Genomic DNA, 72,089 nt, shown 5'->3' with positions numbered 1-72,089 from the left:
GACACGGCCTGAGAACGGTACGGAGCCCACCATGGTTATAACTCCGTCATTACTGGCGGCAGCGTGTTTTCATGGCATGTCGATGATGAGTTTTGTCTCACCCGCCAAACTGAGGCCTGACATAATACACTGTATAGGCGTCACTTTTCCATCGCCGCCGTCAGTCGTCGTCTGCTTCATCAATAATTTAGTGTATACTCTCCGTATCTTTCCGCAACTTTGAGCTATGACAATCAAACTCACACCACAGGTACATCACCAAAAGATGCCGGTCAACTTCAAATATAGGTGCTGTCCAACAAGGTCAAAAGTCAAAATGTCAAACTGTCAAACCCTGTTAACTTTCCATAGCTTTGAGCTTAACCACAAAACTCACACCTCTGGGATATCACCTAAAGATGCCAGTCAAGTTCGAATAATGATCAGTCAGATGAGGTCACAGGTCAAAAAGTCAATGAACTTATATTGAAAACACTGTAACATAATCACCAATGGGGGGGGGGGGGGCGAGACATCGCATGAGATGTCTTGTGAGTTGTTTTACTGGGCTGTCTTCAGTGGGTTAATCGTTTCTTTTAATAGTTGTTTAACTCATGGTTTGGTTGCATTTTTTTTTTTTCAGGGGAGATCGGGTTTCACGCGGAACACAGTCTTACTGTTTACTGGTCTCTCATCGAAATACAGTAGGCCCTACACTTTTTGTTTAACGACTTCGTCATTATCTTTGTGCAGCCTTACCGTATTTTCGCAATATGAATGGGTTACATAAGCCGAAGCTTCGTTATTCCGAAGATTTTGTTAGTCCGAAGGTTCGTTATTCCGAAGGTTCGTTATTCCAAAGATTCCTTGTTCCGAAGGTTCGTTTATCGGAAAATGTGATAAGGTTTGTTATTCCGAAGGTTCATGAATCCGAAAATGAAATAGGGTTCGTTTTTCCGAAGGTTCGTTAATCCAAAAATAAACAAAGCTCGTTATTCCGAAGGTTCGTCACGGACCATATTTCATTTCGGATCAACGAACCTTCGGAATAACGAACCCTATTTCATTTTCGGATAAACGAGCCTTCGGAATAGCGAACTTTATTTCATTTTCGGATTAACGAACCTCTAGGTATAGGGAATTTATGTGTTTCGGATTAACGAACCCTCGGAATAAAGAACCTTCGGAATAACGAACCTACGGAATAACGAACAGCACCCATATGTATGTACTATCCATGACATCTAATTCTCTCAAGTGTTATATCTTATTATTCTGCATCATCTGATTGTTCTAAAATATCACAATAGAAAAAATACATATTTATATAGTCAGCTTCAGATGGTACTTCAGTACTTGAGCAGCGATAAATGACAGCAATCTAAAAGGAAAGTTGCTTTGCTATTAAAGCCAAAGTTATTTTCGTCATAATATACTGCAAAAGTTTATATTCATTTGTGTCTTTCTGCTATACATTGTATAAAAATGTAAACATTGGCAAATGCGTGTTTAGAAAATATAATGAACGCTCAATATACGTTTCACGTCGAAAACACTGTTTGCAAGTTGATTGTCATAGAGGAAATGAATTGATAAACAAATTAATGAAAGGTCTGTGTATGTATACATCAATTTGGCCTCCAAAGTGTTTAATGTCTTTCAGCTCATAATGAATTCTTATAGTGTTTTCCAAGATCTACACTGATGCCACGTTGCTAACGTGCAGTTATGTACTGTAACAGATAATGAAACACTATAACTAGAAATGTCGCTACGGCGACTAGTATGCCTCCGCCATAATGCATGGTTCTCCCATCAGGTCTATACAATACTACAATGTCTTGACAATGTGTGATGACAGTTTCACATAATTGGCAATATATTGAAATGACAGGTTTGTCAAAAATGTGCTGAATGTTCACTTTCCTTGAACTACATAGGTTTAATTGGATGAATGACTAAATTGTCAGAGTGCAGGTATTTGGGGATTTGAGGATTTTACGCACTGATTTGAGTAATTTGCAAGGTATGGAGAGAAATTGTAATTTCAGTATTAAATGATAAAATGTTAGTATTTAAACCTAGCCTTTGACCCATGACCTTTGACCTTAAAGTTTCAAAGAGAACCACTGTTAGGTATTACATGCATAAATATGTAATAAATTTCATGATGAGACCTTCGGTTAGTTTCGAGATATGGAGGAAGAAGTGAAATTTAGCACTTTCACTGGACCTTTGACCTTTTGACCTTTGACTTTTTGGCAAGAAACTTCCCACAGAATATCTATTGGGTAATACATGTGCATATCAAGTTTCAAGAAAAACCCTGCAGGCATTGCATAAATATGAGGGAAGTAGTGACATTTTGAGGGGTTGATCTTGACCTTTAACCCCCTGACCTTTGACCCATGACCACCAAATTCCCTAGATAATCACTGCCAGTCAGTACATGCATATATATACTAAGTTACACAAAGAAACTTTGAACAATTTGCGAGATATGGAGAAAAACGTACAATTTTAACATTTTGACTTGACCCATGACCCAAAACTCTCTGGCGAATCTTTATTTGGTAGTACATATGCACTAAGTTCCAGCAAAATACTTCGGGCATTGCATGTATATGAGGGAAATAGTGAAATTTTGAGCATTTGACCTTGAACTTTTGACCTTTGACCTCGAGCATGTAGACCTTAAAGTTGATAGGCACAACTTCGCCCACTCACACATATACGTACCAAGTTTCATTAGGATACCTTAAACGTTTTTTTTTTTTTTTAGTTACGCTGGCACAAAATTCATTACGGACGGAAGTACGGACGGACGGACGGACTGAAAGACGGACGGACAACCCGAAAACATAATTCCTCCGGCACCACTTCGTGGCGGAGGCATGAAAAAAAAAAAGAATCAAAATCAGGATAAATAATCATATTGGACAGTTTGTTTTGTAGTGCAGCTCATAACATACACCTATTTGTATTTATTAACGTAAGTTACATGCATGTATAAAATGTGCATCAAAATGTACATTTGCATTTATCACTGCCGTCAGTACGTCAGTACGTCATCCATGCTATACGGTATTCACGGCTATTTTTAATTTCAAGATCAAATTCCCCCATTCCCCTTTACTTCGACGGTATAAACTACGACTTACAGGTTTTAAATGTTAACCCCGATGTGATATCTATAATACTTGGAAAAATTATCAAATTTCGCAGGCTGAAGATCAACATTCCTCGAATGTCTTTTCCCCCCGACATGCCAGAAGGAGTTCTTGAAATCCCTTGATTTGTACAAAATTGATTCACTTCAATGAACTAATTATTGTTAGGAGTCTGGGTTTCATCTATCCGAAGCAATATGAAACCATACCATTCACGCCACAAATTTGAATTCTCATACATTGCCTTATATTCAAATATTCATCATCAATCCATAATACTCTGAGTATTCATCTATACATTACAAGTTCCATAACAGTATTACCGCAATATTCTCCGTCATTTCCTAAAAGTTAAGCCGTTCCCCATGAAAGTCAGTCCTGGCATGAATCGTGTTCATGGGAAAGTATCAAATTCCAAAGGCCAAGTGTTTTTCAATGATATCTCGTCATTCAGAGAAAGTCAATTTTGATAAAACAACTATGTGACCAACTGGTCAAACAGTTAAAAAGTCCTAATTGAACACAATACAAACAATAGTAAAAACAGAGAAGTCTTGTAAAAGGAGGGAAATGATCATACCAATCGTCAAAAACAAATACAAATGGAACTTTCCCATCAAGTACATACAAATAACTTCCATAAAGAATACAAAAAATTAATTTGAAATAGAATTGATGTACACCAAGACGTCAGACAGCTGGGTTTTTTTTTTTCAGGAATGTACTCTATAAAGACTCCGCTACTCTTAATGATGATGATATTGACGACAGTGTAGAAATACGGATGATAATACATGTAATTTACTTTACTCCTCTTGCTCCTGTTTAGCTCTCTCACCCCTCTTCATTATTGTAACAAAAATGGACCTTGGAAGACGTAGAAATAACTTATACATGCAGGCCACTCAATTTTTTTCCTGACCGATATATTATGCAAAACACTTATCTTATTGAATGAGACATGTTTAATCTTAACAAACAAAAAACACAAGGGGTAAAAACATGGGTATACCAAGAGCAGAACAGAAACAAACAGGTAAACGTTATAAGTTAAACAGTATAGATATCAGCTTTCATTCGCATTTCATTGTCAGCTTATTCTTTTTCACAATCGCGACTTTTGACTGTGGTACACAAGACCATCTTGCATGCACTATATTCAATCAGGAATCGCTGAATATAGTATGTTTCAAACTTGTATATTTTATTGCTTTCATGGTGTGTTGTTAAAAAGTTGGTTGTGGTTTTTTTTTCTTTTACATGTTATCAGACCGGAATAGAGCAGAATTAATGGTTTGTCTACCAGAAATCCATGCTATTTTCCAAGAATATCTATCCAATGCCTACCAAGGAACTTATTGGCTGTGCGACTTTACCATGTTATGCGAGGCCAGATTAATATCACTTAGGCTTACACGGCGAATCCTCGACGTGTGCACACGTCATAATTGGTACATCCAGTACACCGTAACTCTTGAATATAAACAGTACGTGCAAGCATTTTACTGAAGCATCCTTGTACACAGCCTCAACACTGTAGGGAGGGGCTCACCTCCCTGGCTACACCTGAATCCGTACAGAAAGGGCTTATAAAGTTCACACTCATCTGCACAGCTATAGTTGCAATATTCTTTGGTGTTACATGAATTGGAAGAGAGAAAGTGAGAAAGAAAACAATCTTTAAAAAAAAAATGTTAGCAATAGTGAGTTTCTGTTGTGCATGCACACAATTCATTTGATATGGATTGCGATTGTGAATGTGAATGAATTTATGATGAACAAACATATGATTAAACACCATATGGTATATGATTTTTTTAAAGAATGTTTGCTGCACAGATATTGGAGTTAGCAAGGTTCGTTGGTTAAGCCTGCAGAGTGACTGTATTCCATTACTTGCCCCAGAGGGCGAATATCACTGCCAACATTTCACCAACAGACACAAATTCGCCTCTCTCCTGGTTGTCTTGGCAGAGAGACCAGTCTCCACTCTCTTCCTCACGCTGAAAGCCAACGCTGACCAGCAGAGTCTCTACGTGGGGGAACTCCTCGATGAGACTGTTGACCCGGGCTTGATCCAAGGGAAGACTGTCTACCGAGTCAGCAAGCTTAAGACAGAGAGGGGGAATCAAAGAATACTTTTTAATTACAGACGAACTGACGTAATATTGATCGATTCACTGCATAATGTTTAAAGTGCAAACTTTATGAAAATTCAAATGTTGCGTAATTCATCGAAAACAAGTTGCTGAAGAACATTTTCTGTTACCCCTTCTCCACGAATTTTGCACTTCTCATTTTATATTTCCCACACACATGCACGAATGCAGACGTTGATAACAAAATACCAGTTTCATTATGCTACAAACCGCCTATAAGCCTCCTTTTCCTTCTCCAAATATGTCACTACATCGGGTTGAAATAACGGGCGCTCACACACACACACAAACACACACGTCATGAAGGAAAGGAAGTACATTGTATTACCATCTTCATGAATGCTGTCCTCTCGGTCTCTGAACACTGCAGCAGTTTATGACACTGGTCTTCACTGAGGGCTTATATATATAAGAAAGAGACAGATAATCTGAATGAGGTTCATCTAATTGGTAATTTCAGAGAAATATATTCTTCTTTCACATCACGAACATTATTTTGTAGTGAGTACTTTCGCCTCCTACTGGTGGCTTCTTCAGACTGATCAAGCCCTTCAATGAGTCTTCAAGGAGTTTGAAGTTTCCACTGTTGTCAAGTCACATCAGAGGTCTACTGGTCCACCCAAAAGACAAACGAATGTAGACGACATAGCATGCCGGAGTCGTACGAAATATATGACATTCCCTGCAGTGATCGTTCAGCTACATACACGCACACTGGGGACACAGGCCGACAATTTGTCATAAGAAGAGACGAGCATAAGGACGAAGTTAGAAACATCAGCCAAATTCCTAACTTTCAATCTATCTAGAAAACAATCGGCAGACAACATCATCCACAAATCAGCCACTGGGGATCATGTTGCCATCAATAACCAAAACTAAAAAATGTCATAATTTCCTTATTTTTCACCCGATTTCGCTCAAAATTTTACCGTTGAACTCGTAAGATTTTCTTCTTTCTTATCATAGAAACTTATATTATTGGACTGGATTTCTCCTTTAAGAACTTATAGAGCAGTCTCACCCGACATGATATTCAAAAGGTCAGCTAAACAAGTGAGCACACCGCGGTGACTCCTGTCTGATGAATCTGGATACGTCACTTCAGATTTCTGTGAATTGGAAAAAAATCATTTTTAATTTTTTTCTCCTGTTTCATTTTGATCGAGGAGCTGTTTTAACTCACTTAAAAGCACTGACTATCAATCATTAGAGTGCCCTTGAAGAAGGTACTTATTATCCTCATCACTTATATTTCTCCGCCAGAAGCAACTTAAAGGGGCATTCCAGACGATTTTCAAAATTACACATCATGTAGTACATAAATCGACAGCTCCCTGTTTAGCTTTGTGGAATTTGTTGTGGTCCTTGAGAAATCAATACTCTGAAAGAATTTTTTTTAAATATACCGGACAATTTTGATGGAATAGAGCCTCACGTATTTCAGAAATGTAGAAGTGTAATGCCATTAACAATACGGTACAATGTTATACCACTAATTGCTTAACAAGTTCACCAGTGTAGAATCTACGCATGCCCTTTTTCTTTTGCTCTACTTCCTTTAGCCTCAACTCAGGCATTCTTATGGTGAGGCTGCTATGTCATCATCCTTTTTCATTGCACTTTCCATCAAATTTTGAAAAAATGTCTTTTAAGAGGGGGGACGGTTTGTATTTCTGGTGCCACTTCCGGGTTTCATCAGCTACCAAGCAAACAAAACAAAACAAAAAAGCCTTCAAGCGCAAAATAATTTTTTTTTTTTTGAACGAATATCTATTGAGAAATTAATTAGCATTGTCCATTTTCAATTAAATCTTTCAAGACATAAAGTTCTTTTGACTTGTTTACAAGATTAAGTGACGTTAAAGCGGTGGTTGGAATCAAATGGTAGCGACTATCTGACTATACTGTCAACTTCTCTGAGTGAATCGTATCCGATGGAGGTAGCTCCGCGATCATATAAAATAGATTAATCATATCACGAGTGTCTAGCAATCAAGTGAAGCAAGCAAGTCTGTACGCGAGCATTAATCTTGTTGTCATGCTCTTCTGGAGCAGAGGTCACGACACGTGAAGATCAGCTGCTGTAGTTTTTATTATGCTAGTGAATTTCCATGCCAACCGACCTTAATACGGTATTTTGGAATATGAAATCCCACTTTTCCAGATTGTAAGATGCTTAGGTTTTGCTGCATCTGTTTAATCAACGCTTTCTACCAATACTTCCTTAAGTCTACCGTGCAATACGATACTCGTTTCAGCAAGGGGTTGGAGTGAATGAAAATAAAGTGAAATTGAATCGAATAAATGAATGACTCAGACGATATTAGATTCTCTACGCATTTGAGAATATGGAACTCCCATTTTCCCAAACTGTAAGATGCTTAGGTTTTGTTGCATCTGATTTATCAACGCTTTCTAGCAATACTTCCTAACGTCTACCGTGCAATACGATACTCGTTTCAGCAAGGGGCTGGAGTGAATGAAAATAACGTGAAATTGAATTGAATAAATTGGATGACTCAGACGATATTATATTCTCACCGCAAAACGAAATCCCGTCATTTTCAGAAGATCTTTAGCGGTGTTGAGACTGACTCGTCCAAGCATCTCGTCCAGGGCATCTTCTGACACTTCTGTTTTTTCCTCGCCAATGAAGCGAAGTTTTACAGCCGATTGCAGCTGAGAAAAAAAAAAGAGATGATAAGAATTGCAGAAAAGCATCATGTTGTCATTTCACTTTGATATTAACAAGATAATCTATGGAAATAATTGCATACGTTTAATCGGTTGCCATTGCACATGAGGCGAGCTAAGACGAAAAACGAAAGGATTTCAGTCGTGTAATTCTATGATGTCAAATCAGCTTTAAAAGTTTCCTCACGCAGTCGCGCTCGGCCGGACTCTCTTCGCTCGCCCATTATATCCCATCATACAGCTATAGGGGCTTGTCAAAAGGCTAAAACTTCTAGAACTTCAGATAAAATAACTTGAAATTAAATGACGGCATGAAATACCTCCTTCCGATACTGTCTCAGAGTTACAAAGTAAGCGCTCTTTTGGACGTAAGGTATAAAAGTATGTTGAGATAATTTTCCTATATAGGAACTGAATTGTAAAAGGATAGTCTATATTATGGAAAATCGATGTATAGTTTATGTTCATGAATATAGAGCACATCTTACCACGACATTCAGCTTGTTAAGAGTAAGCGGTGTCGTCATTAGTTCCAGAAGAGACTTTCTTAAGGTATTCAGTCCGTCTTCTGGCAAATCAAAGATGGCCGTCATTCCTTCTCTGATTTTAGCCAGAAGCTCCTGTAGTCCTGTGATCAGTGACAAAGAGGTTTACATATTATACAAAGAATGAATTGCCCCTGTTGACAAGAAATTTCGAACTGGCGTTTATTCAACACTGGCGGCTAAACTAGGCAGCACTTCAACGCTTTTCAGCAAGTTGTAATCTACGGACAATGTATGTATCAAAATATTTTTAATCGTGTCTCAAACATAGGTGTGTGTGTTTGTATTTGTGTGTGTGTGTGTGTGTGTGTGTGTGTGTATTACGCGTACCTGTATGTTACTCCTAAATTTACGACTAAAAGTGGACGGTTGCGGGAAAATGAAATAACTAATAGGTCAAGAGTATCATAGTTTTAACCTGGACATTTTTGGTAACAAGCTGATTTTTTTTTCAGGATAGCTCCAGGCATATGTCTAGAATAACATACTAAAAGTCCTCATAAATCATTTTCAAGATGGCGTCCAAAATGACCGCCATTTCCTAAAATTCTTATAACTTTTCAATCAGGTAAAAGCTATTACCACGTTATTGTTTTCGTTTATGAAAGAAAATTAAAGTTTTAGTATTGCATTTACGGAATATAAGCCTAATGCACACAAACAGCATGTGTTTTAAATATATATAGGCTTATTCACAAGGACGCTCATAGCAGTGGCGTATCTGGGGGGGGGGGGGGGGGGGGGGGCAAGGGGGGCACGTGAGCCGGGCGCCACTCCTTGGGGGCGCAAAAAAAAGCACGAAATAAGGCAAGTGCCAAAATGTGTCCAACATAGAAGACATTTTTTATGGAAAGTCAATAATTATTATGATTATTAAAGAAACGTGCCATAAAAACTTACATTGGGCCCTTAAAGTTCTTTGACCCCTGCCTGTGACCTATGACCTTGTGGTGACCATCCACTCCCAAGGGACATCTACCACCCAAGTTTAGTCACAAATGGAGTTATGGATCAAAAGTTATGACCCATAATAGAAATGCGCCATAAAAACTTATTATTGGGCTCTAAAAGTTTGTTGACCCATGCTTGTGACCATTGACCCTGTGGTGACCATCGACTCCTCACGGGACATCTACCATCCAAGTTTAGTCACAAATAGAGTTATGGATCAAAAGTTATGACCCATAATACAAACGCGCCATAAAAACTTAACATTGGGCTCTAAAAGTTCGTTGACTCCTGCTTGTGACCTTTGACCTTGTGGTGATCATCCACTCCCCAAGGGACATCTACCATCCAAGTTTAGTCACAAACGGACATATGGATCAAAAGTTATAACCCATAATAGAAACGCGCCATAAAAACTTAACATTGGGCCCTAAAGTTCATTGACCCCTGCCTCTGAGCTTTGACCTTGAGGAGACCTTTCATATATGGTAAAATGTGAAACTTTGTGTGACCCCTCTTCCCTCGAAGTTTGATTGCAATTGAAGCCCAGAGTAAAGAGTTATTGAAGTTTTTGCAGCGTTACGGACAGATGTTACTATATCTAGATTATAATTGTAAGATTTAATAAGCTGACAAGAATTCCATGTTTTTGTAAGTTGAAATACACAAATTTTCGGCTTGCCAAAATTTATCAAAGTTTATTTCATTTAAATCACCCTTAAAAGATACCTTTTAGGCGCTTGAAATTCATATCATGTGGACTTTTTTTTTAAAGTCCCTACCGGGATGGGGTTGGGGTCGAACACTTTTTCAGAAATTAGGGGCGCAATTTTCGCGCTTGCCCCGGGCGCCGCCGTTTCACTAGATACGCCACTGCTCATAGCAATAGAAATGTGTCCTTTTAATATCAATTTGACATGGGGGATTCAAGGTTAAAATTATTGGGGGTTTTATAGTCAGCAGCTCACACGCTCGTTACAAGTTTTTCTCCTTCCATCCCGATCCCCATATTTTCATCGAACACATTCTTGCATTTACTTCAGTTGTATCAACCGACAAGTCACTCACGAATTAAGCCATTACATGGATACGTTTAAACACAAACAAACAGAAAGATGGATCCAAGAGATTAATTACTCAAAAAATAACAACATCTGTAAGACACAGGTGATGGCTTTGAAACTGTGAATGCATATCGTGGACAGGGTAGAGCGGATTAGACGGAAAAACTTTACGCTTTACATCTCTATATACCAATAGACAGGTTTAGAAAGACCTTCATTCCTTCAGCATGATTTCCCCCAGGGTGCGATAATAAGAAGAAAAAAGGAAAACACGAAAGTATTTTGAAACTGAGAGTGGTGGGAATACTTTCTTACCCCCATTTCCCGCTGATGTTAGATTACTTTCCTCAGAATTGTCCTCACTGTCCGGGAAAAGAACTAGCTGTATGGCTCGGTCAGGCTTGATGCGTAAATTGAGCATACAGAATGCGATGGCCGTATCGGCTGGAATCTTGAGAGTATCTTTGCTCTGCTTTACCACGTTCCCGTCAACTTCAACCTGATATAAAACAAGGAATTAACTACCAGTGAGGTATTGGATAAATTTGACCATGTGAGCATGAAACATTTGTTATGTTCTCTAGTTGTGAACGACAGCGAAAATAGGCTAGCAAAGGAAGCACCGTTACTTCATCCCCTCCCCCAAACGGAGTGGGGGAAGAGGGGCAAGCATTCTCGGACCCACCATGGACAATTTTGTAACTACAGTCACCAAGGTTCTGGATCTGGAAAAATTTAGAATTTAGGATTCAGAATTATATATACACAGTGGATAGACTTGCTGTCTTCAAATGCTTATTGAAGACCTACCTTTTTCAGAAGCCTTTGATTAATTTGTTATCTATTTTTCGTGTGTCTAATCAGTAACAATATCAGGAGCTCTGTTACATCACAGCGCAGTAGAGTATATTTACATTATAGTCTATGGGCCAAGACCCGAAAAATGGGTTATTGGTACCACCTGAAGTGGCAAAACCATTTTGGTGTCATTTTGTTTGTCGGGCATAGATATGCTTATCAAGCTATGATAGTATTTCCAAATGAGTAGCTTAGTCATAATAAATTAATTTTTAACCAATTTGGCCTCGTTTTTATATCCCTATACTTCTGAATCGAAACTAACCGCTATACAAAGAAGATCACTGTCTTCTGTATGTCCACAGGTGTTCTGTTGTAAACGCGGTGCTCTTGGTCTTTATTCAAGGCAGCGAAGGGAATATCCAAAGGGTTATGATGTCCATAGCTGTCACGCGGTGCGCTTAGTCTTTATCTAGACCAATGTACCGTTATCATATCTAAAGTTCCTAATAAAAGGGGTTATCTATACTGTTTTATACTACCCTCTCAACAAATACATCAGTTTTAAACAAAAATCACTCTGTTCATTTACAATGTTATTTATCATGATGTATTGTAGTGTACCGGTACATTGTTTTTGCATAATCTCTCATTGTTGGATGGAAATAAAGCGACATTGGCGTGGTATTAGTGTTTTCACCGTATGGCGTTTTCACCGGAAAATGACAAATAATTGAAAAATACGGTAAAATTCACAATGAATTGCCTTTTTTAGGTTGTTTTTAGATAAAGGGATATACACTGTATCATAAACTTTGGATATTCCCTTCTCCGTCTTGAATAAAGACTAAGTGCTGTGGACATCATAACCTTTGGATATTCCCTTCGCTGCCTTGAATAAAGACTAAGCGCACCGCGTTTACAACAGAACACCTGTGAACATACAGAAGACAGTGCTCTTATTTGTAAAGCGGTTAGTTTCGATTCAGAAGTATAGGGATATAACAACGAGACCAAATTGGTTAAAAATTCATTTATTATGACTAAGCTAGTCATTTGGAAATGCTATCGTAGCTTGATAAGCATATCTATGCCCGACAAACAAAATGACACCAAAAATGTTTTGCCACCTCTGGTGGTACCAATATCTGGCCTGGCCCATGGACTAATAGTAGCTGCGCTATACAAATTTGTCTAATGAAATAAAAAAATAGACTCCTAGGTTGAGCAGTGTGTTTTGGCGTTACCTCTTGTTTATTTATTATTCGTTTCATGTTAGGACATACCTGGGAACAAACCAAATTTACCAACTTCCTACAAAAAGAAAATTTTGTTTTTTCAACCAATATAAGGAAATTTTGCTTTACATCATGCGATGGGTGACCAAATCTAATGCAAGAAACCAAAAACAATGATTTTTATTAACACGCTTTCGTCTTATGGTTCTGTATCTTGTGCAGTTATATAAATGCAGAAAAACTGAGGAGAAATGTAGGCCCTATTCTAGATGTCACATTGACTTGACACCATAAGTCAGCCTGCCTGTAATGGTCGCCCATCTTAAATGCCTTGCTTTAATTTGAATTGAGTAGCCACTATACAATGGCTTTGATTACTTCTAAATAACTGAAATATTAATTATCAATATGATATCCCATACCGTCCTTGAAGCGCCAGCTGTATCCAAGTCAAAATTGGCTCCACTATCTGCTTTCTTCACAGCTTTTACCTCAACTCCCACTTTATTGTTGAATGACGTCGTCACCAAGTAAATGGAATTCCGAGAATCCGACAATGCCTTTCGAACGACGCAATGCGAAGCGTCTACTCTTCTGTGAAATGAATACGCATTCCGCCAACCAAAAAAAAGGGGGTCATGTGGAATTTGTGAGTGCAAAACATAGACAAAAAGCAATCTGATATGCAATAATGTAACTACAAGCAAATGCAACGAAGCGGTAGGGTATGATACAAAAACAAGGAAATTCTCATTTTGGAAAATCGCACTTGAACAAGATACCATGGATAATTGTAAAATAAGCTATGAATACAAAAAAAAAAAAAGAAGCAACTAAAACTTGCAAACCTGCATAGAGTAGAATTTCTGAATTTATCAAGGATTCTGTTCACACATAGGCCTACGTCAAGACCCTCCAAACGGCCAAACGTTTCTGGCGACTATCGACAAATTATCGGCAACCACACCATAAAGGTGTTGATAGGCGACAGGTTGGCCGGTTGCTAGAACCGGTTGCCGAGCGGCTGCCGGCCGTTTGCAAAGCATTTGACGACCGGTCGACTACCAGTGTTTAATTGGTCGGCAATAGCTTTCGAGCGAATTAAGCTACCCATGGAAAAAAAAAAGTAAGTAATGAAGGAGAGCCCTAAACAGGTTCGCGACTAGTGGGCGACAGGTTGCGACCTTTCCGATTAAAGACAAAACAAAACAAATCTTTTGAAGACGAATTTGGGGAAAAAAATCTATGAAGAATCAACATTTTCCTGCCTTTCAAAATTTATCGTCGAATGGTTGCCGTCTACTGACAACCATTTGCCTGCTGATACGGAGCGTATCAGGGCAACTCCCTCCCCCCACCCCCCCCCCCCCCCCCCTCAGCTAAATACCGGTTAGTAAGGTTAGAGTAAAGATTTTTATTAGGTTTTAGGATTAAAGTTAAGGTTCAGGATTAGAATGTAGGTTAGGAGAAGGGGAAGGGCCCGGGGTGATGTCATTGCCCTAGACCCGATTTGGAATTTATCATGATAAACTCATTCAAAATTGATTGAGATGGGGGGGAAAAAAATAAACTCTTCCACAGTATTTAAAGAGTTAGTGCCCGTTACTGTTATGTCCTGCATAGAGGGTGACTCTGTACGATATCAGCCAATTTCCTCACAAGCATGTTATAAAGCAGATAAACTACTGTTAAAATAGCAAGCATTTAATTCCTCTTTTCATAATAATAATATATGTTGTTTCCTCAATGTTTCTCATAATCTTTCATTTATGTACCTGTTCCGAATGGCGCGCTCGAGACTGGGGACGTTAAGAGAGTCTTGGACTATGTCACCGAGGTTGATCTCCAAGGTTTTATTGCCTCCCACCCCTACGCATCCGAACCAATCAAGCAACGAACCAGGAAAAGATGCTTTGAGTTTTCCTGGAAGGCAAGAGCATAAAGCAACATACAGGTAATATCACACAGAAATCACACTAATTGCAATGGTACCAACAGAAGTCAATTTTATGTCATTTCATCAATCCGTATGCAATTTGTCATGATACTTGAGAAGATGAGTGTACTACTTGCTAGATTTCATATTCTTAGATTGAGCAGGTAAGCTTCTGCCTTTATTTTCATTAAAAGATAAAGTGAAGGAACTAATGACAGTGTAAACACAGGTATGGTGGTAACGGGATGTGTGTGTGTGTGTGTGTGTGTGTGTGAAACGGTAGTGAATTAAATTAATGAATTTTAGAAATCGACAAATTCATCTTTTCCTGCACCTCATTTTAGGCTAAAATGTATGTTTGTGTAAGATTACCAAAGAGTAAGAAACAAACAAAACAGACAAGCAAACAAATAATCAAACAAAAAACTTTCCTGGGGTCCGTTGCATAAAAGTTACTATCATGGTAACTGCCATCCAGTAGTAACTTCCATGGAATTCTTAATTTTGATTGGCTGTTGAGTATTGTTGCCATGGTAGTTACCATAATAGTAACTTTTATGCAACGGGCCCCTGGTTTCCTAAAACTTATTTCTAAAAATTAACTAACTAAAAACTAATTCTGACTAAAAATAAATTTCGACTTGAGAACCAAGACGATTACTCTCCGGCCAAACCTATGATTATCAACCTATTAAGGTTTTGGAAAGTCTTCCTTTTTTTTTCATCTCGGAGAGTTTACCCCTGAGCTTGTCTATGAAAGCGGATTTTTTGAAAAGTTTAGAAAAAACTGATAACAGCAAATAAGCGAAAAAAATCCGTAGCCTTTACAAAAGTGACTGTGTCCCCAAAGCATAATGGTAAAAGAAGGGTTTAGATATTGTTATTTCATAGAAAAAAAAAGGAAATCTTGCCATCCATATGGAATTTTTTGAAAATATTGCGCTTGCTTTCTTGGCATTGGGTGGGACTTTTAGAAAGTGCCTTGTAACAACTACTATAAAAGACGACACAATTTGTTTGCAAACAGGCAGCTTGCTGATACTGGCAGGGGTCAGTACTGCATCCTATGAGAATGTCATCATACTCATGACACTGCTTGGACACCCCTAACCCAAGACCATGCTCATAAGATCATGAATGATCAAACGAGCAATACGTTATATCCATTCATCAATGTCATTATAGGAAGATAACCTCCTCAACCTTCTCTTGCTAGGAATTTTGGAATAGGATAAGTGTATTGCAGGGTGTGCTCAGTACAATAGGCACACACATACTGATGAGAATAAAGTGCATGAAATGAAATTGTACTCACACACAAACGCACACACACACACACACATACACACACACACGCACACACAAACACAAATATGCAACGTCTTTAAATAGGCCTGGAAAGTAGGCTCAGTCAAGGTTCAAAACCCTCCTTCTTATTGTATTTAACAGAACAACATGTATAGGCCAACATTTCCCTGTACCGACATAAGGGATTGTCGGTTGTCCGTAGGCCAGGACTTGTTTCATTTTTGACTAAGCTTCTATTTTCAGATTTTCAGATTTTCAGATCCCTGCTATTACGAACATCATTGTTTCTTTCGGACCTTGCCTTGTTAAGACTTACTACATCTACATCATGGAGTGGAACGCCCTGATCAGCAGAGCTTGTTTCCCTGGTTGTTGTGCGTTATTCCAAAGGTTTGTTATTCCGAAGGTTCGTTGATCCGAAACACGCAAATTCCCTATACCTATAGAGGTTCGCTAATCCGAGAATGAAAAGGGGTTCGTAAATCCGAACATTTGTGGCGTTATTCCGAAGGTTCGTTATTTCGAAGGTTCGTTTATCGGAAAATGAAAAGGAGTTCGCTATTCCGAAGGTTCGTTAATCCGAAAATGAAATAGGGTTCGTTATTCCGAAGGTTCATTGATCCCACAATGAAATAGGGTTCGTAACGAACCTTCGGAATAAAGAACTTTGTTTAATTTTCGGAATAACGAACCTTATTTCATTTTCGGATCAATGAACCTTCGGAATAACAAATCTGATCACATTTTCGGATTAACGATCTTCGGAATAACGAACCTACGGAAAAAAACGAACTGTAACCGTTTCCCTAGGGGTTCACATACAGAGAACAAAATAACAATAAAATGCATGGTAAGATATCAGAATTCATACAGAATTCTGTTATACAAGAAATAAACTTAGATTCAAAATTTGAATAGGGGCGTATATCCCAGCTAAACACAAGGACGTTTTCTGAACGTTCTTGAAACATTCCAAGTTCGTTATCTGGCGTTTTGTCAAAGCGTTTTCAGAACTTCTTTTTGTGGAAGGTTTCCGACGTATTTAAAACGTTTCAAATGGACGTTATAAAAACGATTTTTAAACGTTTAGAAAACCAACAAAAAACCTGTCGGAATTTTTAAGGAACTGCAGAAAACTTTTGAACGTTGTGGACGTCAGTAAAACCTTTTAAGAATATTCAAAATATTCTCTGGACGTTTTGCAGACGTCCAGAAAACCTTTGAAAACCATCTAGATCGTTCAAAAAACGTTTTAAGAACGTCTAAAAAGCCTTATGACCCTTTCCAGACCGTTCAGAAAACCTTCCATATCCGTCTAAAACGTCCAGAAAACCTTTTAAAAATGTCTGTTTGATTTTATAGGGTATTTAAAAAATATATAGTTATGAGATTATAGACGCAATCTAAGATTAATGTATCCTAATCATTAACCTATATAATCATATCCTAACCTATTCCTAATGTCCTACTTCCTATACTACACCCTATTCCCAAATGATGAATCTGTATCACATTCTTTTACTGTATATATCACCAAAATGTTGTGATGCATGAAGACATGGTTACTAAAATTAGATCACACACACACATTAATTGGAATATCAATAATTATATGCATGAATATTCATGATAAAGTGACGTACAGAGGACGAAATAAAAACGTTTTTTAAACGTTCATTAAAGACAAAGTCGACTTAGCAGACCTAATAAAAACGTTTTGTGGACGTTTAAAAGGACGAAGACATTGCAGACGTAATAAAAACGTTTTGTAACGTCCATTCACGTTTCTAAAACGCTTTCCAAAAATACCTGAGCTTTGCGGTAAATGCTAAGTCCCAAATTTGACGTTTTATGTACGTTATGAAAACGTCCATTTTATACGATGACGTACGGACCCTAAAAAAAAAAAAACCCGTTTAGGAAACGTTCTGTGTTTGCTGGGATTCAACTAAGGCAGTTAGATTTGGCAACTGCGCCTAAGCATGTTCTGGATATCAAAATTTAGATTTGATATCCATTTTTGGTGATTTGACATGTTTGATGGACTTTTTTTTCAACGTCGAACTCGTGGGCTGTGTGACTCCCGGGTGTCAGTCTCGTGGGATGACCCCGTTTTTTAACCCTTAAGTGATAAAGGATTACCTGTATTCTATTATGACTGTTTCATAATTTCTGTTGTTTCCCATAGTTTCTTTCGGACTCCATTGGGTATGTAAGCTTTTGCAAGCCGTATAAAAGCCTCCTTATGTACATTCCATTTTTTTTTCAGCGGTTATTGTTAGCTGATATTATTGTGTAATTTGTACTAATCCGTAGCCTAGCGTGTTACTGTTGTTTTGCTTTGTTTATATGTTAATTATGCTTCTTTTTGTCTTGCTTGAATGATGAAAATGAATAAAACACAATGACACAAAATCAAAAGAAAAGGATGGTAGGGCCTGTTACGTATTACGGGTACTTTCGGAATTACGTTTCGGAATTACCGTCCGTTATTCCTATATAGTTTCTCAATCCGAATTTCTAAAAGTGAAATTCGTGACACCATGCAGTAAATGCATGGAAATGCAACACACGACATCAGAGAGTACCTAACACACCTCTAGACTGAACGTTACATCACATCTGGCTCTGAAGCGACTTGTTAAAGTCAGTCCTGTGTTACCTGTTGACCGGTTTTGTGAAAATATAAGCCTGGGAGACAATTCATATAAGATTCGCCTACATTGGTGACCAACTCCATTCTTGTGTCTCTAGACATTGCTACATCGAAGCGGTGACTGGCTGAATTCCTATATAACTGGATATGATTTTCTGGACTATAATTCACTTATTTACTGGAACCGGTCGTCACAACGTCTGGATTCTACACGTATCGATGCTGATTTAAACCTTGGATTACAGTAACCTGTGCCCTTTTATTCGGAATTTCACTGTTAAAAGAAAAAACCCCAGGGGTCCATTATTAGGACCACTTTTGTTTTTGATTTATTTAAATGATATTGTAAAATGTGCATCGTTTTTTCAGTTCCTATTATTTGCAGATGACACTACTTTAGTGGCATCCCATTCTGATTTTTCAGTTTTGATTGATTCCATCAATGCAAATTTGAATTTAGTTCATACTTGGCTTCTCTGTAATAAGTTATCATAGAGTGTTCTCCAAGCATAATATGTTGTATTTCGTTATTCGCAGAATTTGAATGAAAATTATGACAACATAGCATTGTATATAAATGACACTGAAATTGAACACTGCTCGGTAGTGACATACTTGGGAGTGACATTAGATTAACATTTTGCCTTGGATTCTCATATTAATCAATGCCGTTCGAAAGTATCCAGGATCATTGGTATACTTCAATATCTAAAGCATTTTGTCCCCCTTTGTATTTTTCACGATGTACAATGCCTTCATTCTTCTATATGCAACACCGTGTGGGCCACTGCTTCATACCCGTCCAAACTCTGCAAACTGCATCGTCTTCAAAAACGGGCTCTGCGTATCTGTTCGAATGTCGCATTTTATGCTCCATCTTTGCCTTTATTCTATAGTTTTAACACGTTAAATGTGTATGATTTTTTATAGATAAGTATTTATATGATATTGCGTGGTTATCTTTCCAATACATTACCTGAGTATTATCTGATGGAAATGTTTTCTTTGAATCTGGATGTACATAATGATACTAAAAATAGACAACTTTTGTTACAAATCTAGCGTAACTTCCCATTCCCTGTATAAATCGATTCGGTATGCTGGGCCAAATATATGGAATTTTCTGCCTCCATCTCCACGCAATATTTAATTTCTAAACTCATTTAAAACTAAGTGTAAGTTTCATCTGTTGTCTTTTTATGTTTAACGCAATCTCCTACATACACTCACATTCACACACACGCTCACACAGAAACGCACATTGAGTAATTCTGTGCTGCAGTTATTTTCATGTCATACGTTATGGGTAAATCTACCTGTGAAGTCTCATAGGCTTTTACTGATACCTCCTTTTTCATTTTTCTTTATCATAGTGCACTCTGTTTGTTCTATTGTACTTGTTCGCTGAAATACTTTTTTAACATTTTATACCAGTACATACTGTGTATACATGCATGATTGTTGTATTCCAATCTTTTTTATCCGAAGAATGAAATAAAAAGAATGGATGAATGAATGAATGAATGAATGAATGAATGAATGAATGAATATTGGTTCAGGACTTTATGTGCAATCATGGACCCTAGGGTCCATGGTGCGATCATTCTCAGTCTGATTTTGGTCGTAACAAATGCACTTAATCTTCGCAGCTATGGGCTGCGATTATACATTGGTTGTCCTGAAATCAGGTTCCTTGTTCTTAAGAGAATATATGTGCAACTGGGAGTCTACGAAAGTGGAGTTTTGAAAAGGTTTAGAAATTAATCATAATTGGAATAAAGCCATAGTGCAAAACTAATCTCAGCAAAGAGTAATTTTCATATCCTCTATAGGCCTACACCAACGCTTCATACTTGTTGTTTATTCATGTAATTCGAAACAAAAAGAGACCTTTAACCATCCTTCAACCAAGCATCAACCACTACAAACATTGTCTAAAAGAATTACACTTTTGCTTTTTTATTGGGTGTTGGGGACTTCTCAGAAGTGCCATTCTAAACACTTTCCTAATCGTAGATCAATAACGACCTATTAAAGGGCATCGTTATTTGTTTGCAAGCTTGTTGTTGCTGACATGGGTGCAGCATCCTAAGATAAGCGTATGTTAAAACCATCACAAGCATGATACCCCAGGTCATGCTCATAACATCATAACATCATGAATGATCAAACAATACGTTAAATCCATACATCAATGTCACATATTGGAAGGCAACCTTTTCGATCTTCCTCTGTCTAGGATTTAGGAATAGAATATAATAGATGTAACAGGTCTGCTCCTGCATTACAGGCACACACACCCTGATGAGAACAATGTGCACGAAATGAAACTGTACTCATGCACGCACACGCACAATATCTTTCAATAGGTTCAGGCAAGGCTCAATACCCTCCAGTTTATCTTATTCGACAAAATACAATGTGTAGGCCAAGGTTTCACTGAACAGAAGTAGATCCTATTCTTCGAAGAATGCAATAGGTATTGCTTCATGAACACACATTGAAAGTAAAGAGGGGCTCATTATCCTGAAGATTCGTTAATAAGAAAATTAAAGTTTTTTTTTTTACCTCGAAAGTTCGTTTATCCTACAAGTACGTAAAGCTCGTTATTCCAAATAATTAATTAGTCTGAAAATAAAAATAATATATTTTACTTTTCCCAAGGTTTGCCAATCAGAAAATAAATAGTTCCTTAATTCGAAGGTTCGATTATGTATAATTTGTATGAGCTTTGTTTTTCCAAAGGTTCGTTTATCCGAAAAGAAAAATAAAGTGGTGCGTCGGCACCTACTTTGGAAAAGAAATAACGTAAGATATTTCGTAGATTAAAACTAATGAACTAAACATCATTTCATAAGATTTTCTCTCTTTTTGTTGTGGTTGAACATCGTGCCCACATGTGGGATTCTAGTGAAATTTCAATACCGGCATTTTGTTAAACATGACATATTTTGCAGCTTTGCCAAATTTCAGAGCAATTGGTTAAGCGTTATGGAAAAACAAAATAGGAAACAAAGCTTCAAGAATAGGTTGGGTTTTTTTATGGTTAATGTTTGATAGCTATCATGACTTCTCCGGAAAGGCTACCATGCAGCATGTCATTTACAGATGCATGCCATTTCAAAATTGTTATAATGATTATAACTTACCACCACAGGATGTATGCCAATCGTAGTTTTTTTTTTCTTTCTTTTTATCATGGCTAAGACCACTGAAAACGAATAATTGGATGTTGTTTATGCCTATGAAGGTCAAATTGTCAATCAGTTTATATTTTTGGAATATCATTTTCAGAATGTGACGTCACGAACTGAGGTGGTGTTTTATCTAGCTATGGTGGCACTATAAACTTATCATGATTTTTAATTTTGAACGGATCGTCCTTTTGTTTTTCTACCAGTATTGTTGCACGCAATAAATCATCATGCGTCATGTAGACCAAAAAGCGGGCCTCGCTTGGGCCCAATATGTCTTCAAAAATAGGCCCTATAATGTAAGAGATATAAGGAATACGTAATGGCACTATAACGTGGACTCCCTTTATAACGAAGCCCTCGGGATCGGCAGTTTTCTTTTCTTATACAAAAATTTTCTTCTGACTGAACAAATAAACAGTAAAAACAAACAAACAACAACAACAACAACGAGCCGATAATGTTGCAGCCTGAAATTTTACTTCGTTGTGAACCTGAATTTGGTTACAACCATGTTCATTATAATGGGAGTGTACTGTATCGAATAAAGTCATTTGTCTAGATATTAATTCAAGTGTTAAATTCTCCTGGGCATGATTTGTGATAGTTTTAGAACCGTTATAATACACGGAACGCAGGAAAGTACCATTCCATTCATGGCAACGCAAATAAAAAAAAATGGGCTATAGAAGAATTAGAAGCAGCAAGAAATAAGTATTCTGCAAGACCCACTGTGTGGATCTAGGCCTTCCTGGGAGGAGCACCAACATTAAATGAATAGACCATCACAAGTTTTGCACGATTAAAGGCAGAATTTACCATTTGTAGACGAAACAAAAGCACAGTTTTTGGGCTTAGAATATTTCTAAAATGTGAGCGAGAAAAAATTACAGTATAGTTACGGTTTAGTGAGAAAATAGGGATAGCTCGGTATATTTTAGGCTTTATTGCAAAAGTTTTATAAGGTTAGATGTTTTGTGATACAACTGTCCTTCATATGATGCATCAAATGTAATAACTTGAAAACATTTGAAGGCACCGTTCCCGATTGTAAACAGTACCTTTAAAGTTCAAGACAAAAGAGAAAACTTAATGCCTGTCGGAAATGATTCCATCTGATAACTTTGATACTTGGCACAAAATGGTAAACTTGTAGTACAATAAAAATACACAAGATCCAAATTGTATTACAGTAATCAAAATGGGGTTGTATCATGTTTTTATTCAATGTATCGTGTTATCTAGTTCAGTGAATGGCCGTGTAAACTACTTATAATGCTTTTGACTTTTCATACGTGGCTTGTTTGTGGAACCCAGGACAAATGACTATCGAGAATGACGCCAAGGTATTCACATTCCAAGACAAACTCCAGCTCTCCAATTTCAATAAAGAAAGATACCTTACGAAAGCGGGATAATCTCCTTTGCGATCCCATCAGCACAGCTTTACGTTTTTTGTTGTTGTTTTTTTACATTCAAAAGTAATTTTATGGCTAAGCCAGTTCACTACTAAGGCTAACACATCGTTTACCATTCTTTCGAGCTCATAGGGATCTTTAGTTGCTACGTATAAACAGTATATCATCTGTGTATATGTGACCACGTATTACAATGATGGACAACATGAGGTAGATCGTGTAGGTGTAGGATTGTAGGAATATTGTGTTTTTCACTGTAGAAAATTTGGAGATTTGTATAGGTGTGATTGACTTACTGTACATGAAGTCAAGCTAATGATTTCACTACAAAACTACCCCAACTCTTGATAGTTTCAATTTCATCCATTTTACGTATTTTCCCTATTGAGTAGCTAGGTCAGGCGTTTTGTGTTTAAAACGGAGAATGCAAGAGAAACTCACTCCAGATTCTCTTCATCTTATCCCATTGATTGCATGATGTTACAGACCTCTTAATGTTTATTTTTTATTCATGAATTTTTCTATCTGTGATATCAGAGAGGATCAAACTCTTGCGGTGTATCATATTATCAAGAATGATTTTGAGTATACTCACGAACATATGGCATTAATTACCCACCTTTGGACTTTAACTTCAGTGTTCTGTTGATAGATGCGCTGTCTTTCGGAGCAAGGCGGAAAGACTCCAAATCAATGGCGGCGTCTTCATCGCTCAGTATGTCGGAGAGCTTGAAATCGGTCGGAAAAGTCTGCTCCCGTTGCCAAAACCACCGCTTGTGCCGCTTCACGACGATATGACCCGGCCTACAGCAGGAGGCTTCGGCCAAGCCTCTCACAGGGACGAGATTGGACGAATGCACACCCGACATAGCTTCCACAAGTGTGGATGCAGTCGAGCTGAAAATGGTGTCAGACATCTCTAACGTTTCTTTTATCCCAAATGATTGCTTAAGCTCTGAAAAAATGCCGTCCTTCTTTTATGATCTCATATATAGATAAGAAATGACGATTAGGTGGCTCAGTCGGTACGTGTCTGCATGCCTTGTAATGACATGGCGCTTACTCGAGGCCCAGTATAAAGACATAAGTGAACAATGTTCAGTGTTTTGAAATACGTTTTCTCTCTCCCTCTACCCCCCCCCCCCAGTCTCTCTGTCTGTCTCTCTGTCTGTTTGTCTCTCTCTCTCTCTCTCCCTCTCTCTCTCTCTCTTTACTCACCATCGTGCTCTCAGCTTGTTTCCTTCTTGTTTGTAGTGGGGCTTGTCAGCTCTGATAGCAATATAGTTTCAGTTGAGTCACTTTCCCTGTTACCATGTTACATATTTATAGAATGCATCTCTCGAATGGTCAGCGTGCGATAGTACAACAATTTGCGAAATAAAAGACGAAAAGTTCGTTATTGTGTATTGTACTTCTGAAAAGGAAATTTTGAGGTTCCTTTCGTGCCAGCATCCAATTTAGTTCATAAACTCTTTTGGAGTAATTATATATCGTATTCCTGTTGATTATCTATACCGCCATCGTTACTGATATCAGAGTGATGATCTACCATTGAAATGCCATGAAATGCAATTTTCTATGCATATAAGAATGAATTCAGTATGAAGGCCCTAATAATCTTTTAATATGTGAGAATCCGTGTAACTACGCACACCGGAAAACTAAACCTGTAAGTAAAGAAAAAAGAAAATCGCCGTTTATCACTTTGCGATTCGTCCCCAAATGTAATGGACCGATTCAAAGATCAGCAATACGCGGTCGCACGATGCTTGCATTAAAGGGGCATTCCAGACGATTTTCATAATTTCACATCATGTAGTACATGTGTACATATAGTATTGTGGTTCTTGAGCAGAGAAACGGTATACTTTGAAAAACCTTAAACAAATTACACTGAACAAGGATAATGACATAGGAGGCTCACATATTTCGGAAATGTAGCAGTGTAATTCCCATTACAATACCGCTTGCTTGCGAGTTCACTTGTGTATAATATCTGCATGCCTTCTTCTTTTGTTCTGCTTCCTTGAACCCATATACTCATGCATTCTTATGGTGACTCTGCCATGTCATCATCCTTGTTCATCGCAATTTGTTCTAAAATTTGAAATTATTCTTATTTTTCGTATGGATTATCATAAATTCTGAAACCCTGTCCTCAGTATAACTGATTTATAGTTGTTTAAATGTAAAAATATGAAAATCATCCGGAGGCCTCCTTTAAAAGAGCGACCTTTGACAGAGTTAAAGCAAGGAGCTTCCTCCTTGGTTAAAGAGAGTATCTTGGCAGTGTCGTTGTAAATCTTGCGTATAAGTTATAAGCTGTAGACAATATTAATAGCAATTACTGGTATCGATTGTCCTTGATGAGTAAGGCTACTGTGTTAGATGCATGGCATGTGACTTCCCCAGTCTAATAACTTCGTGAGCACATTGTATGCTTAAATATATCATCAGAGTATCCCCGATAGCAGAGGTATAATTATAAATGTGAAAGAAGAAAATTTGAGCTAGGAGTTAGTCATCGGTGGTATGCTGACCAATAATTATTAAGTATACTTTGTAGACCCTTCTACACTATATTTTACATTGACCGGATTTAAGACGAAAAAATCGAAAAGAGCCTCATGAGACTTACATCATCAGATGTTTTGATCTGAGATTGTTTCACACATCACTTTTCTTGAAAAATTTATCTTACCTCATTTCTACTTGTGACTAAACACACCTACCATATAAATGTTTCTCATTATCTCTGAGTAACTTTCAATTTAAGATGTGAAAACATTTTCTCACAAAAACAAAGGTCCTTGTAACTTCCAGTAGCTTCACAATGTTTATTGAGTGCATTACTGTTTGAGTGCCTGTTAGATTAATCATGAGTTTATCAAACAAAAATAAAGACAAAAACTCTCTCTTCGACTGGGCAATTACTGCCCCCCATGATGCTTAATTTTACGCAGAAAGTATATAGGGTACGATCATATTTGATGAAAAAAAAAAATCAACTAATAAAAACTGAAGAATTTTTATCCATTCTCTAGGAAGCCTATGAGAGTATACCCCTTTGTTATTATTGTCTTTTACGCAGAATGTTAACAGAAAGTGTTCTGGTCCACGTATAATCTGTGAAAACAAAGAACTTAAGAAGTAGAAGACACATCAGCAGCTTACAAGAGCTTGTATGCCCAGAGAAAATGTTGACCTACAATAAAATGAAAACACGCAAAAGGAACAATCACTGCTTTCGACTTTAGAAAATGGTGAACAATAACATGCTCAAACTATCACAACAGCATCATTTTTATCTGAGTGTGAGGTTTTTTCTTCTTCTTCTTTTTGTGTTTTGTATAATCACTTCCTGGTGAAGTAGGCTTTGATTTGATTCTACACAGTCTCATGGAGCATATTTCTCTCGTAATCATTGCTTTTGATGAAATAGTGCATTCATCCTAAAAACCATTGTTGAAAATTTTTCAGGAGTGAAGGACGCATAGAGAGCGTTGTACTTTTGCTAAGACGTGCATGATAGGCCGTGCCTTTGATATGTATAGCAGCATCTATGAAATTGGTGGGTTTTGTGATATATACAGAACGGCCTTTGGTGAAAAAAAAAATGAAATGAAGCAGATTGATCTAGTGTGCTAGACGTTGACCCATATCCTTTACATTTGACATGAATGTAGCACTCATATCATTAGTACTACATAGCTTAAAACTGGTGCCAGGTAAAAATGGCAGAGGTAAAAATGGCAGGGGTAAAAATGGCAGGGGTAAAAATGTCAGAGGTAAAAATGGCAGAGGTAAAAATGGCAGAGGTAAAAATGGCAGGGGTAAAAATGGCAGGGGTAAAAATGGCAGAGGTAAAAATGACAGAGGTAAAAATGGCAGGGGTAGAAATGGCAGGGGTAAAAATGGCAGTGGTAAAAATGGCAGGGGTAGAAATGGCAGGGGTAAAAATGGCAGGGGTAAAAATGGCAGAGGTAAAAATGGCAGGGGTAAAAATGGCAGAGGTAAAAATGGCAGGGGTAAAAATGGCAGAGGTAAAAATGGCAGAGGTAAAATGGCAGAGGTAAAATGTCAGAAGTAATGAGAGCGATTTCGTCAGATATAAACGTATGAAGAGGTCTTGAATGATATCCTTGTCAGAGCAAAATGTATTTCTCGAATTAACAAATCCAAATTGCAGATTTGAAGAATATTGATTTAATTATGTTTTAAAAAGATTAGAGCACTCTCATTATTCTGAGTTTGATTCAAGTGCAGTGGCGTAATCTGTCTGTGTGCAGAGAAATAATAAACCAGCTAAGAGCCTAGTAGGCCTATGGGAAATTATTTTCATTATTCAGTAATATTGTTATTATTATTATTATTATCATTATTATTATTATTATTATTATTATCATTTATCATTATAAGGGCGTTCCAACAATGATGCAAAACCCTTAAACAGTATAATCCTACGTTGTTTCGCCCAATGAAGTTATCACACAACACACACACACACACACACACACACACGAACCCACTTTTGGTATAAACATATACGCAGATATACATACTCTCACATACACACTCTTACACAAACGAATTCCGCTCACGTCCAGGCTAGTATATTGTCATTACTTTTCATTTTTTGAACTGTTTAGTGTAAAGAAGTGAAGGAGACATAGTCGAAGCAAACCACTAATTTTTCACCTGTTCAATATTATTTTCTCACATTCAGGTTTCGTAGGAGCCTGTTTATCTCACAAGGCCTGATCACGACATAACGTAGAAGTAAAAATACAAAACGCAAAAAATAAACTACAGCAGATGTATCGGCAGACATTAGTAAACTCTTGCAAAATATTCTATTACATTGTTCAAGTATCACATGGCGCAAAAATAAATAAGCTCTTGCAAAATATTTTATTACATTGTTCAAGCATCATATGGCGCAAAAACAAATATCTCGAAGTTTAATGAACACTTTGTAGTCACTTTACAAACTTATGCCTATTAAAACTGGAGACGAACTTTAGCAATAAACTGTTCTAGTGAGAGTAAAAACTGATAGTTTGCCACGGGATTTCTTTCAATCATTGTTGAATGAATCCGCAGGCGAAAAAAATGTAAATGTTTGATGCCTTTCAAACTTAGCTGTTGCTCCAAAGTCAGATTCCATTATGTTATCAACATGGTGTGTTGCTAAAGATTGGTAGATTCAGCCACCGAAAATGACGTTGTTCCCTCCTTATGCAACAACAGTAAGAAAATCCAATCCAACCCCATCCAGGTATAGATTGAAATCACCGCCTATGACACTATGATCGCGATTCAATTTACACAGGGATCGCTGAAGCTCTGCAAGACTCTCTTTACATCTGCCGCGGGGAGAAATGTAACACTGCCCTTTTAAATTTCTCCCAGTGGTAACAGAAACAGTAAAAGATCCCTGCCAATTTTTCATACCTGCATGTCTGTTATCAAGCAATTTTATTTTCAGAAGTTCGCACACTTTTTAAAATACTTATTAACCTAGTATAGGACCTACCAGATCTAAAGTAAGTTTGATATTTTACGGACAAGATACCTATAGAGCTGTATAATATTTTAATATGTCCATTTTAGGTGTATACCGAGGCTCATCTTTTACTGATATAATTGGATTGTTGCCTGGTCGAGCATTTTTCAAGTTACATGAGTGTCCCATATTTCTCCCCGTGTCCCATTTCTCCCCGGTCTCCCTGTGCTTTATTTCAGGAGAAGGCACGAAAAGCGCGTATTGCGAGAAAGGTGTCAGAAACATGAAGAAAAAAAAAATTCTCTGTCACTTTTACCTCGTCCTCTTGCATTTCAACGACTAAATTTTTATCAATGGCATGTTTTATCTCTAGCATTTTGACCACTGACATTTCGACCACTGACAACTCTACCTCTGACATTTTTACCACATAATTATTTACCTCTGCCATTTTTACCGCTGCCATTTTTACCTCTGCCATTTTTATCTCTGCCATTTTTACCTCTGCCATTTTTACCCCTGCCATTTTTACCCCTGCCAATTTTACCCCTGCCATTTTTACCTCTGCCATTTTTACCTCTGCCATTTTTACCTCTGCCATTTTTACCCCTGCCATTTTTACCCCTGCCATTTTTACCTCTGCCATTTTTACCTCTGCCATTTTTACCCCTGCCATTTTTACCCCTGCCATTTTTACCTCTGCCATTTTTACACCGAACCTTAAAACTACCTAGACAGGCGCTATATACTTATTCTGTTACAAGTTATTGACCAGTTGCCTGATAATTATTTTGCGTTGTATGTCGATCGTGTCAAATTTCCCGTTAATCGCCGAACAAGCCAAGACAAACACGAAAATCTACTGGATTATGAATGTGCTATACTCCAGTCGCACACAATTAGAAACTACTTTGGTTCCGTTTGAAAGAAATGAATAGATGAACATGGTTAATTCTACAACAAAAAGTGTCACACTGGTTAAATACCCCCTTCTATGAGGTTTATCATGTCATTGTTAACAAAGTACAAGCCCTACTTAAATATATGCAGTAATGTTACTCTTGGGCACTGTTTATCAGGTAAGCATCTTCCTTTTTGAAGGCAAACAAAATTTGCTTTACTACAAAGTACCGGACCCGGACACATTTTCACTTTTTTATTTCACTTCTTACATGTTTACCACAGTCATGTGTAAACTTTACTAACAACTCCTTTCATGCTGTAAAAAGAAAAATGATCATTAATCCTTGAATACTAAGAACCAAAAAAAAAAAATGCCCTACTGCAATAAATCTTATGCAGATCCATGACAAGTATCAGTCATAATGCAGTGAGAGCAGCACATGTTTACACACCATTTACGTACTTTTTTTTTCTAACTTTGTGCTATACAATCGGTACTGTAAGATGTGAATTGATTCACTGAAATCCATATAGGCCTACCTATAAACACGGGCAAATGCATCAAAAAATTGTAGTTTATCATAAGAAGTAGAACAAGAATCAGAGTGAATTGGACTAGAAGATTCACTATAATCAGTGGCAGTGACTTCTTTATAACGAAGAACAAAAATAAATTATTCCCGTTTATATGGTATATCACACCAAGTTGTGCCCAAGAGAAAAATGTTCGCAACATCTTAAAGCAGGCAGAATTCTTCGTGAATATATTGATTCTTCGTTCTTTGATTCATTTTTCACCATTTATGAAGGTTAATATTATTGTCCATGATAATTCTGTCAAGTCCGTGTTGGTGCTCTGCTTTTTTTACTTCCTCAAATGTGACTCTGACACGCACAAGGAGGTATATACTTGACCGATATAGCTCTGCGTTGCGCCATTTCAATACATAGGTATTGTTTATCACAGCTTAACTCCTTACAAATTCTTCACAAGTTATATCTGACAACGCCTAGGCTCAAGGATAATAGTATGAGATCTTATAGGAAGTAACTCCTTTTCATAGCATGAGTGTGCCAAGCTCTCGGTTGTCTTGCCATTTGAGAACATTTCATTGTGTCAACTTGCTTTTCATTCTCTCTGTTGTATCCATGTTGAATGAATAACATGCACTTACAATAATCCAAACACTCCTCTGAGGCCGTAGTTTGCGGAAATGAATGGATACAAATTCCCTATGTCCCTGCTGTAGAATGCTATGTCTAGCAGAACACAGAATTCAAATAGGGATCATGATGAACGAACCTCATGTCCTGACTTTAAAATCATTAATTATGTTTCTTGAGTGACATCTTTCGCAATCCTCCCTTAAATTCCCGTAGGTCATGAGAGGTTCCCCCCCCCCCCCATATGTATACGTTCATAATAAGAATACGAGGAAGTTCCAAATTAAAATGTAATAGATTATAGTCTTCTTCATATTATTATTATTGTTATCGTATGGCATATGCACAATGCACAGTTAAAGTTGTAGGCCAAAGTCCAGCCCGGCAAGCCATCAGACCAGGGAGTTGTCTGTATTGTGTCGACGCAGTCTTGCACACCATAATAGGTAAGTGTCATGTAAGCTCCACCGAATGATTCGTGTATCAAAGACGAACTTTGTGTTACGGTTTTGTTTGCTACTCGTGAGTATTTTTTTTTTCATAATCTTTGTTGATCTCCAGAATAGTGAATTAGTATGAAGCAGGTTGTAACAAAGTCGTTAAATATGAATGGGTCAAGACAGTTGAGGTCGTGCAATGTGGCTTATATGTTATGGGCAAAACATTACATTGATAATTAAGGAGATCTCCCTGTTCATAAAACACCCTCATTTTCTTTTCTTTTACTCGCGATGGACAGCGTGATGAGCGGCAGTCGCCATAGTGTGATTTTGAATCATTTCCTCTTTTTTTCCTTATAGATGTTTTTACCTTCATTTAATTTGATTTATTATATTTCTTGATATATGTAGGCCTACATGTACGTTCATTTCATTTTTATGTTTAACTCTATTGCTCGTTTTTAATTTGTCACGAGAATAATATTTTTCAACAAATTGATTTGTTGTTACCATTATTCATGCTCACTGGATCTTAACGAATAACAGAGCCCGAAGGAAGACCGACAGTTAGTCTATTTTAAATCTGCATGATTGTATAATTTTATTTTATCCTGAATGCTTGATGTGTGTCTACCTTATGTCGTTTTGAAACTTGTTTGTCCATCTTATGCTGTTTGAATATGAATAATTCATGCTGATCCGAATACTCTGTATAAGATTTGCAATAAATAAGTAAAATAAATAAATCATACATGATATAGTAAGAAATAGTCGAAGTATTAAAAACGTTTTGTTTTTCTTTTAATGTCCTATACCTCATGAAACAGCAACACTTACGGAAAAGTTTCAGGCAGAAATTCAACTCAAGCTGATCTTTGCATATTTATCTTCGCTCGACTCACGCACTGACATACTAATAGGGCGGGAATTCAAAAACAAAGTGGGACATTTTTTTTTCGGAAATCCATTTGTTGCTTATGCAACCTTATAAATGTCAAATCAACTCAGTTATGGATTTCTTTTTAGTTTGGAAATAAGTACAAGGCTGGCCATACCGTATGTTATATCCAGTAATTCCACTTGCTGGCCAGCTGTAGGCATCTTTAGTGGGTGCGTGAAAGCTTGCTGAGTTCCTGAACTCTCGCTATAATACTTCAGTTGGTGCGCGATAGCGTGTTGACAGTCATGGCTATCGTCAGGGATGCAACGTGCTGCCTTTAAAAATTAACACGATATGCTATCGACCAGTGAGACAGCAGTATCTTTCTCGACCCGCCCTACATAATTAAAGTTTATGCTGGGCTCTCAGCCAATGAGATTGTATGATTTTCGTGATCCTTTAGACGTTAGCTTCCGTGCCGTGAGCAGTGTGTGATGCAGCTAATCAAGCCACCACCCTGGAAGAAGCCCCGGACGCGAATTTAACTCAGCCATCCAGACAACGCAGGTTTACTTCAGTTCTTGCCAGCGAAATAACCTTCTGAAGGTACGGCTGACATTAATTCGTGCTTATTCCGTTTGCTATATTTAGAAAATTTGATAACTGACATGATTAATTTATTGTCTAAGGCAAAGTTGAACGGATTATATCTTCGCATTCGTCCGTTCGCGTTCGTACGCAAGACAATGCAGGGAGGTGTTCTCAACTCTCTGACAAGACACATCGTATTAGTAGATACATGATAACGGCTATGTCAAACCATATCACACTGCGTAATTTATGGATCGCTTTTTATATTCACCGTTATCATTTTGTTCGTCGAACAGAATTCTCAAAGTCCTCTATTATGCACGTTATATAATTTGTGTGTAATTTACTGCACCATTGATTTCATAATTATGTTGGATAAGGGAAGGGAGGGGGTAAGATTTACCTGCTAAACTGTGTAGTCTGTGTTCCAGAGGTTGGACTGACGCTCAGTGTGTTTTTTTTTTTTTCTTATCAGTTTAGCCAACTGTGCGAACTGTGGCTGCGTTTATCAACTTTCCCCTGTTTAAACGGCTTTAAAAAGCCGTTTCCAAAGCCCTTTAGAAACGGCTTCCAAAATAGTTGCGTTTATCAACTCTTCGCGAACACGATAACTGGCCTGTCACTGCACAGCTGCATTGCGCAATTCGACCCGAGGAGAAGAGGTCATATAAGGCGTGCATTGTTCGTATACTGCCGTACAATACTACAAAGCCGTTTCAAAACAGCTTTGCATTTATCAACTTAATAAGGCTGTTACAAACAGGTTTCTGAAAACCTGTTGTTTAGGAAACCTGTTTGGAAAGCCACAAATTTGAGGCTTTCGAAAAGGCTTTCCGAAAGGGCTTTCAAAACAGCTTTGCGTTTATTAACTCGTAAAAATTCCTTGAAAGCTGTTTGGAAAACCTGTTTCTACCGAGAAAAAGAGTTGATATAAACGCACCCTCTGATGGACCAAGTAATCCCCGAGTCCTATAATATATCCCATCAATCAAAGCGCACATCACAACAGCGTGCGCACCGCATCACTAGCGAGCTTTCGCAAGCACGACGCGGCCGGTAGTTGAGCGTGCCGCGTGCAAAATTTGCTTCTGCGCATGATCATATCCGAGAAACGTTCCGTCCTGGGGAAAACGATTATGGTACTCGGCCAAAACAGCGTTCGGTCCCGATGCTGGGCAGGTGACTCGCAAGAACGAAAGGCAAAGAGAAGCGCACACAGTGAAGCTCACTGTGTGCGCCAAATAGCGTGTGAATACTTGCGAAAAATCTCGAGACTTGGATTGCGATCGTTATCCTGCTATTTTCTGCCCGTGTGGACGCTTGCAAAACAATTTAGAATATTTATTACGATCGTTATCCCGGTGGGTATTTTTTTTTTTGTAATTGTAAAAAAAAAAGTGTTATTAGTTGGGCCCACTCTGTTCAAAATACTGTCTTGAGATTGTTATGCAAATGACAATATTAATAATCTTTTATAGACCATGTTAGTGGGGCAGATATGTGAAAAAAATGCTCACATCCGGCGGAAAGTATGAAATTTTGCATATAGGGGTATTTTGAGGCGCTGATTTCAAAAATTGCCGGATCCAAAAGATCTGATCACGGGGTCGGCCGCCATTTTGAATTCCAATATGGCCGCCATCACAAAACAAATTCAAAGATCCCTATCTTCAGTTCTGAATGACCTGTGGCACCAAAATTTGGTACACATGAGCGTTTTGACACAATGAATTTGATGACAGATTGATTCGGAGTGTCTGACAAACATCGAATGGCCGCCATTTTGAATTCCAATATGGCCGCCTCGACGAAATATTCAAAATCTCTATCTCGATTTCTAAGTGGTGAGTGACCCTGAAATTAGGTGTAAACAAGTATTTTAACATACTGAGTTAAACTATTAACTGATGTGATGTGTCTGACAAACGCAATGCCTGCTATTTTGAATTCCAATGTGGCTACGAAGACAAACATCACGACTAACATTCACGGGCATGTCAAAAAGTGCAGCAAAAAGGAAGCATAATGTACCTTTCACTGACGTCACAATGTAAATACATCAGCGCGCACTCTATCAGTTACAAACGCGCGCTCAATCAGGTAGCCTAATTTACAAACCCGAGATAGAGATTTTCAACACTCCAACATGGCAAATATGTATTAAACTCAAATTGGCTGCCGTGCAGCTTGTCAGACTTATCAAATAAGTCTGTTATTGAAGTCATCATATCTTCATGCTTTTAGATATCAAATTCCAATGGCTACTGTCATTCAGAACTGAAGATAGGGATCTTTGACGGCGGCCATTTTGGAATTCAAAATGGCGGCCGACCCCGTGATCAGATCTTTTGGATCCGGCAATTTTTGAAATCAGCGCCTCAAAATACCCCTATATGCAAAATTTCATACTTTCCGCCGGATGTGAGCATTTTTTTCACATATCTGCCCCACTATCTCCCGTGAGTTACTTCATGTTTTCAACAGATGATATTCGTGTTATTCATGATGCTCATAATAATGAACACAAAGGTGCTTTCAAAGTTTTGTCTGAGATCTTGGTCCTGATTACAAGATCAGAAACTATTCGCACATGACGTTTCTTCGTGCAAAATAATCTACGCTGTTTGCTCACCATTTTGCTCACCAAGTCTGTCAGAACAGCTACTTGTACTTTTGCACGCCCTTTTGACACCATCATTACCCGTTAGTCATAGTAAAGCAATTATTGTTTAAATTTTAAGATTTTAAGATTAAAAAGCACTAAATTCTGACGAGTTAATGATTTCATGAATTTGCTCTTGATAGTCAGTCTGGTCTAAGTAAAGAACTTTAACGTAATAATTTGGCAGTGGATCTCTTGATGACATTGAAGACATGGATGAGACACGCACAATCCTTTACTTACTCTAAGTTATTATGCTCTTATTTTTTCCATTCCTTCATATAGGTTTGGAAATTAGAGGCGTTGTGATATTTCCAGGATTTTCCACGCAGCCATCGAGTGACTGTTGGAGGCAAAGATGTCCGAGGAGGCGGTGAAGGAAATCCAACGTGAAATGTTGCGGAAACTGAGGAATGACATTACAGATGAACAATTTGGCCTAATGAAGAGTAAGTTATTTCATGTTTGTTTGTGACAAGAGAAGCCATGCTCTTTTGATCGAGATTGCTGATGATCTTGAAAACTTCTAAGAGGTCGAACGTGATATATCTATTTGTATAGTTATTTCAGCAATATCCCGTCGGTTGTTGCATTTTACAACAAAGCAAAAGAAATATTAAGAAAATTTAAAACACATTTTCACTTTTCTATAGCATAATGACAATTCCCTTGTCTTACCTCTTTTAAAAAGCAGGGAGTACTATATTACAGTACCTGTTACACATTTTTTAGCTACAAGTCCGTGGAAAATATGTAGACCCTATTTTTCTCAAAAAATCAAGTTTCGTAGAATTATTTCTAATGTGTTTTTATTGGTACAGTTTTGAAAATGTCTAACAAAATATTTGTGTTTATATTATGCTCCTTATCACGTGCGATCGATTTATCCTCCAGTTCTTTTCTTCTTATAATTCATTGCAGGGGAAATACAGCAGAAGGAATTAGGAGGATTTGGTGCCGGTGACATTCAGCGCACCATCAAAACAATAGATACTTTGTTTGACAAACTTGCTCAAAAACAAATATTCAAGGTAAAGTTATCACTGTTTTCGTGATTATGCAACTACAGAAAAAAAAGTTTTGATTACACTTAAATGATATCTGTTTAGTATTTGTGACCATACATCACAAAACGTACAAAAAGTCGGCAAACATGGATTTTTATTTATGATCAGACTCTGAAAGAGCAGACTGAGCTTTAAAATGATATATTACTCAATTCAAATTGGCTCTCCAAGATACATGATATTAATTCTACATGATATTAATTCTAAAGAATACACATATTCTGGAAATTTGTGTACTGAGAAAAGCGGCTCTGAAGTATTGGGTTTTTTAAGTGTTTAATCTTACCGCACTTTGTGCAATGAATGGGACAAACCGCAGGATGTAAAACTTCACACCAACAACAGTGAAATTGATCATTGAAATTGAACATGCTCTATCAACACAATCCATCTATGACGAATATAAATTTCAAAGCAATAGCCTCAATCTTTCAAAAGTTACTCGAGTTGAAAGTATAGAGTGTGTAAAATGTTTCAGGGAATTAAAAGGGGGCTCTAAGCCACACCTGAATTCAATATTCTTTAAAAAAAAAACGTTCTGGAAAAATTCCTAGGGACGCAATTTCTCGTTCGTCTTATAATCCCAAACTTTACAATAATGCAAAAGAAGTACTGCGCTTTCAGAAAATAAGAAAACCCAAGATTGTGTAGGTCGACTTGTTTCACCTATTTGAATCATCACACAAAATCATTGCGCGTGAGACTTTTTGTTGGCTTTGTGATGCACGGTCAAATTTATCCATGGCTATGTCCTACAATTTCAACTCTTTTCATTACACATCTGTGACATAATTGCATGCGTTATAAATTTTCATATGGAAACAACGCCAACCACGCTTAAATCTTGACTCTTTGATAACCAATATAACATGGCATTAATACAATAAAAAAAAAACGGAGAATAGGGGAATAGGGAAAAAGAAAGAGAAGCAGAAAGACCCGCTCAAGGTCAAAAGCCAAAGATTAAGGTGAAATTCTTAAAAACCCTCGTCTCTGCAATGCCAAAAGGTATTTTCATGAAATTATCTTCAAAATGTATTGCAATGTGAAAATTCTCTAAGGAAAATTTTTGGTACATCCGCTCATGGTCAAATTTCAAGGTCAAATTCTTTACATGTAATTTTCCGCTCTTATTTCTGCAAAAGGCATGTTCGTTAAACTTGTAAATGTATTGCCTATTTGAGATCATGGAGGGAAGATTTGGGCAGTGGGGTCAAAGTACATTATCATCATTACTATTATCATTGTGGTCAATGGAAGTCCAATGGTCAAAAATCACTTATCATTGATTTGAGATATAATTTTCAAGTCATAACTTCAGCGAGGAGATCTCAGTGACCATGTCATACAAGGGGTGATTATCAAATATGATATACATCACTTGTTTGAAATAATTGGGACGAAAGGTCATAATGAACATGATGGAGATCAATGGAAAAGGTGACCAATATTAACCGAATCTTATGGACCTGGCCATATTTTAATGAGATCGAGTAGTAATGTCATATAAAGAAAAAAACTTGTTTTTGCAGAGTGTTGAGGTACATCGTTGTCAGTAATCAGTTGTATATGAGAGAAGTGAACCTCAAAATGAGGAGTTGTGTGTTTTAGACAGCTATATATATGAAAGTCTGTCTGTGGAGGAATCTCACACAACTGAATGATACAGTTCATTGCCTAGATAAATGGTAGTAGTAGGTCTGCAGGCCCTGCTAATGGTAACTTTGGCAGATTGTATAGATAACAATGTTATTATCATCACAATAGTCATGTGATACCAATGCTACTCATGGCCAGCGCCACTTATTCAAAAGTGGGGGGGGGGGGCACTTCCGGGTTTCATCAGCTAACAAGCAAAAAAAGAAGGGGGGACTTTAGCGGCACTTGTGATGCACTTCCGGGTTTCTACAGCTGACAAGCAAAGCGAAACAAAAAAAAAAACATAGCGCAATCTTTCAGAGCTTTCATTCTATTTCTAGTGCCACTTCCTGGGTTTTTAAAAAAAAAATGTGGGGCGGGGGCCAAAGTGGTGACATCCTATGTATTCCTATGTATGGTGCAAAAAAAAATGCCCTCCCCCCCCCCCCCCCCCCCCCCCGTTCCGCCGGCCCTGGTATAATACAGCTAAACACTAAACAAAAAGAAAGTTCCCCCTAAAACAAACCTCTGTAATTTATGAATCAGGAACCTTTGAGGAAATCTGAATACAGGATCATGTAGCTGTATCTATCGGCTACCTTTCATGTGAAATTTAGTGGATATCACTTGGTCATGCTTGAGTGAGCATGACTTAAAGTCAAAATGGTCACTTTTTGAAGTTCACAAGCCCAATTTTGCAACTTTGATTGGGTGATATCGGAACAAATTTCAATTTTCCGGGATAAAAAGGCATGCAACGTATAATTCATCTGCTTTTCATCGTGCCATGTGACTTGTGCACAAAATTTCACGGTTGAGTGAACACGGGGTGAAAATTACCAAAATGGCCGATTTTAAATGATTCTCGTGATAATTTCTATCAATTGAGGTTGAATTCGTGTGTTGAACAGTTTTTACACACAATTCACGTGATTTCACTGTTGAATGAGCACATTAAAAACAAAGAAAAATAATTTAAATTGTGCGCAGTAAGAATTGCGATAATTCTGCGCACTGAAATCAACTGTTTAATGCTTTTTGTATTGTGTTTAATACCACTATGTATTCAGTAATCACCTGACATTTCCGTCACGCTTCAATAGGCATGTGGAGCTGGAAAACCCTCTTTACCCAATATAATAACAAATATTCATTGTTTTTTATGTTTTAGTTAAAATGTTGGGAAATTACTCTGATTTAAATGAAAAAAAAATAACATTTGAATAAAGAATGGCATTGTGACATGCTTCAGTGAGCACATAAGATGAGCAAAGTGTGCAGGTCATAACCATTTTTCGTGGCTGAAATTCCCATAAGATTTACAGTTGTTTTGTTTATGAAGACGTGTTCAGCGGTATTAGCGGACAGAGCCTAAAAAGTGACTGCAGATGCTACCAATTTGTGTCACATTGCAATAATGATCGCATAATAGTCAACCAACATTTTAAGCAACTATCATCACCATCACAATCATCAACACCACATGAACAACAAAGGCCACTATCTCACCACAATCAATGTCTGTCTCCAGACTCTCAGTACATATTTGCAGCACGTGAGGATATTGATGTTTAACAAACGTGAAATTTGGTACCATGTCAATGATTAATAGCATTTATTTTCCCTTGAGTTAATGCATGAATTTATGACGTCACAAAGACATCAAGAACGTAATGCCAAAATTAGTATTCAGTAGCGAGAATAAAGGCCCGGAGATTTAATTTGCATAATTTCTCATCTCTGCCCAAACAAGGGGATTTCATCAAACTAAAGGCAGATCAATATCCCAGGAATACTTCAATATTTAATCAAAGGTAGCCATGGATTATAAAGGGGGGGGGGGGGGGGTTTCCGGCCCCATGTACCCTTTGACGTGTAAAATTTTGAAGGAATGCAATGCAATAATGAAATGTTTTTCAGTTGATTTTAAATGCAGAATATCAAAGCAACACCTGCTGGATAATTTCAATAAGATAAATCATTGTTTCATAATGTGGTCATTCGACCGTAAAATAAACCACATTGCATTCAAAACCATTGTTAGCTCTCAAAAGCATAAATTCCTCCTCTTCACATGAACTTACCATGGGGATCATGGCCAAAGTGCCAATTTTTGATTATGTAGGGTAAAGAAAAGGGTTTCCAGCCTCACGTGCTTATTGAAGCGTGACTGAAATGTCAGGTGGTCACTGATATGCGTGTGGGTATTAGCACAATATGAAAAAGCATCATACAGTTGATTTCAGAGTGCAAAGTTATCGCAATTCTTACTGCACAATTTAAATTGTTATTTTTCTTTGTTTTTATATGCTCTTTCAACAGTGAAATTACGTGAATTGTGTGTAAAAGCTGTTCAACACACGATTTCAATCTCAGTTGATAGAAATTATCACGAGAAACATGTCGAATCAGCCATTTTGGTAATTTTCACCCCGTGTTCACTCAACCGTGAAATTTTGTGCACATCAAGTCACATGGTACGATAAGAAGCACATGAATTATACGCTGCATGCCTTTTTATCCTGGAAAATTAAAATTTTTTCCGATATCATCAAATCAAAGTTGCAAAATTGGGCATGTGAACTTCAGAAAATGACCATATTTACTTTAAAGGACAAGTTCACCTTCATAGACCTGAGGGTTGAGTGAATGCAGCAATGTTAGTAGAACACATCAGTGAGAGGTAGAGGAAAATCGGACAATCTGTTCAAATGTTACGATTTTTTTAATTTTCTGCTCAGTCATGGCTGGATGAGAAGACTACCATAGCTTGTGATGTCACATGTGTACAACGATATAAAGAAAGTATAAAGAAAATTTTTTCACTTTTCTCGCATAACAAAAGGTCACTCGACTTCTCTCTTTTATAGAAGGCGGGGGTAATAATATTACCCGCAATATACGTCAATAACAAGTTGAAGAAATGTGCACTTTCTTCAAAAAGTAAAGTTTTGTGAAATTCTCTTTTTATTTTCCTTATATCGTTGTACGGATCTGACATCATACGCTGTAGTAGTCTTCTCATCCAGCAGTGATTGCGCAAAACACTTTAACAATTCATAACTTGTGAACGGATTGTTGGATTTTCCCCAAACTTTCACTGGTGTGTTCCACTAATATTGCTGCATTCACGCAACCCACATGTCTCTGAAGGTGAACTTGTCCTTTAAGTCATGCTCACTCAAACGTGACCAAGTGATATCCACTGAATTTCACATGAAAGGTAGCCGATAAATACAGCTACATGATCCTGTATTCAGATTTCCTCAAAGGTTCCTGATTCATAAATTACAGATGTTTGTTTCAGGGGGAACTTACTTTTTGTTTAGTGTTTATTTCCACAGGTATTCAGATAACTCACTTTGCTGTTACCATGATTTCCGTTATTCGAGCATCAACACGAAGTGAATCTATGAGTAGTGTTGTGTATTGTTATACATCGTAATATTGCCAGTTCATGTCAGATTAATATCATTCTGTGAATTGGCATGACCAGCGACGGCAGAACTGAATCATTATCAATGTATCGTTTGGATGAAACCACATGGGATAGTTTGTCGAACACTAAAACATATCGAAATACTAGAAATACGAGCACAATACTGTATCCAGGTCATAAAAAAGGTTGGCTCCTGGGGACCATTTCATGAAACTTTTTTTTTGATTTCCACTGACAACTGTTAAAAGCTACTGAAATCCTTGCGTCTGATTGGCTGATAGCAAATTTGTCGGTGAAAACCTCCGACGAACTCGTTGATGAAACGCCCCCTATTTTTGTTTCTGCCCTTTTTTATACGTGAATGTGAATGGTCTCTCCCTCTTTACAGGAACTATTTTCATGCACTGTCAGTTAATGTAAAGTGAACATTTGCACCATATATTCTGCAGTTGGGACACTACAAAAAGCTCCACAAACTATTCAGGTTGATTGACGCAGAAGTACACCAAGTAACCATAAGAACGGCAGAGATGAAACTTCGTGCAATGCGTAAGTAACGTGCCTTTTTTTCGGCAAATGAACAAAGAGTAGATAAAGTGTTTTTCATAACTTGTCTGCGAACATGATGTCAGTTTATTGAGAGTGGGTTAACATTGATGGATCTGTTACGTCCAGTTCTAATGGATTGTGCACAGTCATGTAATTTGCATGCAAAATGTATATCTACATCTACGTTTACATTTTATATGTAGTGTTTGATTCATAGTAGGCAGTCAGAAAATATGATAACTTACTGGGAGTAGAACTGCAAATGTTGCTCTGAAAAACAAAGACCGTTAAACCACTTTCCCATAAAAAACTAATGTTACAAGATGGAATGACAGACGGATCAATTTCAATCTATTTTTCATATTTTTCTACGAAAACACATCAAATAAAACAAAATGAAAGAATGCATGAATTGATATCTAGCAAAGAAGCATAGGAGAATATTACAAACATAATGATAGAACATGGTGGTCAATCTGTGAAAGTTTTAATCTGAGAATAATTGCTAAATAAATATGATGGATCCTACTTAGAAGCAAACTTGTCGAGCGTAGGTCCCAATATTGAAACCGGGTGTAAATATTACTATGGGGAGAACGAGTACAAAAAGTTAATGACCAAAATATAGCAAACAAAAAGGGAAGACAAAAATGCTGGCGATATAGCAAATTCTTCATCAATGAAGATTTGGAGATCGGATAAACCACATGCGGATGAAGAGTTAATGTTTTTACGGTATTATTAGGGAGCTTTAGATTTTAGACGCGCGGACGTTCAAAGGGAAAAAAGCATGTTCTGAGCGTGCGCAAAAAGCGCGTCAAGTCGATCTATCTTTAGCTTGCGTCGCCTGAGTCTTTCACTACGCGTACTGGGCTATTTTTACGTCCGCGCAGTTTGCAAAGTAGAGAACTACTTCATGCACGGATCGGGGCGCGATTTTATTTTTTATACGTTGCGTCCCAGCGTAATCCAAACCACTTTTCAACGCGACGCAGAGAGAGGAGAACGTCCAGTGCACTCGTCGTCTCAAACCAAAAGTGTGGCGAGGGGGGGGGGGGGGGGGGGGGGGAAGGCACTCTATGCTTTTGGTGCCACTTCTGGGTTTCATCAGCAAGGTCTTCAGCGCAAAAACAAAGGCCTCATACTTCAAGGTCTCTTTTTTTCTAGTGCAACTTCCAGGTAGAAAAAAAAAGCATAAGGGACCAAAGGGGCCAAAGTGGTGACACCCTTATGTATTCCTGTGCCCTGCAGTGTAATGATCAGTGAGATGCAGCAGCAAAGATTATGTATCCAGTGGCGGATTGTAACATGCAAAGACTTGAAGATTTCGTCTGCTTTGATAAGATACATGCTCCTTTTTGGTATTTTCTCTCTCTCTCTATTCCGTGTCAGTGGCATCGATTTTCTTTTCTCTGTATCTCCATGTCTCACATCCATACCTGCTTCTTCTGTCTCTCTATCCGTCAAGCCGTCTCTCTGTTTTTCTACTTACTTAACTCTCCCTCCCTCTTGATCTTCTGGTTGTAGACTACCCAGTGGAGGAAGATGACAGCTCTGATTCAGCCCAGCAAGTGCCCCAACAAGGTTATCATCCCGCAGTTGCGCATCCAGGGGCTACATTCCACCAGGAGGAACTACGTTCATGCCTCACGCTGCTCCACTCCACTACGCTCCCCAGCCGCAATACATGGGTGCCTCTCAGTACGACAGTCAGCAATATGCCGCACCAAGAGGCCCTGCCCTGCAGCCCGTTGTAGCCCATCCTCAGCCATCCATGTCAAGCCATTATGACCTTCGCCAGCCTCAAAGTTCTCAGGTTTCAATGTGTAAGCAGCAGCTAATTTCCTTCTCCATCATATCCCAATCCCGATAACCAATTAGTTCATTAGTTTTTCATCTATTCTATCACTTCTGAGAAAAATTACAAACAACATTAAACACTTCAAAGGAATTATAGAGTTAATCTCATTATGATTTTGTTGATTTTTAACATCAATGGCATATCTGATTGGTAAAGACAATGAGATTCGGATATGAATAAAATGAATACTGATATATTCATTTACTAAAATTTAGAATTACTCGCATCATTTTGCTCATATACGGTACTGTCTTCATTTTAATGAATTAAACTAATGCAGTCATATCATTTTCACAGACTATGGAAGCCGATAAGTACAAAATATATGACACACATGACATGATTATGGGAGGGACTCGAAAGTTCTTTCAGAAATACCAAACATGAATTCACTTTAATGATTATGCTATATTCATTAAAAGTCACCTTATTGAATCGTCAAAAGTATGTCATAAGTATACATGTACTTGAAAAAAGAAAAAATGAAGTGAAAATTGTCCAAATCTTTTTACCTGATTTGATTATTTTTCTTCATTGATTTTTGAAATCAAAGGAAAGATAAAATTTCCTCATTCTTTGTCTGCGTTTGTTCAGGCCCCATCATATTTCTTGCATTTTAACCATAGTTCAACTCTCAAATGTACACACCTTGTGTTTATTACAAGACAAAATTTTGTATATGCCTGTGAAGTTTCATTTAATTTCTGTTTTTATTTTTGGTAATTTTCGTATTTATGTACTTTGTTGTGCTTTATGTGAGCAACATGAAAATGAATTGATATGAAATGAAATATAAAAAGACAAAAACAAAATGTGGAAAGTTGCTGACAACTCGTTGATATAGGCTTACTTCATGGGAATCCTCTATTGATAGCCTATTTTATTTTCAAAAGTTTTACATGTCCTTATCCATGATCTTGTTCAGAGCAATACATGATCTTGTTCAAAATTTTTATCATTCATTCAAATACTTCGATTTTGCATGGCATTAACTTGTCATTATGGTTGTTATTACATGTGACTAACAATACTTTATATCTTCTTATAATTTATTGATATCTAGCGGATAGTCTTCCTCGAGGTACATCCTTTTCAGATGGCGCCTCCGGGAATAAGGGGTTTGATCACCGTGTATTCTACGAGCCAGGGAAGTGCCTCGTCCTTTTCATCAACAACCTGTTTACTGGCAGATCAAACCAACGTTTAGGTGTGTATTGCTGTAGAGATACCAGTAACTAGAAGGGGGAGAAACCAAGCCCTTTCCTTCTTGATTCTACAGGATGCTTTATGAAAATATCAGAATTGTTATCGTTTTTGCTCATTGACTTGCAGGTATAACACACATGTTTCTCCCTCCCTCCTACTATTTGGAATATTTCTTATTTTGATGTGTGAACGTGGCAGCTTTCCATTACTGACTATAAGATTAGTGCCCACCAATCAGGGCTCCATTTCATAAAAAGTTGATATGATAGCAACTCCTACTGGAATGGCAATTGTCATGGTAACGACAAAAATCCAGCTTCCTCATTGGCTTTTGCTATTTGAAGTTGACATTCCATCAAGAGTTGCTATCCTAACATCTTTTATGAAATGGGTCCCAGAACATCGGGTTGTTTAATGATAGGCTCATTGAAGAAGGGAGAAGAAGCAAAAAAGTGTCCTTCATCTAAATGTTACACTTGATATGGATCTTTGGAAGTTGGCCTTGAGGAAATGGAGAGCGATCGCTCCAGAAACAGGAAAATTAGCTGCAAAAGAAAATTATAATGAATCAATAAGAATTACAAAGTGTAATAAGAAAATTTACAGAAAGAAATCATCTTTTGATTCAAAGTCGTTAAAATGATAGAGGTATAGAAGTGAGAGAAAATAAGAATATGATGACCTTTGGAATTTGTCTTACATGATGTTCCATGGACATTCAGTCTTTTTGTTCGTAAGTGTCAGACTTAAATCTCTTAGGTGGATGTCAAATCAACCTTTTCAGTGAGTTTGAAAACATTTTATGAGACATGCATTATGTGACTTTCCTGTACAGTGTACCGTTGTTGCCAGCTGCAGTTATCTTAGATACCGCTGATTATAACTATTTGCTAAATTTCAAGGTACATAGAAAATGTTTGTTTTGTTATCCTGGGATCAATGCCCCTAATAACGTTATACAACATTCCACCCTCTATAAGGAAATGTAGATATTAGTTTATGGAGACCCTTTTTCAATATATCGCAAAACCCTAATGGATGCAGGTGTTGCATCAACCACATTTGGAATTAGGATAGTTTACATAGCGGATAAAGGATTTAAAACAAATAGCTGATTTCCAATTTGTCGCCATATGAAAGGAAATGCTTCCATTATAATTTCAATATTTGACTGCCATTTTGGCGCCAGCTTGGATATTTCAAAACCCTCAGGGGTGCAAAAGAGGCATCATCCAGATTCGAATCCAGCACCCTCGAAATGGGGTGAAACATTTTTTTTCATCGTTTCATAAGGAAATAATAGTAATCAAGATTTTGGCGGCCGTTTTGGCGATCATCTTCTGATCTTGGATATATAAAAACCCTTATGGATACAAAAATTGCATCTTTCAGATCCGGATTCAGCACCCTCCAAAAGGAAAAAAAAAAATCATGCAGACGGTAAGACAAGGTTCAGCTTCTGGCACACAGACTGTTAAGACAGATTTCTCGCGCACTTACCTTTCTACACTTTCTTGTCCTACTAATATCTTTTTATCCCTTTGTTTCCACATAATTATCTAATGCTGTGTCTTTACAGGAGCTGAGACGGATGAAGGGAACGTTCGAGGGCTCTTCAAAGACCTTGGAGACAATTATTCCGAACTGACATATAAAAAGGATGTGACCAAGGGAGAGCTCGAAAACTACCTTCGTACCTCACAAAGCACTCTGAGAAAGGGAGAATACAAGAGTTTTATTTTCATCATTGGGACGCACGGTCAACCACAGAGAACAAAGAAGGATGGACCAGAAAAGGTAACGGGAATAATTATAATATTTTTATCAGTATCAGCTTGTAATTTTGCATGTCACAGAAATGATTTCACGGAAACACAGGATATCGTATCGTATTGTGCATAATATAATATTTTAGGATCTATGTAGATGTTCTCAAAATAGGATATACCCATACACATACTGGTGGCACGTGAAGTTGAATCATGATATTAATCGTTGTTCCAAAGGTTCGTTAATCTGAAAAAAATAATAATACGATTCATTCCTTGCTAGAGGGGGACGGTACGATTACACCCAACATACTAGCTCGGCCAAATGTCAGCTAGACTCGGGAATCGAACCATGGTCATTTGGATTTGGAGGAAGGCACGCTACCGACTGAGCCAAACGACGGCTGGTACTCCCTCATACCTCGGAATGGCATGCCTTAAGCACTTAAGTAGTTGATGTCAACCCATCGTGTTAGGCTGGTAGCACTTTCTCTGTTCTACTTCTTTTTCTTCTCTGCTCTTTTACGTCTGTAGAGCAATTTGTCAATCAGTTGCAAGGAATGCAAAGTGCGAATTGGAAACGAATCAAAATTTCTGTCTCTATTCAATTTTCTCGTTTTATATGCATCACACTTTGAACAAATAGGATGGAGTATTGATGGCTGATGAAAAGTGGATGTTGGTTGATGACATCATAAAGTATTTCCATGGCGACAAGATACCAGAAATGAAAGGCGAGTCTGATGAATAACTTTAATACATGTATTGAGAATCGCTTAACTGCTTAATATCTCTGGAAAAGGATAAATATATCTTTCTCATTCCATTAATGCATATCATCACAAAATCAGCCACTCGCAACATGTTACGAGTCACAATACTACTAGTTAATACTAAATACTATGCAGTACATCAGAAAGAAACGTCGAGCGTTTGTATACTGTAATCATATCACAATGTACTATTAGATGCCACACACACTTGTCTTGCATCCATTGTTCATTACCAGTGGATTTTAAGACTTAGTTCTGGATGAAGTAAATTGTTTGTCTTATACTGAATGTATATCTCAATAATCTGTTCCAATGACCTCGGTTTAAACGTCACAGCGTATGAAAATTTGCAGCGCTTTTTGTGTATGGCTTCCAACTTTGTTTTTCTTACAGGAAACCCAAACCCAAAGAAAAATGTGGATTGAGTGAAAGTAGCACCATCAGTAGAGCATATGTGTGAAAGTTTGTGGAAAATCGGACTATCGATGCAAAAGTTATGAATTGTTAAAGTTTTAGTTTTGGAACCGCTGGATGAGGAGACTATTAGAGGTTGTGACGTATGTGTGGACAAGAATGTGAAAAGAAAAATAAAAGGAATTCCACAGAAATTCGCTTTTCAAGTATAATGAAAGAGCACTTGACTAGCCGCTCTCAGAAAGCAGGGGGAATAATTGCTACACTTAACTAGTCAGTATGAAGGTGATGGAATGTGTTATTTTCATGAAAAAAAAAATATGGATTCGCTTTATATTTTCTTTATATTGTTGTCCACAAATGACGTCATAACCTCTAGTAGTCTCCTCATCCAGTGTTCCAACACAAAAACTTTAAAAATTCATAACTTTTGCATCGATAGTCCGATTTTCCTCAAACTGTCACTGATGTGTTCTACTAATGTTGCTGCTTTCACTCAATCCGCATTTCTTTTGGTTTGGGTTTCCTCCAATTTTCTGACGATTTTTTGAATGTCGCGCTGCTTTTTTTTCTAATCAATCCGTCAATTAAAAGCATTAATTCATTTTCTTTGCAGATATGCCAAAGATATTTATTATCCAGTCATGTCGTGGCACAGAGCATGTGGGAGCAGTTAGCTACTCCGATAGCCCATCGTGGTCATCGTCACAAGAAGTGCTGGATAGTTTGGAAATTCCTGGCTTCCTGACGAGACCAGTCAACTCAGACGTCCTGATAGCTTATGCGACAACGGAAGGTAAGCGGTTTAGGGGTGGTTTTTCGGATTCAGTGGGCTGCATGTGTGCGTGAAGCTTTTCAAACAAGATGGGAAGAAAATAATGTGCGTTGTTTGTTCTCTATGCAGTGTCAAAAGGATGGGATGACATTCAAATTAAAAAGACACGATAAAGTTTAGTATACCAAAATATTTTGTACGTCATGATGGTGAAATCCTTTTTTTTTTTAGGCCATGAAGACCTAGTGGCATCTTCACCAAAAGTAGTTTAAACTATTACTTGAAACTGGGATTAATTGGGGGAAAACATTATTAGAAGTATTCATCTCTTGCATAAATTATAATAGTCATGTGGATGTTTGGAAATTCCCTCCTGAAATGAATCAAACTTTCTTTTTTGCGCTTTTAACCAATTTTAGCGGTAAATGACCATGTTCATAACAGTTTAGCCTTAAGTCCTTATTTAAATGAAATATTGACATTTAAGAGTAGGGGAAAAAAGTTTCGGAGCCATGTCAGAATGGGGTGCTGTTCGTTATTCCGAAGGTTCGTTATGCCGAAGGTTCGTTAATCCGAAACACACAAATTCCCTATACCTATATAGAGGTTCGTTAATCCGAAAATGAAAAAGGGTTCGTTAATCCGAGCATTTGTGGTGTTATTCCGAAGGTTCGTTATTCCGAAGGTTCGCTAATCCGAAAATGAAATATGGTTCGCTTTTCCGATGGTTCGTTGATCAGACAATGAAAAGGGGTCCGTAACGAACCTTCTGAACAGCGAGCTTTGTTTCATTTTCGGATTAACGAACCTTCGGAAGAACGAACCTTATTTCATTTTCGGATTATTGAACCTTCGGAATAACCGTCAGAATGTACAGACATTCCATAGAGCTAAGGTGCAGCAATATTCATATTGCAAGTTGTTCCATTTTGATACGCATCAGACGGGATTATATTCACTTTGCTGTTCAGCAGATATAAAATGTGCGGGAGAATTCGGAACTCAACACTTTAATCATAACATTCCTTGCAAGATTACGCGTACTGGATGCATGCACCATAATTTTCTCTCCCTCTCTTCTTTCTTTCTTTAAAACAACAACAACAACACCATAATCTTGATTCTTCCAACCTGCAGGAACGAAGGCGTGGCGCGATTCTTCCGAGGGTTCATGGTTTGTCAAGGACCTGTGCGACGTCATCGCCGAGTTCAAAGACAAGGAGCACATTCTCGACATCCTCGTCCGGGTCAACAACAGGATGGTGTGGAGGGAGTCCACGGAGGGGCGAGCCAAGCAGATGCCATGCTTTGTCTGCACTTTCACAAAGCGTTTCATGTTTGTTCTAAAGTAGGATGGACCACAGGTGTGTGACTGTATAGCCAAAGGGGGTGTGGGAGAGGAGTGGGATAAGGGGTGAAACGAGGGAAGTTGTGTTGAAAGTGGATGGCCATTGCTTTCACCATCCCCCTTCTCCCCGGTTATTGCCTCCGCCAAGGGAGGAGGTTATGTTTTCGTTACCGTTGGTTTGTTCGTTTGTTCGTTCGTTCGTTCGTTCGTTCGTTTGTCTGTGCGCAAAATAACTCAAAAAGTATTGAACGGATTGGAATGAAACTTGCGGGAAAGGTTGAGAATGACACAAGTACCAAACGATTAACTTTTGGTAATGATCCGAGAATTTTGGGGAGATTTATGAAGGATTTTTGATATTTTGGCAGGTAGGGTTAATGAACTTGGGAGTTCAGGCTGGGCGCATCTGAGGGTTTATGACGTAAGAAAGGCTTCTATATTGGGGATCTCGGGCAATTTTGCAGTGGGTGGAAATCACTGATCTCCATATGGAAGAGCAAGATCATCGATGGAAAGTAACTGCTTGGCGGAGGTCTGCGCTCTCGGAGTGCTTTTCTAGTTGATATGTGTGGTTAAGAAAACAATCATGTCCTCAAACTGTGTTCGAATTGTTCGACCAGTGATGAAAGATTTCAGATTTCACGGGGAGGCTGTCCCGTAATTTGAAACAGAAGAGGATAATAATGTATGTTTTCAGTTGAACTATGCTGCAGTGGACAGATGAACGGAAAGCATTAGATATATCGGGTACTTTTTCAATCTACCACTTTTGTAAATAATCAAGATGAAGTTGACATGGACAGCTTACATCCTTTGTGCATGTAGCTGTACAAAGTAAATATATTTTGGGATTGTGTGCGTGTTTGTCTGTTTGTTGTTGTTGTGTTTTACTCTCATTGTCCATGTACACGGTACACTCAGAGATCAAAGGCCACTGCACATTTCCGACAAATAACTGTGTGCGTGTGTGTGTATGTTGTTTAGGTGTGTGTGTGTGTGTGTGTGTGTGTGTGTATTATATAAAAAAAAACCGACTTCTTCTTCTTCTTCTTCTTCTTCCTCTTCTTCTTCTGCTTCTTCTTCTTCTTCTTCTGTAGAAGTGCATCCTTCATAGTTGAAGATTAGCGCACTGCAGACTTAGTGCATGGACACGGGTGGCGACCAGCAGACTAATGTCAGCTAATTTCCTTACTATGGATCTTGGAGCCCGAGTCTTGCGAAGAGAGTTGAAAATTGACTGTAATTGTAAATCATGTGGACATACTGTGATAAGAATACATAGACTGGAGGGTAAAACTTGAAAACCATCGGTTAAGATGTTTCGGGTTGTCAGTCTAGAATGGGTTGCTTTATTTGTTTTTATCCCCCCCCCCCCCCCTCCCCCTTTAAAAAGAAGATAAGATCGTGTGCTGTAAGCAAATTCCTTGAATATTTCCACATTTCAAATGAAACAATGTTTGTGCTTTAAAAAAAAAAGAATAGTGAATGATGTAGAAAGGTGGTTCCATCTATATATCATTAGCCAGATCCATGCAAGAGAAAAATAAATCACATTGACATGATTGACAAAAGCATGTCGAACGTTTTTATGAGAAAATTATGATGTGTAATTTACAAATGTATGAACTCCCCGTTACATTAATATCTGTTCACAATAATATGATGCTTATAGATTGACTACATGTCCTGACTACATTGACTGGTAATGAATTGCCTACTGTGAAAGATGCAAAGACACTAGGTGCATAAATTTTCACGTTTGACACAATGATATGTTTCGTAAGTTTTATCATTGTGCAAACAATACAATACCAAATTTTAGAACAGTAATGTTTACATTTGAATAACTCACTTTCGTAATTTCGTACAAACATCCTGTTAAATGTCTCAAAGTGTTGTGAATTTTGTTGTGTGTCTTCAATACGGCCCAAACTTTTGCTTTATGTGATTTCATTATACGATGTATCCTTTTGGATACCACTCGTTTGTTGATAGTGACGTCATAGTTATTCTACTATTGTTCTTCTTTAAATTGGCATTCCATTTTAAAGTTTAGAGTGAAATCTTCATTCTCATATTGACATATTTGTTGATTATTTTTTTAAGCATGAGATGAATCAAATCTAACTAATTGCATAAACTGTGGATTTCTGTATAATAGTAAAATGAACCTGAGTAATTAAGTATTTCAGTCGAAGGACTGCATAAAAATAAACTTAGAACAAGATAATCATTATAGAGCATCAATTGTGTATTACAAGGAGATGGCATTACTGAAGAAGGTGCTGACAGATTCATATCTTGGATTGCTCCAGAACATTAAGTTTTGAATGTAAATGTTGAATAGGTAACTCTCGCCTATCAAGTGTGTACGTACGACACGAAGGTTTTACTACTGAGACTCGCCAAAGCGCCCCGTTTAGGACGGGAAGGCGCCCTGACAAGTTTAGTTAAAGGCTTTTTGGCGAGCTCCCTGATCCGAAGCGTAGCCTCATCACGGCCTGTGTTTATAAATTTTTATAAGTCGCATGAAACAAAGCCAATCCACAGGGATTCACACATCAACAATAGAGGGTCGTTGATAGTTCTGATAAATCGTAAATCACAAGCTCGTCAAAAGCTCTAAATATTCACAGTTTCCAGACGGTTCAGCTGAAAGTGTTGGAGTTCTGGTGGCGTTGTTCAGCTGACACGTTCCATTCATTGGCAGTATGTTCATGGACACGCACTCTGGAGTAGCGAGACATGCAGCCACGCATCTAATCAGCGAGGATGATTGGATGCTTCCGATCACGTGGTCCGGTAGGCAAACGTCTTGATCACGTGACGGTATCCGGCGAAAGAGGAATTCTCGCATGCGAGCTAGAGAAACAGAGACAATAAGTACGGTCTTTTTCAACTACCTTTAACCCTAATCTGTTCTTGCTCCAAAAAAAACACAAAAACAAATTGAAAGGATTTACAAATCTATAATGAAATGAGGGAGAGAAAGAGAGAGCATATTCATGGAAGATCACAAATTTCATACGAATGATCTCGATAATGTCATTGTATATCAGCACGATTACCTTGGAAACTGTCAATCTTAAGGAATATCTCAGCCCCGTGTTGTTGCTTTCCTAATCAACGTGGGTAGATAACGTGATATTATTAGCCCCCCCGCTGAAATACTCTGAAAATCACAAATGGCTGCTAAGATCAGAGTAGACCAGTGCATCTGATTGCTTCCAACTTGCAAAAGCTAAACTAACCACAGAATTTGTTTTCATTCAATAGTCAACATTAAAGGCCCCGTCACACTATAACGTATATATCAGAGAATGCCAAACGGATTGGGCAAAATTTGGCAAAGTCCAGATACGCTCGAATTCGCAAGCAAAATGTGGTTTTCGAACGTTCGCCTACCGAATGATGAGCATATGCTAACCGTGTTACGAGCGGATAAAGTAACGAATGAAAGCGAATGCGTACAGTCCATCCAACGGATGCTAAGCGGACAAATCGAATGAGCAGCGGATGCCCAACATATGCAAAGCGATACTGCAGCAATCACGTGACGGATCTCGGCTGACGCACGCTAACAATTCACCAAATCATTTTGAGCAGTGACAGAGAGTGTCAAGTACTGTTGTGACTGTGAAAATGGCTCCAAAAGGAAGGAAGCAGAAGTCACCACCAAGTACTCCTGATGTCACTACCTTTGATAGTCCTCAAGATTCCCCTAAGAGTTCACTTCTTCTGATGATCACGTTGACGATGATATTGGTAGTCCAACATCCTCCATTGCGTCTGGTGCCTCCAACTGGAGTCGAACTTTCATAATTCCCAATTTCCATGCAGAGATTCCAATTTACTACAGATTTACTTTTATGGCAGCGGTTTAGAATAATGTTCTCGATACAAACTCTGCAAGTGCGGTTATTATCTACCATTTATTACTTAATGTCGGAATACATATAATGAAATGTCATGTGGGGGCTGTGGCATAGTGGATACGACTCCCGACTCCCGAACCGATGACCCGGGTTCGAATCCCGACCAGTGCTTACATCCTTGGACAAGATGATTTTACCCACAATGTCCCTCTCGACCCAGGTGTATAAATGGGTACCTGGCAACGCTAGGGTATTAATAATGGCAGGGCCCTCTGGTAGAGTAGTGGCAACACTGAAGAGGCTACCCTGCGTAAATAATACCTTTTTTTCTATCTATTGTTTATTGTTATTATTATTATTATCATCATCATCGTTTTCATTACTATTATCATGTGTGCTGTGAATATCTGGTTTTTGTTTTGTTTTTGTACTACGTTTGATTAACGTGTGTTGCTGTGCAGATTTGATGGGCGAATTTGGACGAACGGCGGACGAATATGAAACGAACGCAGAGCGACCAAAACTTTCGATCAGCGAATGCTAAGCGAACACAGAGCGGATTGTCATTCCGTTCGTCATCCGCTCAAAATTTTGGACATGACTTTGTCCAAAATCAAAATTTAGCTACGGCGGATCTCTGCGAATCTCTGCGAACAGCTAGCGGATACAGCAAACGTCAAGCGGGTCACGAACGAAGAGCAACGGATGTGAGCGTATCTTCAAATTTTCAGATCCGCTGGGCATTAGTTGGCTCGATCCGCTCATAGTGTGACGGTTGGTTAAAAGCCCCCTCACACCTGAGCGAATGTATAAGGGGGACGAAGGGGGACGAATGGGAAAAACGCACGAAATGCGCGCGAATTCAACGATTTCAAATAAAATTGCCTTCAAATCATCCGATTATAAACTAAAGTTAAATATGATTAACGAACGGTAAGCGAAGGATAAATATGACATGCGAAGGATAACGATTTTTTCGGTTCACTTCTTTGAGTAAATTGCGGCCGAAGGCGAGCGAAGGGTTGATATGACCCGATAAATGGTGATAAATGTAAGTAAAACTCAGTTTATGGTATTTGGAAAGAGAAAATTTGATATGAATGCTGTTTTGTATTTTAATGGTCAAATAATTTCTCGTTTGTCATGTGTAAAGTTTTTAGGAGTGTATATAGATGACAAGCTCTCATGGCATGAACACATTGGTGTCGTGTGCAATCGTATTGCCAAAGGTATTTGTATTTTTATGCCTCCGCAACGAAGTGGCCGGAGGCATTATGTTTTCGGGTCGTACGTCCGTACGTCCGTACGTCCGTCCGTCCCGTTTTGTTTTTGTCGATATCTCAAGAACCGTGTGGTGGTTTTACATCAAACTTGGTATGAGGGTATATCCTTGGGGGATAATACTTTGTGTGGATTTTAGGGTCACAGGGTCAAAGGTCAAAGGTCACAGGTTATTTTGTGGAAAAAAAATTGAAATTTCATGTTTTTCTCCATATCTCGCAAATGGTTCAAGGTATCTTCATGGAACTTAGTATATATGCTTGTACTGATGGGCAGTGATTATCTAGGGAAGTTGGGGTCGTGGGTCAAAGGTCAGGGGGTCAAAGGTCAAGGTCAACTCCTCAAAATATCACTACTTTCCTTAGAATGCAATATGCCTGAAGGTTTTTTTTTTTTTAAACTTGATGTATGGCATGTATTACCCAATATATATTTTTGGGGAAGTTTCTTGCCAAAAGGTCAAAGGTCAAAGGTCAAAGGTCAAATGAAAGTGCTAAATTGCACTTTTTCCTCCATATCTCGAAAGTAACTCCAGGTATCATCATGAAACTTACATATTTATGCATGTTCAACCTAACAGTGATTCTCTTTGGAACTGTGAGGTCAAAGGTCAAAGGCCAGGTTTAGATAATGCTATTTTCCCATTTGATACTGAAATTATACTTTTCCTCAATACCTTGAAAATTACTCAATGCATAAACTTATAAAAGGGTCAAAAGTCAAGTAAAAATCATCAGTTCCCCAAATACCTGCACTCTGACATTTTAATCATTCATCCAATTGAACCTAGTTCTAGGAAAGTGAACATTCAGCACATTTGTGTCAAACCTGTCCTTTTAATATTTTGCCAGTTGTGTGAAACTGTCATCACACATTGTCAAGACATTGTACTATAGACCTATTAGGAGAACCATGCATTATGGCGGAGGCATATCAGTAGCCGTAGCGATATGTCTAGTTTATCATCTGAGGCATTTCCCTAGATATATTCTGATTATGTTATACCATACTTTATTTATTTCCCATATCAATTATATTGCAATGTAGCCTGGTCCAATGGAAATGATTTTTGTATGGAAAAATTGTTTGTATTACAGAAAAAAGCTATTCGAATAATTTCCAATGTATCTTTTAATGCTCACACTTCTCCTTTATTTTTTCATTTGAAGCTTTTAAATGTATATGATATTAATAGATATAATCTTGCAATTTTATGTATATGTGTTCAAAAGGTTTATTGCCCTCTAATATTTCTTCTAAATTTTTATTGAATAGTAATGTTTATGCTTATAACACCCGTCGTGCTAATGATTATCATTGATGTCATGTGAGAACAAATATTTCTAAGAATATAGTTTTTTATAAAGGTCCATTAATATGGACCGAAATACCATGTGATTTGAAATGAAACCGTCTTTGAATAGTTTTAAAAGGAATTATAAGTTTTTACTCCTGAATTCATATTCTCATGCAGAATGCTTATTATAATTGCACTTATATATGTCTTTTGATTTGCTCTTCAGTCCTGTCCTCTTCTTTTCCTCCTTAGTTTCTTTTCTATACTCCCGATACATTTTACACAGTATTTATGTTTTCTAGGGGTCAGCGATCTACAAGGCTTATTGCTCTTTTCTGTTGACCCCCCATTCACATGAATTTACGCATCGGCTCTTGTTCTTGTTGTTTTGTGCATGTGTGTGTATTTCTTTTGATATTCATATATTTGTATCTATGTGCTTTCATTGTATGAATTGTTTGATGATTCTATGTCGAATGGAAATAAATTTGAACTTTGAACTTTGAACTGCGATAAGACGAACGAACAATAAGCAATGGTTTGATATGGCGTGCGATTGGAAACGAAGACGAAAGAATAGATCAGGAGTTCTCGTACGTGTGTGTGCGCTCCTCGGGGAGTATAAAAGTGACCAGCTCCGTCCAGATTTCAGTACAATCAGCCGGAAGACTCCAGTATTTTGGCACTGTAAATATTAATGTTTTTTTCGCAAAAATTGTGCGAGTACGTGGAAGGTGATAGTCATCACGATGACGAGTTGGGTAGATATGAACATATGTGCAAAAATGTCAGGAAGCTCATCAATTGAAAATTTATACATAAAAATACCAACATTATAATGAAACAAATCAATTAATTTCAGATGTTTGCTTCTACACAAAAGATCATTTGTGTGAAATGAATATCCAGCATTATCGGTTATTCTTATCAAAAGCACGTTTTTGAAGAAGAAAAAGGGTATCAAGCAAAAACTGAGATGAGTTGCCCCAATTGCTATCATTTTAGCAAAAAATAAATATTGAAACAGTAACAATGGAGGTGAGGTGATAACAAATCTGACGTACCCCTATATTAACTCGACCTTCCCCTTTCCCCTATTGTATCATACCTACCACCAACATTGCACCAGACAAATTTGTAGTCACTGTCCACTATAGCCAACAGGATTATACTTAAAAAGCCCTCGTAGTTGTAGTATAGCGAGCCAGACAGAGGAGGCTCTCTGATGGCCACAATGCTTGCCATCAATAGCTGCCACACAGTGGGGTAAATTCCACCGCTTGATAGAATCCACCAGCAAGTTGTCCCCATCCATCAGGGGTTGAAGGGGCTGTCATGACTTCATCTGCATACTCGTCACATGATATGGCCTGACACACTTCCCTGGCTACTTACAGATAGGGTGTTTTCAGGCACCCTCCACCCATACTGCATGTCAGAGTACTTGGTGCCAGACGCAAGATGACGGAGAGTAGCTGCCAACTTGAGACCTTCTTCCAGCGGCTCCCTGTACCAGGTGTACTGCCTCCTGATTCTTCCTCTGACCCTCTCCAGGATTTCATCGTAGAGTTCAGGGGGCACGCAGAGAAATTTCCTAAAAGTCGAATGGTCTCCTCTTCGGAGCTCACCCAACAGCTGGCCGTAGATTCCAAAAGCCCTTCTTCTGGCAGGGTTCAGCCACGTCCTTCTCCAGATACGACGTCGTCTGAAGCCTCGTCTCCATCTGAAGCGGCCTCTGATGAACTGGTGTATAGGTTCAGCTGCTGATGTATAACTTCATTCTGAGCAATTGCCAGTAAATACTGGACTCTGAGGCGGACTGCATCTTCCATTTTTCTGAAGAAACTTTGAAACTTTCGAGTGCAATGTTTATATATGAGTGGCGTGGTGAGTGGCTGTTCACAGAGAGCAGCTCAGCATTCGCCATTTTTTCGTCAGATCATTCGCTCGTATTCGTATCGCTTCGCAATCCATAGTTTGTCATAGTATCTCTTAGACTTGCCTTCGTGTATGCATCGCTATTCAAATTTAATAAAAGTCAATCTTGGTTTCCCTTCGCATAGAAGATGGCAAGCGAAATACGTTTGCCATCGTATCTATGCGCAAGTCATATTTAGTCATCGTGTTGCTTCGTTTAGGGTTCTTTCGAGATCGGTCCACCTTGGCGAAAGCGCGATGAGGGACTATGCGTGACAATAGCACATGAACGATAAACGAACGATTACCGCAGACTAAATAAGAGATGCAAATTCAAGCAAATGACAGACAATTTTTCAATTTTAAACATGTTCAAAAATCCCGTGCGAATTTGAATAATCGCAACTGTTAGTTCAGAAGGTTTACGAACCCAAACACGAAGGGTATATGATTTACTATCAATTACCATTGCAAACGATTTTTCAGAAAATGCCTTTCGCCGCCATAGCAAGTCATATTTCAGGCAATTCGCTCAGGTGTGAGGGGGCCTTAAACGAAATGCCATTTTGATTATTGCGATTATACTACAGTATGATATCGGACACATTTTGAGAAGAACTGTATGTCTAATGCGCAATTGTGCGTGTTCTGTTATTGTTGTTGATGATGATGATGATAATTTCTCACCAGGTTTTACGCACACAGGAATTCTTGTCTCAGTGCAGCTTAGATCGTTGAACTTCCCAGAATACAGTATCTCCAAGCAATCCTCGACTCCATGCCAGTCATCTGGCTGATTGTCATTCCAACCTATATCAATGCAAAAATGGGGAGGTTAGAACGTTTACTATTTGGGAGATTTGTTGTTGTTGTTTTCTGATGGCCTGCTAAACAAGTCTTCTTGTCCAGGCCAAACAATGGTGACATATTATGGCAAGGTCTTCCTTACCCAAGTGCAGCCTCTTTAGTATTAGTACTGCTCGTTTAATGAACTCTATATGATAGCAGGCCTAAACACATATCAGCCACGCAAGTATCACACACACACATTCTACCATAATTTCACTTTTCCACTTTCCACTGAAGTTCATATTGTCTTCGGTTTGCATGTCAATCTATAACATGTCAACTCAATTGCCCTCTATTATTGTACGTTTCGTTATCGTCAAATTATTTTCAAAAATGTTATGCTGAAGTCACGCCCATTTCAAATACAGTAGGACCTCAATTATCCTGCCGTCGATAATCCGGATTCTTTATTATCCGGACGTCAACTGCTTTAAATGTTTTAAGTAATGTTTTCAGATATTTTCATTGCAAAATCTCGCTCAAAACTTCTACCATTTTATATTCCTTTCACACGCACCGCGGTTCATGTTTATTTCTTTATCATAGGCCTACTCCATCTGTTTGTTCAGACAAAGCTGAGAAAGTAAAAAAAAAAAAAAATCGCAAACTTAAAAAAAATATATATATTGCCTCCTGCAACATCCCTTACCATCACGTATCACATGTACATCATTACATCTGAACGTATCCGGGCAATTACCCCCAGAGGGCAATTACCCCCCGGCTAAATACTGGTTAGTGGTAAGGTTAGAGTAAAGATTAAGGTTAGGGTCTATAGGGTTAGGAGTTTGGGTTAGGCTTAGGATTAGATTCAGGATTACGATTACGATTAGGGCCAGGGGAAGGGTCCGGGGTAATTGCCCAGGGGGTAATTGCCCTATAGACCCCATCTGAATAGACATGCATATTCATACATGCACATGTGGGTGTGTGTTGAGGTGCGAGGGAATTATTTCGCTGGTATCCGAGGGAAAAAATAATGAGGAAGAGAGCTGAAAAGGGGAAGGTTTAAAGGAGGTGAAGTTGTTTTAAGAGTGGCGGCCCGTTTTCCACTTACGGATATACGGTGCTGGATGTCGATCATCGCCACACACCCAGTCACTGCTACCACTAGCTTCCCGGTAGCAATCAAGCCAGGCTTTTCTCGTGGGCGTGAAGGTGACGGGGTCCAGGAGTGATGCGATAAACATGGCCTCTGATTCCGACGATATTATCGGGACAGCTGCATCCGCCTCCAGACAGATTTCCATCGCTTCTTCCTGCGTCGTTTTCTCCTGCACAAGGAGATAGCAGCGATCTTTGTGTTGCTTCCATCCATCCTGACATAAATCTTAACCACGACCAAAAAAAAAAAAGTGGATAGAGAGAGATAGAGAAGGGTAAGTGGATATAACGGACTACCTTTAATACATCTCTGAATGTTTTTAGAAATTACCCGAGGTCTTTATGATTTATACTTAATTTCGATGTTTTGTTCAGATCTTAGTTAAGATGCAAATGCAAACATGACTGAACACCATCGCCTCGATAGGGAATCACTAAAAAATCATTAAAGTGCAATGTTCTTTTAACAAATCTCACAAAATGGATCCATTTACCCCACTTTCCTCTATACCTACTGACTACAGCCCCTTGACCTTTATTGTAATATCTATTTTATTTTATCTCACATTACCGACTGATATTCGGTATTATTACCTACGAGATGAATCCGAAGATTGGCCATAAATGTACCGTATTTGTTGGGACCTATATGGTTTCAGTGCTTGGGTTCTAAGGGGATGTAGTAAGTGGGTCGATTTTTTTTTCAAACGTGGGACATCTTAAAACACACATGGGTCCCACCCGGCCAGAAACTTTGATATCGGGGTAATTAACGAGATTTTTACGAACGAAACCAGGCAAAAAGACAGGAAACAAATGTATTGCTGAACACAATAATGGCCAGAAGCCCAAAGGTATGATGATAGAAATTCTCCAAACCTGACAGCACAAACATGTATAAACATACGCTGTAGGCATGTATGCTGTAGGCTATTCAAATGGATTATGTAGGCCTAATCGGAATGAAACTCACCTACACCTTCTACACCCATCTTGCCATTAAGAAGAGCTAATGAATATAACAACGCTCCGAAACGACGTAAATTCCACGTCCTCATCTTCTACCTCTCTGTAGGAATTACAGCCTTTTAGTTCTCATTAAGGTTTCAGCGATAATACTTCCTCTCTCATACTTCAATTTGAGAGCGAATGACAGAATGAGACAAATGAAGGCATTTAAGTCTGCCGTTTCACAATGTCACACAAATGCAGGCAATTCCCTGCTGAAATCAACTGATGATTGGTCAATATCAATTACGTGTTCATTAGGAAGGTAAACACCCCTCTGTCGGACTGCAAATCAATCTAGTCATTGTGTTAGCATTGTGTTAGCAAATTCGAAACAATAACCTGATGACTGTAGTATTAAAAGGCGACGCTGTTTTCGAAATAGATGTAGTATGAACCGCCATCGGTGGAGGGCTCGGGGAGTCTGTTTGAATACTGGTCATGTTTGCATTTAAAAACTTTAAGGGACCACAGTAAATTATTACTCAAGGTCTGTTTTTCGGATTCTCCAATCTTGCAAAGATTACATTGATTTCCAAAATTTAAATGTTTTAATACTCCTGCCGTAAATAGACACACACACACACACACACACACACACATACACACAACATTTTTATACCAACAGCACGCCACATCCCTTGGGGATTTGTTTTTTCTCAACATAATAATTTGAAGTGCATGGCGAAATATGCTCCCTTCATCAATCAGTCTTAATCAAACACCATCTTAATTACAAAGCAGTCATGAATCTTGGTTTGGGTGGGTGGGGTTGGAATAATATAATAATATAATACCAGCTGGAAATGCTAATACGGCTTTCAGTACTTTGTATGTGGAACGCCATCCGTATACACTAACAGTCTCAAATATCATCAACCCAAAAGTCGAATCCAGTGAGAAAAGAGAAATTGCTTTTATTTCGACTTACACAATATGATTAAAACATTAAGTTCGCCCTTTATTTGGCTTATAATGTCGTCGGTCATTTCCGTTACGGAGTTATCCAATGCCTTTACGTTGCTAAATTTGCATCTGATCGTTAACTCGGCATCACACTTTAGAAAATTAAAGTGACTACAATGGTTTCAAATTTGCAAGTATTTGCTTAGTCTATTTTTGCTTGTAGGTGGGGTATTACGAATTTATATAGACAGATTTAATGACGAGTTTTATATATATCATATTAAATGATTGCATGAAGACTGCAGTACATTGTGTCCTTATATACCATAGCTATTAACACATCATGGAGCAATTAAAGCTATAACTCACAAGAAGATGATATTACTGAAGAAGCTGCTTATAGTTTTTGCATCTTGGATTGTTCTAAAATATCAAAAGCTGCATGATTAATTCTATTCGAGTGTTAGATTCAGATTCATCATTCGTCTATGATAGAATAGTGTAACCGTACCCTCTTAAAATTCCTTGCGACGGGCCTTCAGATTATACATTATTACATGTTAATACTGAATTGGACGGAAATCATTGTGCTTTTCATGACGAGGAATTAAACTAAAAAATACATGTGAATTAAGTGCATCAATATTAATAGAATATACCAGTGAAGGTTGGAGGAAAATCGGAATAGTGTACTCCTTTCAAAAGTTATGAATTTTTAAAATTTTGGTGACGGGACCGGTAGATCAGAAGACTTCTACAGATCATGATGTCATAGCATTACTATATAAGGAAAATATAAGTACCACAAAGTATATAAGGAAAATATATAAGTACCACAAAGTATCATTTCATATGAAAAGTACACAATCCCTAGACTCGTTGCTGATATATCACGGGTGACATTATTCCCCTGCTTTCTGAAAGAAGTGGGCCCATTGCTATTTCATCACGCTAAGAAAAATGAAAATATATTGAATTTTCTTTACATTTTCGTCATGTTCGTTATATCGTTGTGCATAAAATTATGTGATGTCACGATCAGAAGTATTTTTCTGATCCAGCGGTCTGGTCACCAACACATCAAAATTATTAATAAATTGTGAACAGATTGTATTCGACATTCTACACTGATGTGTTCTACTAATATTGGTGCATTCACTCAATCAAAAAGGTATGATATATTTGGGTATCACTCCCCTTCAGCGTACTACAAGAAGGTTCACTGCTGAAACTTGCCAAGGCACCGTGTTTAGGACTGTTGGACAGGAGCGTCGTGTGAAACACTCTTTCTCGTCCCAAACCAAGGCTCTTTGGTTAGCTCACAACGTGTGTTCTAGTGTTATTCGCATAAAACGAGTCGAATGCATGTAGATTCACAAATAAACGACAGAGAATCGTTCGCCGTTGTTGATAAGTCGTAAGTCACAAGTTCGTCAAAAGCTCTAAATATTCACAGTTTCCAGACGGTTTTGCTGAAAGGGATGAAGTTCTTGTGGCGTTGTTCAGCTGACATGTCCCATCCATTGGATGTATGTTAATGGATACGCACTGAGGTGTAGCAAGACATGCAGCGACACATCTAATCCGCGAAGATGATTGAATGTTTTTGATCACGTGGTCAGCTAGACATACACCTTGATTAGGTGACGGTATCCGGCGAAAGAGGAACCTTCGAATGCGAGCTGTCAAAATATAGACAATAAATGGATCTTTTCAGGCACCTTGAACACACATTTAGTTGATAGTGCTTGAGAGACATTTTAGCCACCACTTGAAATACTAATGAAGGGAGGCAGAGATAGAGAGAAAGAAAATAAGAATAAAATGAGATCATTGTGAGATCATAGATAGAAATTTTACAGGAATTATATCGATATTGTCATTGTAAATATACCTAGGACCGATAAATCGCCAGCAGCACGATCACCTTGATTGTTGTTATCAATCTTATGAACATCTCAGCCTTATGCTGTTGCCTTACTGATCGTCTATGTGACTTGAAAATCTATGCCCCTACTGGAATACTCTGAAAATCGTATATCGATTTGGATCAGATTGATGAGATTGGAAACGAACAGCACGTCTTGCATGTCTAAGATTTTATGTGAGTGTGCAACTTGCAAACAGTAAAACAACGAAACTCCTTGTTTCCATAAATCGTCAATTTGCATAATCGCATTGTAGCAACTATTGTATTTCGCGGCAGTGATGTCGGAATAGGTTCCATGCCATGTGCTCCTGAGGCAGTTGCTCCCGTGAAATATCTGCGTGCTAGGCAAAACATACAGCGCAACTAATCTTAATTCTCACATCAAACTAAACCTTTCACAACCCCAACCCTAACCCATACCCTGTAAGCCCTTGGAGAAAATAAGACCGGAGCAATTGCCGTATAGGAGCAGGTTCATCGAACCTTCGGAATAACGAAACTTATTTTATTTTGGAATAACAAACCGTCGGGAAAAGAGTTGGAAGAACAAGTAGATAGCTAATCATGCACTGAACAATTCATTCAGGTGATGATTCAAACTTTATGAAATATGACATAGCATACAATTCTAAGAGGATTCGATTTTTTTCAAAATGAAAATCGGTCTTGAAATGACTGAGTTATCCAAAATCAAAGAAAAACAGAGAGAGCCTAATAAAGGTGGGTGCCATTTTTTTATCAGGATCGCTTGTTTTGGATATCTAAGTCATATCTAAACTGATTTTCATCATCTAAACTTTGAATTCCTCCTGGAATTATATGCTCTTTCATATTTCATAAGAGGTTTCTCATTATCTGGGGAAAAAAATCAAAAAAAGTTGGAAACCTCAAGGCCCAGCTCAGTGGAAACTGTACCATCCCTATAGATTTCTCACCAGGTTTAACGCAGAGAGGAATTCTCTTCTGTGTGCAGCGTAGATCGTTGAATTTCCCAGAGCTCATGACCTCTGAGCAATCCTCGTCTCCACCAGAGTTATCAGGTTGACCACCACCCCAAGCTACAAAAAGAAAAGGGATAAGAATGTTCATCGTTTACAAGAGTGATGTTCGTTACTTGGAAGGTTCGTTATTCCGAAACTTGCAAATCCCTTGAACCACATATTCCTTAATTGTGGGTTCTCTAAAGCGAACATTATTTTCTGGTGGTTTTCCCGAAGGTTTGTAATTCCAAAATAGAATACATGTAAGTTTCGTTATTCCGAAGGTTCGATGATCCGAAAGTTAGTTTTTAAGTATTGCTGTTTGGAGGGTTCATTAATCCGAAAAGGTTGTTCCAGAAGGGTCGATAATCTGAAGATTATAGAAAGGGTTCCTTACTCCAAAGGGTTTCTTTTTTTTAATCCGGAAATAAAAAAGAATGTGTGTACTAACGAATCTTCAGAATTGCGAACCTTATTTCGTTTGCGGATTATCGAACCTTCAAGATAACAAACCGTTTTTAACGTGAGGTAGACCCTATACAACACTGATGCGTGCAGATGAACTTTCACATGAAATGCCGGATAACCCGTCTTAATTTATAGCAGCCACGTGTCTATAACGGTTACAAGTTTCATCTCCCTCAGGTGGCCGCTATAGACAGGTTTGACAGTACTGCATATAATTTGCCAAGGCTAAAGAAGGACTCTAGAAAACACTCAAAACGGAAAGGTCCCTACATGTTATTAAAGATGTGATAAATACACACAAGAACTTCATTACAGGTCTTATTTCCATTACATCTATTGCTATTGTAAATGTAATTGTTAGAGGGATATTTTGCGGGTATTTTTTTCTCTCTATCTTCTGGACCCTATACAATTTTGATGTATTATCATTTGATGCTTGGCGACATTTGCCTTATAGGCCTATATAACATGGTAAGAAAATATTACCACAGGTTCAAAAATATTGTGTGTATGTACGTATTTGTATTTTCGCTCTCGGATCCAGTTAGGAATGGAAAGGGTAGGAACGGAAGTAGGGGCGGGGAGGAGGGAAGTTTAGAGGTAGTCATGGCGCTTGGTGACGACATTTTTTTCACTTACGGAGATACTGGGCCGGATGTCGATCATCGCCACACACCCAGTCACTGCTACCTCTCTCTGCTCGGTAGCAATCAAGCCAGGCTTTTCTTCCGGACGTGAAGGTGACAGGTTCCAAGAGAGACGCGACGAACTCGCTCTCTAAATCCGACAAGATTTCCGGTACAGCCGCATCCGCCTCCAGACAGATCTCCTTTGCTGCTTCCTGTGACGTAGTCTTCTGCACCAGGAGATAGCAGCGATCTTTGTACTGCCTCCATCCATCCTGACATGGGTCTTAACCACAACCAACAAAAAAAAAAAAAAATAAAAAAAAATAAAAAATATATATATATATATATATATATATATATATATATATGTAATATATACACTGTATATATATATAGTATACATACATACATACCTGCATATTTCACTATATATAACGGTCCATTGGGCGAATATAGGCCTACGTGTCTTTCTCTTCCTGATTTAAGCCATGTAATATCTTGTTACCAAGGAGTTTAAACCTTATAAATATTTTTGGTGCGCGAAAGTGACAACTGCATGCGAAAAAGAAAAATAATAATACAGTATACGAATGGAACACATACGATGTTCATTATGCCGAAGATTTGTAACAGTTACACAGGAACATAATTGAGGGGATCGGTGCAATATGGTGCTAACCCGCACTTTTGTCAAAATTGAGTTACATGTATTTTCATATTCCATATCCCTCACTGTAACCTCCGTGAAAATATCATATTTTAATTCAACAAATAAGATGGTAAAAAGTGCATGCATGTGCATTCATGTTTTATTAATGTACAATGTATGGACTTTCCAAACATTCAACAGCGATTATCTCAAAATGACTATTGTGAGGGTTAGCACTAAATTGCACCGACCCCCTCAATTATACAATCCATATACCTTGATATTGTTTCAACCGAAAATAAATAAGTGTTCGTTATTTTAAACTGTCTCTCATCCGAAAATGGAATAAGATTTGGTATTTGGAAAGTTCAATGGACCGAAAATGAAATCAGGTTCGTAAATGTGAAAATGAAAAAAAAAAGAGAGGTTTCGTTTATCCGGAAACGAAATAAGGTTTATTAGTTCACAAAGATTTCATAGTCTGAAAATGAGATAAGGTTCGCTATTCTAAAGGCTTGTAAATTCGGGAGTGACATAGGGTTCTTTATTTTAAAAATTCGTTTCTCCTACTCCGAATATGCAAATAAGGTTCGTTTTAATGTTCCGAAGGTTGGTTAACCCAAAATGAAATATATAGTTCGAAAATGAAACAATTTTAGATAATCCGAAAAGGGAATCTGTGAGGAATCGGGGGGGGGGGGGGAGGCAGATGACGGGGATCTCCGTTCGCGTCGAGTAGTAGGGACTAGGGTGGGTGGTAAGGGCTGATCCATCATTACAAGCGACGTACGCACAGGATTCTTTCAAAGCGGATGAGTACACGCATATATGAGTAGTTTTTTCCTGATTTTGAGAGGGCTCTAACAATATTTATTTCTACGTCATTTATGGCTCATAGTAATGATGATACAGAGGAGGAAGGGTGTGTATACTACTACGGAGACGAAAATACCTGTACTTCTTTTAGCATCAATAATCCCATTATCATTGACTGTATTCCATCAGTTCAATAATTGTCGTATGTGTGTTTGGGTGTTAAGTTTATTTACAAAATGCATATATACATACCCTATACACATATATGCACATGGTTTGTGCATAGAATATGTCATATACATTTTGTATGGATCGTAATAAGCTATGAAAAGTTTGACTCTGATGTACAGTCATGTGCGTGTTCATGTTTTTATTCATCTTTTATTGTGGAGTATCATAACATTTTTGTTTTAATTACAACACTTGAAGAAGAGTAATTCACTTTTGGAATTATAAACCTTATTTCATTTTCGGACCCACGAACCCTAGGAATGTCGGAATTAAGAACCCTGTCTCATTTTCTAATTAATGGACCTTCGAAAGAACTGACCTTATGTCATTATTTGCAGATTAGCGTTCCTTCAGAATAACGAACCCTTTTTCATTTTCGGACTATAACGAACGTTATTTCATTTTCGAATCAACAAACCTTCGGAGCAACAGATCTTGCTATATTTTCGGAATTACGATACTTCTAAATAATGAACCTTTGGAATCAAGTGACCAGCCAGGCAAGATGAAAAAAAAAATCCTCGAATCCTGGAAATATATAGAAACATACATTGCACCATAAATGGGCAGGCCTATATATATTATAGGCCTAATTGGAATTGAACTCACCTACGGCTTCTACCCACACCTTTCCATAAAGAAGAGCAAGAAGTAAATATACCGAAACACCGAAACCATTTAATGTCCACGTCCTCATCCTCTTCCTCTCTGTAGAAATCCAGTCTCAGATCTGGTAAGATTTCAATGGTTACACTTCATCTCAAATCCTTCACTTTCAAACTGAATGGGAGACGAAGTAGACATTCAAGTCTGCCGTGTCCCCTTGTCACACAAATCGTGCAGTTCCCTGATGAAATCGGTTGATGATTGATCAATATCAATTACACACGTTCATCATGAAAGTAAACACCCGCTTCTCGGACTGCAAATCAATTTAGTCATTGTGAGAGTAAAATTTAATTAAGTAACCTAGCGACTATGTAGTAAAATGATGACGCTTTTTCGAATAGTATGAACCATCATCAGTGCTGGAGGGATACTGTGAGAGCGAGACGACCCCCGGGGTCTTTGTTTCTCTCCAAGACCGACCATTCTGGTCTCGCGCGGAGCTCGGTCTTACTGTTTACTCGTCTGCCAACATCACTTGCAGTGCAAATTCATAAAACGACGAAAAACGCACGGGCCATGATTCTCGCAAAACGATATGTTCTTGAGTAAGGATGTCTTTTTTTCCGACTCATAATTTTTTATTCAATATTCTGCAACATCCATCTGATTGTGTCTGACTGTCATTAAACAGCATTTAGCATCAACATACAGAAAAGGGTAAAGTGTCCACTTAGGACTGGTATTCAACATGTTCAATGATTCATAAAATCATGAATCATTTTGATTTTAATGGAAAGTCGTTTTCCTAACCATGAGTAAGCCTATTTTCGTTATCTTATGTTGAATTAACGATGAACACGCTTCGTTTTTACAATGTAGGGTCTACACCATAAGGTGTTTCCTTGATATTTCTTCCTTTGTTTTGCTCATAACTCAGCGAGTCGAAGAAACGTCATTTCTGTGGTACGATGGTGTGTCACTTTTATTCGTCTGAAGTATTATCGTTTATTTTGTGTGTTCGTGTGTGTTTGTTTGTTTCTTTTTTTGTGTGTGTGTTTAATTAGCTAGAGTATAAAAACATCATCATTGCCACTTAATTCTCACAAATACTGTTGTTCAGCTCGTTTGCAGAATTGTCCAAACCTTCACTTTGCTGGATGTGCATCTGATACTTACACTAACATCATCTTACATGATGTGTGTAATTTTTAGAAGATTCAAGTGCATGAATAGGCCTTACAACTGTCTCAAATTCACACGCACACACACACACAAAATAACAAGGTTTTCTTTTGAGGGGAATGAGGGATGCCAATAACATGGATTTAATGAATTCTATATTTAACAGGTTGGTAGCGTAAATATTGTGTCCTGGACTAGCTACAAAGAAGCAGGTGTATATCACATGAAAATTGCAATACTGAAGAAGCTGCTAAAAGGTTTCTATGTTAGAATGTTTCAAACATTGAAGGTTACATCACTAATTCTACAGCAAGAAGATAAATTGCTGAACCTCGACAGTGTGCCGTGTTCAGAACAAGGCCCGTTACGGTAAGTTGCTTCCTCGTCCCGAGAAGGATTCTTATGAGCTAATAAATTTATTAGTTTGTAAAGTCTCTTTTTTAGCTTATGCATTGCAAAAAGCGTTGTCTTCTCAAGTCGTGTTTACATCTTCATGCCTACATGCTTTCACTAGTTTACCAGTCTCACATGTCAGCGACATTGTAGAGGATCATTGCTGACTGTTGATAAGTCGTAAATCACAAGTTCGTCAAAAGCTCTAAATATTCACAGTTTCCAGACGGTTCGGCTGAAAGTGCTGAAGTTCTGGTGGCGTTGTTCAGCTGACATGTTCCATCCACTGGATGTATGTTAATGGACACGCACTGTGGCATAGCGAGACATGCAGCGACACATCTAATCCGCGAAGATGATTGAATGTTTCCGATCACGTGGTCATGTAGACAAACGTCTAGAATAGATGACGGTATCCGCCGAACGAGGAATCCTCGGATGCGAGCTGTCGAAACAGAGACATTATTGTTAAATGAGGTCTTTACAAGCACTTTGTACCCTCATCTCTTTAATAAGCCAGCTCACAGTTACACTAATCTCAAATGACTTCTCCAACCATGAACTTTGTAAAACATGGAATAGTCTTTAAGAAGAACAGTTGAAAACAACCATGCAGGAAGTGGGAATTTACATGCCAGTGCTGCACGAATGGTTTTTGTTAATGTTGCTGAAAAGAATGCACATTCACCTGTAAATACCAATCTGTATGTTGCACCTTATTCGTTTATAACACAGTTGTCATGAAGCCCTATCTAGGTTTTGAATATCTCAGTTGCAAATCCATTTCAAGAGAAGGTCCCAAATGACCATTATCTGCACATGCTCAGATTGGAACTGGTTCATAGTGCAAGAAAGTCATGTTTGTCACCATCAATTTAGTGACAAAGGCCTGATAACGATGAGAGAGAAAGAGGAGTAGAGGGATAGGAAGAGTAAGAGCATAGTCATATGAGATCATTGGGCCTATTTTGTGCTTGGCAGATTTGATAGGAATAATTATCGATATTATCATGGACCTACTACACATATGGACTATGAACGGAGGTCTTTCTTTGATCCAGTGTTCACCACAGCCACCTGATTATGTGCATCTTAATGAGTACATTCAGACGTTTGGACAATGACGGTTGTGCATCGCCACTGACAAAAGAACCGTTTCCCTCATATGTATCGGTCATATTTGGCTGAGGTGCCTTTTCAGACTCAACTGCCTTTGAATAAACACCAATGATGGGGAGCAGCAAACCTCAAACAAGGACAAATTTTGCGTCACAAAATTGGTAATTACTGAAGCGGACACTTGTGGCCACGCATGTAATGTCCCTGAATGGCGAGACAAGCATGTCTTTCGTCGTCTACTATTACTGTCCGTGTTCACTCTAAGCTGAAACAATGTGCGACAAATGGAGAAAAATAGATTACAAATCACAGTCAACCTGTCTAATTATTTGCTTTTTCTTGTAAAGCACTTGTATTTCGCAAATGAAATTGCTTTAGCGATGATTTCCCAATATACAGCTCGTTATTCCGAAGATTGGTCAATCCGATAATGAAATTCGGAACAATGAACCTTCGCAATAACGACTCTTAGGAATAAAGAGCCTTCGGAATAACGAACCTTCGGAATAACGAGCTGTATCCATACAGAGTGGGAAGATGGGTGCAGTTCGTTATGCCGAAGGTTCGTTAATCCCAAACACACAAATTCCCTATACCTAAAGGTTCGTTAATCCGAACATTTGTGGCGTTATTCCGAAGGTTCGATCGTTATTCCGAAGGTTCGTTACTCCGAAAATAAAATAGGGTTCGGTATTCCGAAGGCTCGTTTATTCGAAAATGAAATAGGGTTCGATATTCCAAAGGTTCGTTA

General features: G+C 38.1%; 1 protein-coding gene across 1 annotated transcript; it reads left to right on the top strand.

The window, feature by feature from the left end:
* Positions 1-35,614: 35,614 nt before the first annotated feature.
* On the top strand, positions 35,615-50,099 carry LOC139722832 (caspase-3-like). The gene is made up of 8 exons (XM_071634127.1): positions 35,615-35,705; positions 36,178-36,287; positions 43,477-43,702; positions 44,874-45,017; positions 46,596-46,813; positions 47,432-47,519; positions 48,589-48,768; positions 49,885-50,099. Exons 1-8 carry the CDS (start codon positions 35,615-35,617, stop codon positions 50,097-50,099), a joined length of 1,272 nt encoding a protein of 423 aa, XP_071490228.1.
* The last annotated feature ends 21,990 nt before the right edge of the window (positions 50,100-72,089 follow it).

The sequence above is a fragment of the Diadema antillarum genome, unplaced genomic scaffold (assembly GCF_040938485.1).
Source record: "Diadema antillarum isolate AM-2024a unplaced genomic scaffold, OU_Dant_1.0 scf00000172, whole genome shotgun sequence".
NCBI lineage: Eukaryota > Metazoa > Echinodermata > Echinoidea > Diadematoida > Diadematidae > Diadema > Diadema antillarum.
Note: the sequence above shows the minus strand (reverse complement) of the source record. Positions and strands in the feature narration are given on the sequence as shown.

What these genes read in the sequence shown, in the direction of transcription:
- LOC139722832 (XM_071634127.1), top strand. Translation starts at nt 35,615, where the DNA reads ATGTCCGAGGAGGCGGTGAAGGAAATCCAACGTGAAATGTTGCGGAAA. An exon ending in ACAATTTGGCCTAATGAAGA is followed by an intron (nt 35,706 to 36,177) that starts GTAAGTTATTTC and finishes AATTCATTGCAG; the next exon opens with GGGAAATACAGCAGAAGGAA. An exon ending in AGCTTATGCGACAACGGAAG is followed by an intron (nt 48,769 to 49,884) that starts GTAAGCGGTTTA and finishes TCCAACCTGCAG; the next exon opens with GAACGAAGGCGTGGCGCGAT.